Source organism: Quercus suber, unplaced genomic scaffold (assembly GCF_002906115.3).
Source record: "Quercus suber isolate HL8 unplaced genomic scaffold, Cork oak 2.0 scaffold_877, whole genome shotgun sequence".
In the NCBI taxonomy this organism is placed as follows: domain Eukaryota; kingdom Viridiplantae; phylum Streptophyta; class Magnoliopsida; order Fagales; family Fagaceae; genus Quercus; species Quercus suber.
Window position 1 is genome coordinate 1 of NW_027070306.1, and position 70,725 is coordinate 70,725.

General features: G+C 34.8%; 8 protein-coding genes and 1 non-coding gene across 12 annotated transcripts; 5 read left to right on the forward strand and 4 right to left on the reverse strand.

The window, feature by feature from the left end:
- The first annotated feature begins 2,518 nt into the window (after window positions 1-2,518).
- On the forward strand, window positions 2,519-5,733 carry LOC112020585 (exocyst complex component EXO70I). The gene is made up of 2 exons (XM_024053139.2): window positions 2,519-3,553; window positions 4,253-5,733. Exons 1-2 carry the CDS (start codon window positions 2,771-2,773, stop codon window positions 5,543-5,545), a joined length of 2,076 nt encoding a protein of 691 aa, XP_023908907.2. The 5' UTR covers window positions 2,519-2,770; the 3' UTR covers window positions 5,546-5,733.
- A 7,651-nt stretch (window positions 5,734-13,384) lies between these two features.
- On the forward strand, window positions 13,385-16,807 carry LOC112020572 (F-box protein At3g12350). 2 transcript variants are annotated; one of them, XM_065768016.1, is made up of 2 exons: window positions 13,385-14,568; window positions 16,090-16,158. In XM_065768016.1, the coding sequence occupies exons 1-2, from the start codon at window positions 13,633-13,635 to the stop codon at window positions 16,141-16,143; spliced, it is 990 nt and encodes a 329-aa protein (XP_065624088.1). In that variant the 5' UTR covers window positions 13,385-13,632; the 3' UTR covers window positions 16,144-16,158. The 2 variants fall into 2 exon arrangements, with proteins under 2 accessions (XP_065624088.1, XP_023908893.1); XM_024053125.2 differs by lacking the exon at window positions 16,090-16,158 and adding an exon at window positions 16,171-16,807 and having other exon boundaries at window positions 13,390-14,568.
- A 1,507-nt stretch (window positions 16,808-18,314) lies between these two features.
- Window positions 18,315-20,272, reverse strand: LOC112020579 (LIM domain-containing protein WLIM1). The gene is made up of 5 exons (XM_024053132.2): window positions 19,984-20,272; window positions 19,224-19,320; window positions 19,082-19,125; window positions 18,903-18,992; window positions 18,315-18,813 (listed from the first exon to the last, which is right to left on the reverse strand). The coding sequence occupies exons 1-5, from the start codon at window positions 20,119-20,121 to the stop codon at window positions 18,586-18,588; spliced, it is 597 nt and encodes a 198-aa protein (XP_023908900.1). The 5' UTR covers window positions 20,122-20,272; the 3' UTR covers window positions 18,315-18,585.
- Window positions 20,273-25,898: 5,626 nt separating this feature from the next.
- On the forward strand, window positions 25,899-25,970 carry TRNAP-UGG (transfer RNA proline (anticodon UGG)). Its single transcript has one exon. It is a non-coding gene; the product is annotated as a tRNA-Pro (tRNA).
- A 69-nt stretch (window positions 25,971-26,039) lies between these two features.
- Window positions 26,040-32,029, forward strand: LOC112020580 (GPN-loop GTPase QQT1). 2 transcript variants are annotated; one of them, XR_010626827.1, is made up of 12 exons: window positions 26,040-26,284; window positions 26,522-26,566; window positions 26,662-26,741; window positions 27,256-27,330; window positions 27,578-27,681; window positions 27,813-27,969; window positions 28,076-28,163; window positions 29,920-29,992; window positions 30,086-30,216; window positions 31,536-31,615; window positions 31,727-31,858; window positions 31,943-32,029. XR_010626827.1 is itself a non-coding variant. In XM_024053133.2 (11 exons), the coding sequence occupies exons 1-10, from the start codon at window positions 26,193-26,195 to the stop codon at window positions 31,585-31,587; spliced, it is 897 nt and encodes a 298-aa protein (XP_023908901.2). In that variant the 5' UTR covers window positions 26,040-26,192; the 3' UTR covers window positions 31,588-31,615; window positions 31,727-32,029. The 2 variants fall into 2 exon arrangements, 1 of the variants encoding a protein (XP_023908901.2); XM_024053133.2 differs by having other exon boundaries at window positions 31,727-32,029.
- Window positions 32,030-49,706: 17,677 nt separating this feature from the next.
- Window positions 49,707-50,154, forward strand: LOC112012413 (EPIDERMAL PATTERNING FACTOR-like protein 4). The gene is made up of 2 exons (XM_024044808.2): window positions 49,707-49,809; window positions 49,898-50,154. The coding sequence occupies exons 1-2, from the start codon at window positions 49,707-49,709 to the stop codon at window positions 50,152-50,154; spliced, it is 360 nt and encodes a 119-aa protein (XP_023900576.1).
- A 2,933-nt stretch (window positions 50,155-53,087) lies between these two features.
- LOC112012329 (uncharacterized) lies at window positions 53,088-53,507 on the reverse strand. The gene has a single exon (XM_024044722.2). It carries the CDS (start codon window positions 53,469-53,471, stop codon window positions 53,088-53,090), a length of 384 nt encoding a protein of 127 aa, XP_023900490.1. The 5' UTR covers window positions 53,472-53,507.
- Window positions 53,508-60,457: 6,950 nt separating this feature from the next.
- On the reverse strand, window positions 60,458-65,254 carry LOC112012384 (uncharacterized). 2 transcript variants are annotated; one of them, XM_024044780.2, is made up of 4 exons: window positions 65,081-65,249; window positions 64,867-64,984; window positions 64,630-64,782; window positions 60,458-60,895 (listed from the first exon to the last, which is right to left on the reverse strand). In XM_024044780.2, the coding sequence occupies exons 1-4, from the start codon at window positions 65,086-65,088 to the stop codon at window positions 60,638-60,640; spliced, it is 537 nt and encodes a 178-aa protein (XP_023900548.1). In that variant the 5' UTR covers window positions 65,089-65,249; the 3' UTR covers window positions 60,458-60,637. The 2 variants fall into 2 exon arrangements, with proteins under 2 accessions (XP_023900548.1, XP_065624086.1); XM_065768014.1 differs by lacking the exon at window positions 60,458-60,895 and adding an exon at window positions 61,237-61,612 and having other exon boundaries at window positions 65,081-65,254.
- A 1,182-nt stretch (window positions 65,255-66,436) lies between these two features.
- LOC112012335 (chlorophyllase-2) lies at window positions 66,437-69,323 on the reverse strand. Its single transcript, XM_024044727.2, has 2 exons — window positions 68,930-69,323; window positions 66,437-67,294 (listed from the first exon to the last, which is right to left on the reverse strand). The coding sequence occupies exons 1-2, from the start codon at window positions 69,278-69,280 to the stop codon at window positions 66,623-66,625; spliced, it is 1,023 nt and encodes a 340-aa protein (XP_023900495.2). The 5' UTR covers window positions 69,281-69,323; the 3' UTR covers window positions 66,437-66,622.
- Window positions 69,324-70,725: the final 1,402 nt, after the last annotated feature.

The window sequence follows — 70,725 nt, forward strand, 5'->3', positions numbered from 1 at the left end:
TTCTCTCTTAATATATCCTACATTTTCTCAGCAATCAAACGGAAACTCAACGAAATGATAAAAAAACAAGAAACTGAATGGTGAGATAAACAGAGAGGTGGGAGGAAAAGCGAAAAGCGTACCCTCCTTCGAAGGTGTTCTTCAGGTACTCCAGAAATTATGCCGACCTCACCGGGCTTGACCTCCACCAAGGCGTCCGAAGCCGAAGAGAAATATCTCGTAGTTGATAAGAAAACCGATCGATGAGCACGACTGAGATTGAGGCCTCGTTGCAGAGATTGAGAGCTCGCCATTTTTTTTTTTGCCTAACAAAGGTCGAAGGTACGCACTTGGCGGTAATGGTTGCAGCACGATACGTCTTGGAAATTACCAGAAATTTTGTACGTGGCTGCTTTTATCAAGGTCCATTTGGCTTGTTTCAACTTCTGCTGCCATCTCATCACTTGAATATGTTGAGTATTTTTTATTTATTTTAGTTTTATTTTTAAATATAGATATCATAAATTTTTAACCTATGACATAATTTATTTTATTTTATTTTTTCATGTGTGGAATTTGAAGCTCAGATTTTTTATTCTAAGATAAAAAGACTTTACAAATTGAATTATTAATCAGAGTAAGTTTAGAAACACAATATAATTCACAACAAAATTTACAAATTAAGTTATCAATTCATCATATGTCACAATAAATCTAAATAAAATAATAAAATATTATACTTAGATTCAAGAGAAAAAAAAAAAAGGATTTCAAGATTTATGAATAAATAAAGTTTACTATTATTTCTTCTATAAAAAAAATAAATAAAAAAGCATGATTAATGTTTAATCATAATTACTCAATTTATAAATTATAAAAGAAAAAGTTATTATTTATTAACCTCATGCACGTGCTGTGCGCATGCTTAAAGACATTTTTAAATAAAAAAATTATTATTAATTGTTCAAAATTACTCACTGTATGCACATATAGGAACCTTTTTTTTTTAAAATAAAAAAAACCGTACATACATACATGAACTTAGTTATAATTAATAGATTGTATCAAAAAAGAAGAAGTTATAATTAATAGATGTTTCTCAATTAAAATTGATGGTGTAATGAAAATGCACATAATAAAAGTCCTATTTCGTCCGTATGGGTCGTCCGTCAGAGATGAATGAACAGATGGGACATGAAAAGCATGCTCGTCTCTAATAACCTCGTTCGCCCTTTATTAAGGACGGACGTAGCCTCGTTTGTCCTTCATAAAGGACGAACAATTCTGTTGGACCATGAGCATATTGATCTTTTAACAAGCCAAGCCTTCCAACTAACCGTTATGGAGCACCGGTATAAATAAAATAACTTCCATAACAGTTATGAAAGTTACCTCTGAATTCCTAGAAAATAGGAACGGTTATTAAACAAATAACCGTTTCATGTGCACTATATAAGCATCCCCTTATGAAGAGGTAAAACAGAGACATTTTCATACAAATTGGAATTCTAAGAATACTGACTTCTTCATCGGAGGATCCTTGGCCGGTCTTTCCCGATCTCCTCTGATTTTGTGTTTATCTTTTAGGACATTCCAGTTAACTTTGAAATCAACACCCGAGACATTCAGCCTACTAATTTCCTTGCTTTCATCAAAAATTATTTTACCTATTATCTTTTTATTTTAATCTAAACTTATTTAATCAATTTATCCTTACTTTGCATTTTTAGGAAAATCAATTTGAACTAAACAATCATGGTTGTTTTGGAAATTAAATAATGAAAAGTAGACACAAAGAGTCCTCTTCCAATTAATCTTGGTTGTTTTGGAAATACTGAAAATTGAAAAGTAGGCCCAAAGAGTCCTATTCCAATTATATATACATACTATAATTTAAATAATTAAATTTACAATAAATTTCTTAATTAATGATAAGTTTGCAATATTGACCCCATCATTTAAATGAGGTTGTAATCCATACAAGGGGCTTGTGGCAACAAGTAAAGCTATTCTTCTGTTCTTTTAACTAAAATACGAACAATATAAGAGGATGCAACCATTTTGCTATAGGTTAATTTTTGGGAAATGAGATTTTAACATAATAGGGGTGTGAGGCTACTTGCCAAGGCTTCGGAGGTATAAGCCCTTGGGAAAATATACCTAAATCCAATCAAGTTCATACTTAAGTTGAACACAATTTGACAACGTAAAACAATTAATTTATTTAACATTTATTCTTTTCAAATAAGCTATGAAATTGAATTATTATGAAATATTTTGAAAATGAATGAATAATTATTTAGAAACTGATGAAATTATTTATTCAAATTAACAATAAAGTTTGATAAGAATTAGTTTCAAATGGATTACAAGTAATTCAAATAAATTTTAAAGTCTAAATAATAGTATATTTTAAATGAAATACTGATAATTTCCATGCACAACGGGCCAGGCTTGCTGAGGCCCATGGTTGACTACTTCGGTTTATGGATGCCAGGGTAATTTTTTGGTGAGTGATTGCTTAGTTTTGGACTGGTTATTTGGGATTAAAGCACACCGGCTGTACATGCTCCATATTCCTAGTTTTTTCAATTGCTATTTGTTCGTTTCTGTGAAGCAAATGCCATTTGTTCTTAGTTTGTATCGAGATGGTTCTTCATGTCCTGTTCTTCCTCCAAAAACATTGTGTCTGTCAATAATCATATATATAATACAAGCTCAACAATATATCCCAACCCCAATACTACGTACAAAGTAGACACCGTCTCGGTGTGCGTGAAGATCAGAATTAATGGCGCTCAATGAAGAGGATACAAAGCTTACCCAGCTAAACTTTGCGTGCTCAGATCTGAAAACTCTGTTGCAAACATCATCCAAAATGGAAGAAAGCCTTGGAAAGATGGACAAAAAGTTTGATCTTTTAGATGGAACTCTTTCAACAGCATCAAGAAGATTATCTCCTTTACAGTCTTTAGCCATGGCTACCAAAGCCCTCGATACACGAATCAACCGAGCTGTTACTCCTGCTCTTGCTCTCCTCGAGAGCTTCAAAGTCTCCGATTCTCTCCAGCTCAAGCTCCTCGAACTCTCATCAACCTTATCAGCAGAGACAACACCCAAAAAAAGGCTCAAGAAACTTCTCAACTATGTGGACTGTGTTAATCAGCTGAATTCTGCGATTAATTCGATCAGTCAAGAGGGAGAGCCAGTGATTCAAAAGCTTCAGGAAGTGGTGGAGTTTTTGAGCAGGACCAAGGCCACGGATCAGGATAGGACACATAGGCTCAAAGAAACTCTGTTCACTCTCAAAGCTCTCTATGAAAATGAGGTTGATGCGATGAAATTTGATGGGCTGCTTGATGAGGCTTTATTAAATTTGCAGGACGAGTATGAGGGTACATTACAGCTTTTAAGGCATCAAAATATAGGGGATCAGGTGCAAGTTGATGATAAAGAAGCCAAGATTGTGGCATCTGATTTGGGTACAGTGCTGGAGGTTGAAGTTCTACGACGAATTTCAGAGACTCTAGCTGCGAATGATTGCCTGGATATATGTATTGACATCTATGTCAAGGTGTGTGAAATGGTTCCGCCATAAGTATTTTAATTATTCTTTATTAGTTGTCTTTAAAACCTAACTTCAATCTATTTTTGTTTCATATTATCATTCAGATTTGAAACTGTAGTGATCATGAACCATTCTCTTCATGGAACAATTTTCTCAATATCCATCCGTAGTATATGTTCATATTCAAACTTTGATCATCATGAACATTCAGTTTACATGTATTAAGAAATATGCTTTGATTCAAAAAATAATAATAATACTACTCCGATTATATCTAGAATAGGACACAAGTACACAATTCCTTAATAGATATTGTACCTTAGTTTTCAATTAAATTTAACTGTGACCTTAAAAGCAGTAATTATACATAAGGAAGCTGCATTAGCCAATAAGTCAATACCCCAATAGATTATCAAAAAAAAAAAAAAAAAAAGTCAATACCACAATAAATCATATGGTTGTGCTATACTGGCTAATAAACACATTATTATATTATATTCATCCTTTTGAATATAAAATACAGCCTCTGAAAAGCACTACAAAAATTCTATCCTTTTGAATATAAATTCAAAGAGGAGACGGCATCATTTGATACTGCCTACAATGTAGCAAGCTAGCAACAGTTGGACAAGATATTGTCTAGAGCATTGCCATTGGGCAGTGAATGTAAAATTCAATGCTAATGCTTATTGGTCTATGTGACAGGTGAGATATAGAAGGGCAGCCAAAGCACTGATGCGACTAAAACCAGATTACCTAAGAACCTACAAACCCGAAGAAATTGATGCCATGGAATGGGAGACCTTAGAGACAGCAATAAACCTTTGGATCCAACACTTAGAACTTGCAGTAAAAACAGTACTTGTATCAGAAAAGAAACTCTGCAACCAAGTTCTAGGAAACATCATGGATGGAGTGGTGTGGCCACAATGCTTCGTGAAGATCGCAGAGAAAATCATGGCAGTCTTTTTTCGATTCGGGGAAGCCGTAGCTAGGGGCAGCAAAGAGCCGCACAAACTGTTCAAAATATTGGACATGTTCGATTCCTTGGAGAAACTTAAGCCCCAATTCTCAGACACTTTCGAAGGTGAAGCTGGAGCTGATATACGTACTCGGCTTAGAGAACTTACAAAGCTCCTCGTTCACGGTTCGAGTAAAGTGTTTTGGGAATTTGGCCTCCAAATCGAAGGCAATTCAGATGCTTACCGTCCACCACAAGATGGCTCGGTACCGAAACTTGTTCGATATGCTATTAACTACCTCAAATACTTGACCACAGACGCATACAAAGCACGTATGGCCATGGTTCTTTGGACGGAGCAAATGTGGAAAGTGGGAATTCTATCAAAACCTGTAACAGACGATAATTTACTCCAAGATGCCATTACCAACGTCATGGATGCACTTCATAGAAACATCGAGACCAAAAGGCTGAGCTACAGAGACAAAATCTTACCCCACGTATTTGCAATGAACACGTACTGGTACATTTACATGAGGACGAGAAACACTGGGCTAGGAAAGCTTTTGGGAGACCAGTACATGAAAAACAAGTACAAGGTTGTTGCTGAGGAATCAGCGTACATGTATCAGAAGCAATCGTGGGGACAACTTGTGAAGCTGTTGGATAAAGAAGACTTGAAGAGGCAGAGCAAAGAGGGTTTGGGAAGCTTAGCAAGAGCAAAAATGGAGGCATTTTTGAAGGGCTTCGATGAGATTTCACAGAGGCACAGAGGGTCTTATAGAATTCCTGACATGGATTTGAGGGAACAGATTAAGGAATCGACGATAAAGCTTGTGGTTCCAGCTTATACTGAGTTCTTGAACACGTTCTTGGCCGTGTTACGAGGTAAATTGTACGTGAATCCGGATCAATTACAAGGGTTGTTGGCTTGGATTTTCGACGGTTCTTATGCGAAGTTGAAGAGGCGTGATTCCAAAGATCGGATGGTTGGAGGGAATTCGGTGTCTGCTGAGCGGGAGATCATGGATTTATGACGGTCCAGATCAATTTCAAGCAATGTGTAAATCGTCTGATTGGTATAAGTATTCCAGTCATTGTGCCTGCCTTGAGGAATTAACGAATTAGATGTATGGAATTGAACGAACGGCTGATCATTATAAATGCCTGCACCTGAAGGGAATGTTCTTTTGGGGTTTTGGATTATAAATAATTTGTTTCTTTATTTTTTCCTCTCTTATTATATAAATAGGGTCAATTGTGTGATTATTGTTAATTAAAATAATACAGTTAAAAAAAAAAAAAAAAGTATGACACTATTGGGATGTGAAATGTGGACCTGTGGTAGGTAAGTTATCCAAATTTGACTTATTTGTGGTGGATTTAAGAATAGGAAATGGCCTAATGTAATTGTTGGTATTACACTGAATATGACATTAAAAGTTATATATAAAACTTTAAAAAAAAAAAAAAAAAGGAAACAAAATTGCTGTTTTTAGTCATTTTAGGATAATAATTAAGGTTGTCCATAAATTCTCCAAACTCGCCCCACTCGAGGGATTCGACTAGACCTAAACTGGACTTGATCAAATCCTGTGATTACTTTTGTTGATGGTGAGTCTCTATTTTCAAAATTTGGTGATGGCAAGTTGAGTGGCGGGTTTACTCATTTGAAATCCGACCCACCTGATTTAGCCAATGAAGAAAGCCAAATCTGGGAAGATCTACTAGATTTAACAAGATCGATCTAGCAAGATCTCACTTGAGCTCTACAAAATCCTCGTTGTTATGAGCATTGTATCATATCTCCCTACAATTAGTCGTCCACTGCTAGTAGGGATGGCAATTTTGCCCCATCTCACTTGACCCACCCCTCCTCGCTTCGCTCCATGTGGGCTTTCCCAGCGCCGCAAAGGTGGTGGGGCAGGTATGGGATGGGATTTAAGCCTTGTACCACGAGATGGGGCGGGGATGGGTTTAGATTTTTTAGACCTCCACCCCGCCCCTTGTTGATAAGGGTTAAATTGTAAATTTTTCATACCCTAAAACTCTACTATTTAAACAAACATGTCATCAGCTTATTTTTTTCTACTCAACATGACTCTCTACCTCTTTTTTCTTTCTATCAAAGTTGAAAATAAGGTACCAATTTTAATGTTTTCTTTTGTCTTTATTAGAAACAAATTTATATACTATTAAATTATTGATTTTGTATTATGAGATTTTTTTTTTTTTTTGGTGATATGCTTTTGTTAAACACTTGGATAATAATATTCAGTTTTTTTGCTAAATATTAATTTGATTTAATGGGATAAATTTATTTGTAATTTTAAGTATATTTTTATTAATGAAATAGGTTTTATTAAAAAAATTGTAATAGTTGTGGGCAAATTAACAAGAAGTAGAGTTTTATGGAGTGGAGCAGAGCTTCGTGAGGTCCTAAGAAGCAAGGATGGGGTAAGACAAAACCATGTGGGGCGGGGCGTGAAGACCCCATCCTTTGACCTCGCCCTACCCCATTGTCATCCCTAATTGCCAGTACCAACTGATTTGTCTGTCACTCGTGAATAGCCCTATTTGCCATTCTTTATCAGTCAACAATGGGTTGAATTTTCATCCGCTCAATTGAATTAGTTCGAGTACAATTTAAGCACAAACTCGACTCGAGCTAACCCATGGACACTTCTAGTAATAATATTGTTGAATTCAATACAAATAAATAAAAATAAAAGCCAACAAGAGCCTAAATGGATTTATTGGACCACTCCCAAGTTAACCTTTATTAAAATAAATACAAATAGGACGTTCAAGTGATAACCGAATAGTTTGACATCTTTTATAATGTCATCTGTTTATGGTTAATTTATAAATATATTAACACTAAACACAATCCAAGAATGGCTAGAGTAGGTGCTCTAATTGTTGTTAATCTTTGACTACAAACAGCAATTGCTTTTTTTTTTCTTTTTTTTCTTTTTTTTTTTAATATAGACAAACAACAATAAGCACATCCTCTCTTCAAAACCATTATTGGTGATTACAATTTTCTCCTCCAAGGGATCCACCCCAAGGAAATCAAGCATGCATATAGAGAAGCCAATAAAAATTATCGATTTTTTTCCCCTGAGAATCAATTGATGATGATGCTTTAGCACGAATGGTATTGAGTCAATCGGAAGCCTTTGTCATGTTATTCTTTCCTCACCCCAGGCCAACATTATAGATTGTCTTAATTTTTTTCTGATGGCCTTAACCTTAGACCTATATCTGAATTAAACTTTTGTTTCTTAACGCATCCTTACTACCAAGAGAGAGAGAGAGAGAGAGAGTTCCCTTAATTGGTGGTTTCTTAATCAAAGGAGGCCATTTATGCTAAGAAAGAGAGAACTCCTTCATATTTTGATTTTATATTAAATAAAGGTAACATGACATTCACATGGCGTATTGCTTGTCACATTGGACTTTTTCATCTATTATTTAATAGTAATAACTATTTTGACACAAAAATAAAACGTTAAAAAGAATAATAGCTACTCTAAAATGTTAGACTTTATAGACTATTTTAAAACATGAGATAGAGATTAAGGACCAAAATAGTAACTACAACTCAAAAAATTATAATATAACTGTGGGGCCCGTGGGCCTGATAGCCTCAGCCCATCGTGTAGTAGGCCCAAGGCCGACGCCGAGGAAGACTGACCATCCAAGGCTAAGTTGGGGAAAGCCTCTTTTTGACCCATGCCGAGGACCTCTTCGTCCTCGGCATACTAAGAATAATTTTGGGAAGGGACAAGCCCAGAGCAAGCTGTCACATTCACACTTAATGCATTCACCTAACCCCTCTGGCCGCATTAATGGGGATATAACCCCTTAGCAGGGCAACGTTGATCAGAGTGAACCACTTGAGTACTGATAAGGCCTCTGATGGGACGGACGGCCAAAAGAAAGGCGAATGGATGATCAACAGATGGAAGAAGGAGAGAGGAAAATGAAGACTATATAAGAAAAGCAAGTAAAGTAAGATAGGGGGGGAAAAAAGGAGGAGAAAAAAAGGGGCTCCTCGGCCACGGTCCGAGGAGCATCCCCCTAGTTGTAAATAAACTCTAAGTATTTTTTAATAAAAGAGAGTTCGTGCTTGGTGAACGACGGCCAACGCCTAAACCTTCAACTCACTCTCTACAAATTTATTGTTTGGGCTTGTTGGGCTGAAAACCCATTCATAGTCAGGGTCAAATCCAAATTGAGTCCCTACAATTGGCGCCGTCTGTGGGGAGGATTATTGTGCTGGCCGGCGCACCAGGCGATTGTTCTAAGTAGTCGTTTTACAGTAGGTTGGCAAAGTAAAAAAAAAAAAAAAAAAGATTTGACAGCGAAAAGAGAGATCTTGATATTATTTCATAAATAGAAACAGTACAAATTACAATCAGAGGCTCAGGCAGGCGTGTTTCACAAACAAATTTACAAGCTAATCCTACCAACTAGTTCTACAATCAGAGGCCCAGGTGGACCCGCCCTAAAAAACTAGCCAGAGGGAAGTGTCAAGCCGTGCTTTTATTGGCATCAAGAGAATGGGAGAGCTTGACATTAAAAGCAGGGAAGGGGGAGGGCCAGCTTGTTTCAAGGCCACCAACAACTCCTTTCTCGGAGCGGCGGAGCTTCAACAAGGAGAGGAGCAGATGCAGGGGCTCCGGGACACCTTCCCCCATGATGTTCCCTTGATTCTCTCCAATCCTCACTAGTGTTGACCGTTGGAGACGGCAACACTCGAGCACCGCCCATGATATGAATTCGTACGCCTTCTTCGTCGGGGGTGCGCTCCGAGGAGAGACGTCAGGTACTTCAACAACATCCCTCCGAGCCACCTTGTATGCCGCCATCGGGGTTACGCCTAGATTCTGCCGCACCGGAAGCCCAGTGGGGGCTGCGGCCATAACGGCTCTTGGCACGGATGTCTCACACTCGCCCAAAGCCGCCTCATATTTGCCAACTCTAGTCACAATTCCGGCGGGGTTGTTAAAGGGGCTTGGGGAGCTGAAAGGATATATTCTTTCTGTTTGTGTTGGAAGGTTCATGGATTATAGAGAAACCATCCCCCCACTTATATGGGGGATGAGGGTTGGTAAGAATTAATTCATGCAGAATTCGAAAAGAGAGTTATCAGCAGGGCTAATAATGAAGCTACCAAATTCCAAGGGGGTCGTAGACCGTTGGACTCATGTTAATTCACGAGGACATTAATGAAGGCGCGTTTCGCGCACCGAAGAGTCAAGCGCGGAACACGAACGGACAAAGGGCGCTTCATAAATGAAAAAGATGGGAGCTCGAGCTGGAGGCGAGATCAACGTCACGTGTAAAGATCATAATCCGACCCAAGGAGGAATCATCTCTAGTAAAGCGATCCGAGGACAAACCCCTACTTACAAAAAAATAGAAGTGGTAGACAGAACCAAGGTATTGTATAGTCCTCGAACCTAAGCCTATGGTAAAACTATTCACACCATTATACCTGGGTACTAGACAGAACCAAGGTATTGCATGGTCCTCGGACTCAAACCTATGGGGAAACTAGATACTTACAGAAAAATAGAAGTGGTAGACAGAACCAAGGTATTGCATGGTCCTCGGACCCAAGCCTATGGTAAAACTATTCACACCATTATACCTGGGTACTAGACAGAACCAAGGTATTGCATGGTCCTCGGACTCAAACCTATGGGGAAACTAGATACTTACAGAAAAATAGAAGTGGTAGACAGAACCAAGGTATTGCATGGTCCTCGGACCCAAGCCTATGGTAAAACTATTCACACCATTATACCTGGGTACTAGACAGAACCAAGGTATTGCATGGTCCTCGGACTCAAACCTATGGGGAAACTAGATACTTACAGAAAAATAGAAGTGGTAGACAGAACCAAGGTATTGCATGGTCCTCGGACCCAAGCCTATGGTAAAACTATTCACACCATTATACCTGGGTACTAGACAGAACCAAGGTATTGCATGGTCCTCGGACTCAAACCTATGGGGAAACTAGATACTTACAGAAAAATAGAAGTGGTAGACAGAACCAAGGTATTGCATGGTCCTCGGACCCAAGCCTATGGTAAAACTATTCACACCATTATACCTGGGTACTAGACAGAACCAAGGTATTGCATGGTCCTCGGACTCAAACCTATGGGGAAACTAGATACTTACAGAAAAATAGAAGTGGTAGACAGAACCAAGGTATTGCATGGTCCTCGGACCCAAGCCTATGGTAAAACTATTCACACCATTATACCTGGGTACTAGACAGAACCAAGGTATTGCATGGTCCTCGGACTCAAACCTATGGGGAAACTAGATACTTACAGAAAAATAGAAGTGGTAGACAGAACCAAGGTATTGCATGGTCCTCGGACCCAAGCCTATGGTAAAACTATTCACACCATTATACCTGGGTACTAGACAGAACCAAGGTATTGCATGGTCCTCGGACTCAAACCTATGGGGAAACTAGATACTTACAGAAAAATAGAAGTGGTAGACAGAACCAAGGTATTGCATGGTCCTCGGACCCAAGCCTATGGTAAAACTATTCACACCATTATACCTGGGTACTAGACAGAACCAAGGTATTGCATGGTCCTCGGACTCAAACCTATGGGGAAACTAGATACTTACAGAAAAATAGAAGTGGTAGACAGAACCAAGGTATTGCATGGTCCTCGGACCCAAGCCTATGGTAAAACTATTCACACCATTATACCTGGGTACTAGACAGAACCAAGGTATTGCATGGTCCTCGGACTCAAACCTATGGGGAAACTAGATACTTACAGAAAAATAGAAGTGGTAGACAGAACCAAGGTATTGCATGGTCCTCGGACCCAAGCCTATGGTAAAACTATTCACACCATTATACCTGGGTACTAGACAGAACCAAGGTATTGCATGGTCCTCGGACTCAAACCTATGGGGAAACTAGATACTTACAGAAAAATAGAAGTGGTAGACAGAACCAAGGTATTGCATGGTCCTCGGACCCAAGCCTATGGTAAAACTATTCACACCATTATACCTGGGTACTAGACAGAACCAAGGTATTGCATGGTCCTCGGACTCAAACCTATGGGGAAACTAGATACTTACAGAAAAATAGAAGTGGTAGACAGAACCAAGGTATTGCATGGTCCTCGGACCCAAGCNTTATCAGTCAACAATGGGTTGAATTTTCATCCGCTCAATTGAATTAGTTCGAGTACAATTTAAGCACAAACTCGACTCGAGCTAACCCATGGATACTTCTAGTAATAATATTGTTGAATTCAATACAAATAAATAAAAATAAAAGCCAACAAGAGCCTAAATGGATTTATTGGACCACTCCCAAGTTAACCTTTATTAAAATAAATACAAATAGGACGTTCAAGTGATAACCGAATAGTTTGACATCTTTTATAATGTCATCTGTTTATGGTTAATTTATAAATATATTAACACTAAACACAATCCAAGAATGGCTAGAGTAGGTGCTCTAATTGTTGTTAATCTTTGACTACAAACAGCAATTGCTTTTTTTTTTTTTTTAAATATAGACAAACAACAATTTCTTTAAGCGAGTGTTTAATTGAATTATTATTATTATTTAAAATTCAACCATTAGAGCAGCAAGCACTATTAAATTCTTTACTATGAACAAATAAGCACATCCTCTCTTCAAAACCATTATTGGTGATTACAAGTTTCTCCTCCAAGGGATCCACCCCAAGGAAATCAAGCATGCATATAGAGAAGCCAATAAAAATTATCGATTTTTTTCCCCTGAGAATCAATTGATGATGATGCTTTAGCACGAATGGTATTGAGTCAATCGGAAGCCTTTGTCATGTTATTCTTTCCTCACCCCAGGCCAACATTATAGATTGTCTTAATTTTTTTCTGATGGCCTTAACCTTAGACCTATATCTGAATTAAACTTTTGTTTCTTAACGCATCCTTACTACCAAGAGAGAGAGAGAGAGAGTTCCTTTAATTGGTGGTTTCTTAGTCAAAGGAGGCCATTTATGCTAAGAAAGAGAGAACTTCTTCATATTTTGATTTTATATTAAATAAAGGTAACATGACATTCACATGGCGTATTGCTTGTCACATTGGATTTTTTCATCTATTATTTAATAGTAATAACTATTTTGACACAAAAATAAAATGTTAAAAAGAATAATAGCTATTCTAAAATGTTAGACTTTATAGACTATTTTAAAACATGAGATAGAGATTAAGGACCAAAATAGTAACTACAACTCAAAAAATTATAATATAACAAACTAAAAGTAAATATTATTTTTCTGCCTAAAAAAAATATTATTTCATTAGTAATTAAATATAGCAAACAAAAATATTTTTATGCAACTTATGAAACACAATACGTAGTGAGTTGCATTTAAAAATTCATGTAATTCAGGTTGCATAATAAAAATTTGACATTATCTATAGCCTTTTTTTTTTTTTTTTGAGAAACACATTATCTATAGCCTAAATTTATCAAATTATATTGAATTAACCATGTTATTACTATACCTTAGTTTTTTTTTAATTAATAAGTGAAAACAAAAAAGAAGTAAATAAATGAGACTTTGTCGTGTCATTTTTTTTTCTTATTTTCTTTCTCCACCTACATCAAAAACTAATTAATATCTTAATTTTATTATAAAAATCTATTATCACGAGCGAATTTCATAAATTGAAACTACCTCAAAAACACCTGTCAAAGGCAAAAATAAAATATAAAAATAGTAATAGCCGTATTCGTATACGAAATTACGAATATGAAAACATTATACACACTCCAGGGCACTCAAAATGACAAAACTATCCCCCACACCACACTCTACCCTGCACGTTTGTTGCACTACAGTTTGCACGACTCCGAAGTCCGAATTCCCCCACTGTACTTCCTACGGTTGTAAAAGAAAGATTCAACGAATAATTCCCCCCCGCCCAGAATCATTCTATTATACCAAAATCCTTAAAAACTGCCTTCTTAATTTTACACCCAAGAAAATCAATTCCCATCTCTATATTCTCTACTAAAATCTTAAACTTTCCCAAGAAAACATTTTCCGAGTCCCAAACAAAAATGGCGAATCCCAAATCCGACGAAATGGGTGGTTCCATTTCCTTCACCGATTTCCCAGAGGACGTTCAGCTCTGCATCCTCTCGTTCCTCACGCCCTCCGAAGTCTCCACCTTCGCTTGCACATCGAAACGCTTCGTTTCGCTGTGCCGAAACGACGCCAAGCTCTGGTTCACCATGTGCCATAGAAGGTGGGGCTCCAAGACCCAGATTCGAAAATGGGGCAACGGCAAGATCGCCTTCAGGCTTCTCTACAAAACGCTTAACGAGTGGGAAAATCTCATCGGTTTTTGGCGCCGAAGCGGTCGTGGAAATATCGGAATCTCATCGCCGCCGTTGGTTTTCTTCGAGTGGGGCCCGTCGTTTCTAACCGGTTCGAGAATTTCCCCTTCGAAAAACGGTACCTACAGTGTTTTGAAGTCACCGTTTTTGTGGATGACGCTGTCGCAGGAGGGTCAGACCGTGAATTTCCTCGACCCGGACGGTCGGGCCGAGGTGTTGGATTGTGTCGGGGAAATGGATTTCTCGGACAACGATTTGATTCCGGTGAATTTGAGCTTTATGGGGAAGACCCATTTCGTTGTTGAGGAAAACATGAACTTTTTCGCGTTTTCGAGTTCGAATTCGAATTCGAGCTCGAACTTTCGGAGGAGTTCGAGCTCGTCGAATATGAGATGTGACGATGAAATAGAGGATTCGATTGGAGGAGATAGTGGGTCCTTCTCGCCGAGTCACTCACCTGGGAGCTTACCGGAGCGGTTAATGTCGGAGATGTATCAGCATTTTGCAAACCGGACGAGTCCAGGTAGTGGGGATAAGAGGAGGCAGAGAAGAAAAGAGAAGGAGAGACAAGGGAAGAGGAAATGGGAGGCTGAGCATTTCGTCAAGATCGTTAATTGCTCGCCCACGTTGACTCGCCCTTTGCAGGGCCTCTGGAAGGTATTCTTTAGCTCATTTGTATCAAATAATAATTCAATTTCTTTGTTTCAATTGGATTCAATTTTGTTCATGATTGCTAAGTTAAGTTTGCTAGCTATAAATAATATCTCATGATCAAGACAATTGGCTGAATCGCACAAAACAATTTCGTAGATGTTCATTGATAACTAAAAGGATGATATTTTGTAATTAGTACACATATCTTAAACTATGAGCTCCCCCTGCTCTTACAAGAGGAGGTACATTTGAACTAGAGCTCATCATTAGTTCATAATATGCAGCCCCAACCAAAGAAAAAAAAAATATATATATATATATATATAATTATATAATTCAGATGAATTTGAAAACTGGAAGCTGAAAATGTTGCAATTCCTTTTGTGTGTTCCCTGAAGTTTCTTGCCTTCAGTTGAGCATGTGCAATGTTGTCTATTAATGAATTTTGAACTATAGTGCAGAGTGAGTGTTGGAGAGATGTTCTTAAAATATCTTGGGGTATACAGGTAGGTATGTTATGGTCTAGTACCTACCTGTACATGTGTCTATGTTGCTATGTGCACATGGAGAGATGTTTTTACTATTTAGCTTATTTTTGCTATTATACATGGCCCCATTGTACTTTTTGGTACTATTTATTGGTCTCACTATAATATTTCAACTACCTTTTAGCTTAATCTATAGTAATTTCAGTAAAAAGTTTCCAGCTTCCGCTAAATAAGTTGTTCTCAAACGGACTCTTAATTGATAGAACTACTAGAAATATAAAATTCTGATGCTAATGACTCAAAGGTTTGTCTTAGTTTTGTATTATTGAGTATTTGAATATGAAGGAATATTAGAGGGTGCTTGGAAACCACACTTCAAACCTCATATGATCGAGGATCAAATAAAATCGAGCTCTAGCTACCGATATGAAACATGAAAGCAGGAGGGAATGTATGATCCAGTCACCAAGGTTTTTCTTTGGATGAAGAAACCATGCACCTCTATTTTTTGAAGCCCTTATTCATCATTGACTAATCAAACACTTCGTCATTGCCAATAGACTCTTGATCTGAGTTCTACATTTGGCTTATGATAAAAAAAACAGCCATTGTGAATTGGTTTATATGTTTATTTTGCATGCCACGTACAAAAGTTATGCACCCAAAAAGTACAAATGTCTGACGCTTCTTTGGAAAATGAGTGGACTATGAAACTTGGTCCTATCAGTCTAAGAACAATAAGTCCATAGAAGTTTTCACAGCTTTTTTTTTTTTCACAACTGTTAACATGGTATGCTGTGATTGGTGTGTATTAAAAGTGATGTCAGGCCCATTTAAAACTGATGTTGCTCTAATCACAACTTGCTACCATAACAAGTTGTGATAAAGGTTAATAAAAAGTTGTGTCCTTAGAATTGCAAGTCTAAGAAACATGGTAAGTTTAAGCTATCACGTGCATGGATAGCTGTGATGTCAGCAAACCTATTTTCTTTTCCCGATTTTGCTATTTTCATTCTTGCTCGGTATATTTATGTAGTATCATGGTTGGAAGACGTTAATGCATGTAAGATCTTCATTATGGCTCATCTAGCCCCTCCCTGCTGCATCTCTGTTGCAGGGAATTTATGATGACATGAGCTTGAATTTCTATCTTGTGGTATATGAAGACAATGGGGGCATCATATGCCGGAGGGTTGGAGACTCTTCTGAACGTTTCTCTAGTTATGGTCTAGTATTTTGGACATCAAATGCTACATTCATAGAGTCTCCACTTTCCCCGGAGGAAAAATATTTGTATGATTCTCGCATGCATGTTCGACCACTTGCAGCAGAAAATTACATTCATGAGGAACTCCTTTCAGAAGAAACTGAGATGGTCTCTCGCATTCTTAACATAAACTCAAGTTATGATTTAGTTATTCCAGACTTGGCTGGAAGTACTACGAATCCCCGGAACGTGGAGGGAAGGATTTGGCAGTACATTAGTGGTACCTTCGGGTTTGGGTTTCTTCGGGACAATTTTATCATAGACCTGAAGCATGTTTCCCAGAATGGTTGTGTTCTTGATACAAAGGAGCTCTGTAGTGATTAATTTCCTGTTTGGAATCATTCTTGTACATAACTTGCGTAGCTTATGTCCTTTGTGCACTTTGTATCATGTCTGGTTCTGATTTTATTGGATGTCCCTGAAGGGACAGTGTACTATATTTATTTGTAGAATTAAACTAAATAATAATATCAATTCTCTTGGAAAATATCTTTCTTTGATTTTTCCGAATGCCACTTTTCTAGTTTTTTTCAGTGGCGTTTACACTATTTTAATAACCACGTTTGGCGTTGATGGTAATTGGCAGGTGATGGTTTTTAACTTTTAAGGTCTACATTCAATTTAATGGTATAATTAGCTTCCTTTTACCTTTGTTTTTTTTTCTTCTCTTTCCATAAAAAAGTTAATCATAATATTGAAATGATTAGAACTGAATATGGCTATATACGTACGATGTGGTGTTATTCCTAGCTAATTTCTATACCAGCTACCAAGGTTACTTCCTAATTTTATACACTGTCAGCCGATGTCTAAATTTAGATCTAGAATTTCACTTGTAGGCATACTTTTCTGCACATCACAGTGATTAATTGTACGGTTTTTGGCTCTCAAGGTTCTAATTTTCTGGATAGAGGTTCCCAAAATTGTTTTTTTTTTTTGGGTGTGTTTTTAATGATTAAGTATATAATTCAATCAAGACACAGATACAATAGTATCAATTACCTCAGATCACCAAGCAGCGTTTGAGCGGCAACCAATAACAAAACTAACTACACAAAAGCTACAAGCAGCAATTATAATGTAAACAACTATGCCATTAATAATCAAAACAAACTGACTTTCAAAAACTGAACATGGAATTCTCCAAAAGCTACATAAATAATCCTATTTTCGATTGTATAATTAATCCTTCATTTAGTAGCCAATCAGCATCTCACATCATTTTCCACAGCCTTCAGCAGCTCCTATTTCATTTCTCACCCTACAATTAATGGTGACCTCTTGCATTTCCATCCATCCTTGTGTGGTACTGAGCCAATTTTCTCACATTAGAGGTTCACAGGTCAGTTACTCCTGCTCTCTCAATTCATTTCACCTAGTTCTAAAATCCTTTTTTCATTCCATCTTTTTTTTTTTCCTACCATTATATTAACTATTTAATTTCCATTTTCCATTATAGTGTCATGGGATGCTTTTTGTGTTTTTTTTCCCCTCCTGTTTAAGTAAAACTATTCCATCCCTCACAAGAAGAGGAGATGCCATTGAAATTATTGGATTCTTTTTGTTTCAATCAGTCTAGAGTCCCATTTCACCAAAAAATTCATACCCCCTCACTTTTTTTGTGTCGTGATCATGTGAGTAAATCTGTGAATTTTTAGGTGAAAATTCAGTGTTGTAGCAGAACTGTTTTTTTTTTTTTTGCTGGTAAATGTCACCTCAGAAAAGAAAGTGTGTTGGATGGTGGAATCTATTTAATGTGTCCTTGCGAATTGCAATATTGATTCTCATATTTGCAAACAGCTGGATTGTGCCCCACCATTTTGAAATTGAAGGTAGTTGAGACTAGAGACTTGCAGATGTTCAATCAAGCCTGGGGACAGTATGGCGTCACATTCTTCATATAGACTGAAATCAAATAATAGCACAAGAAGGAAAAATAGGAAAAAAGTGGGGATCGTCAAGATTTATTGAAAATCAAAGGAACACAACAAAAATTCACAAACAGAACACTAATACTTGTTACTGAATCACATACTGAGAATCAAATAGTTCTAGGCATCCATTTGAACATCCACAATCTCGCAACAAACCCCAAAAAACAGCAAAAATGAAGGCGAACACACCTCAACAGGAAATACTAAGAATTCCATCAGCACTTTAATCATAAGGCCTAAAATTGTTACACCAATAGGGATAGTGAGAGCAGAGAGGGTAGGGAGAAACCATGATGGGAAGGGAAAAAAACAGAACAATTTATTAAGCAGTTTATGTCTCAGCAGCAACTTCTCTGCCATTGACATTCTCATCCATTGCATCCTTCTCTTGTTCACCCTCAAGCTGGCTTAAGTTGCCTTTCTCCTTGATGAGTTGGATGTGGTGATGTTTGCAGTAGAGTCGGCCCTCGTGTGCAATGTAGTTGGATGGGCTGATCACACATCCTCCATGAGTGCATTTGAAACAGCTCTTGTGATAAGGAGTTCCATTTACCGTTACCTTAAACATAGAGGATATTATTACTATTAGTGACATTTTCCAATATTATGTGTAATGTTCATGAATAATGAATTGTGTGTAATGTTTACCTTCTCAGTTGGATAGACAGTTTTTTTACAGCCAAAGCATTTGTCTCTGGTTCCACCAAACATACTTGAAACTTTATTCGCGGAAGGTTTCTGTCAAGGCAGCTCATAATCAATGTTAGCAGTAGGTACAATGAGCTCTTTATGATGCATAAATGAGAACCTAGATTTGGAGACATTACCTCACTATCAATAGGTTTTTCAGGTTTTACAATTTTTGGGGTCCCTGAAATCATCAATTAAGATGGAAAGAAGTCAGCTTGAGCAACTGAAAAAGGTCTGACATACTGGAAATAAGACTCTAGCTGAACTTATATTTGTTACCTTCAAAGCTTTTGTCAAGACTGCCAGTTCTTTTGAAGAGCTGATCAAAGTGTGGCCTGCAATATAGTACTCCCTCAAAGGAATTGTAGTTACCAAGCTGCAAATGGTTCTATATGTCAATGGCTTGTATATCAAAGCTCTAATCAAGTAAGTGGGCAATAATATATCTTTTTATATGAATTGGGCATTTGGTCTAATTTAGAGTTCCAGCAAAAGAAAGTTCATTATATGAGCCACAGATAAATCTAATCTAGTCGGTACGAGCCATAGAATGTTGAACAACTGGAATAAAAGATTAATTAGTTTTCATCACAGATCTTGGATCCTTAAATGAGGCAAATCAGATAGAGAACAGCTGGAAGGCCTCCTTTTGTCTTAAAAAAGTGAAATTGAGCAAGCATTAGTAATTGGGTTACTAAATCCCTCACAAGTAAGAACTTGTTGCTGATCTAAAATGAACGACTTTCACTTTATAGCATCTGAATGACTTTCTTGCAAGCTGCAACAGCTACCAAATTGTTGTTGTCAAACAAAGGCCTTATTGTACCAAAGATCAGAACATGTATGAATCTAATATAAAAACCATCTAACAAGACAAACCTTGAGACAAGAACCTCATTTAAACAGGTGAGAAACAATACTAAACTTATAAATGGTTTTCATGCTAGCATCCTATACAAGCTCTTGCCTTGTCAATAGATCAATGACATGGAAGTTGAAAGAAGCAGTCTAGAATATAGAAACCATTTGTTTAGTTTACCTTGAGAGTTCCTTTGCAGTGATGGCATCGAAAACAGGCTTTGTGGTAGATACGATTATCAGCTGTTAACTTATCAACAAGATAAACAGTCTTGTCACAAGCCATGCACTTCTGGGTTGTTCCTGCAAATGATGCCATGTTTCTCAACAATTCACTGTCCTCACCAAGTGAAGTAGAATTTCACTCTTTTTTCTTTGCTCTCTTTTAGAGTTAGAGAGAGTTTTGGATTTTGAAGTTGGGAGAAAACAAGCGGTGAGGTTGGGATAAGGGGGTGCAGGTGCTTGAGGACAACAAAAGCAGACTCTTAGATGATTGAAGTTAGTGGCATTTGGCAATGATTTTGTCCAAATTTGAAGCACCTAACCACCATTTTCTCTCACTTATTGTTTTTACTATCTTGTCCTCTTAACGTTGCAATTCAATTAATATAAAATATCAACATATTAAGTTTTTAATTGTATAATCTGGTTGGATTTGTTGACTATTCTTAAATCCTGTTGCGTAGTGTTTTATTTTTTAATAAATACCTCTACATTTAAACATGTAATTGTAACACTCATTTTATGATAATTATTCTTCATGACTAGCTAGATCAAAACGGTTCTTGTTTTTCTTTATGGTTGCCCACGAATTGATTTGACATAAAAAATTTCACTAATTGAACCAACTGGAACTTATTGTTACGTGGATTTAAAAGCTATATATGATTTATTTGAAAGACCGATAAATACAAAATTCACATGACAAATTGAAAATATGGAACATTTTGTATCTATCTTCCTCACATGTACACAGTATTATTTCATTATTTATGGCGTCCAAATTATACATTTGGAGTTATTGGCCATGGAGTTAGTTCTGTAGTTAAATTTTAGAAAACAATACATTAATGCGTTCTTTGAATACCAAGAGTACCATTACGAGGTTCACTGCAATAATTTGGGGTTTGTTTTTTTTTTTTTCTTTAATACAAAGAGAACCAGAGAGGAGTAGTTGGTGTCATAAGGGGAGTATGATCTAGTCATAACAAGGAAAACTATTCAATAGTTTGGATCAATATTCTCAGCTTTTCATATAGATTCTAAAAAAAACAAAAAAAAAAAAAAAAAAACTTTCATATAAATAGATCTTACCATGAATTTAAATAGCAAGATTCGTTATTATATTTGAGGAAAAAACATTACCAAATAATTACTCCTCATGACAGCATAAATCTAATGTGGAACTCCCACACAAAATCGTATGAGTTATTTCATATTAATCCAGATAATAATCTACTATATAAGAAAAAATCATGTCCAATGGAAAATCAAAATGGTAGAGAAATTTTCTCCAAAAAAAAAAAATGATAGAGAAATAATGAGTAACACACTAACACGTTCTCTAAAATATCATTAAAAAAATGGACTTCAAAGATTCTTCTTCTCATTAACTGAAGCTTTCTATCTCCCTTTTTTTAATTTTTATCATTTTTTTTAAATTTTTATTTATTTATTTATAATTTGAGGCCCCATGGGCTTTCTCAACTGCCAGCATTTCATCACTCAACTCCTAGCTGGCCTACTCTCTTTCTAAAACAATTTCTTTCTCATTTTCTCTTCATTCATAAGCAAGAAGAGTCTAAAGCATGCCTATTGCCCACCTTCAAAAAAAGGTCTTTCAATGTCATACAATGGTGAGCAATAATTGGACAAAAATAAGTCTCAACATCAAATAACACATATTAATCAAATGCATGGTTACAATCACTTTTCCACCCGATATTCCTAGATCCTTAATTTTATTTGTAATTATATGTTATGGGTGGCAATTAGCTCAACCAATAAAAAATTTTTTTTTTTTTCTTTAATACAAAGAGAACCAGAGAGGAGTAGTTGGTGTCATAAGGGGAGTATGATCTAGTCATAACAAGGAAAACTATTCAATAGTTTGGATCAATATTCTCAGCTTTTCATATAGATTCTAAAAAAAAACAAAAAAAAAAAACTTTCATATAAATAGATCTTACCATGAATTTAAATAGCAAGATTCGTTATTATATTTGAGGAAAAAACATTACCAAATAATTACTCCTCATGACAGCATAAATCTAATGTGGAACTCCCACACAAAATCGTATGAGTTATTTCATATTAATCCAGATAATAATCTACTATATAAGAAAAAATCATGTCCAATGGAAAATCAAAATGGTAGAGAAATTTTCTCCAAAAAAAAAATGATAGAGAAATAATGAGTAACACACTAACACGTTCTCTAAAATATCATTAAAAAAATGGACTTCAAAGATTCTTCTTCTCATTAACTGAAGCTTTCTATCTCCCTTTTTTTAATTTTTATCATTTTTTTTAAATTTTTATTTATTTATTTATAATTTGAGGCCCCATGGGCTTTCTCAACTGCCAGCATTTCATCACTCAACTCCTAGCTGGCCTACTCTCTTTCTAAAACAATTTCTTTCTCATTTTCTCTTCATTCATAAGCAAGAAGAGTCTAAAGCATGCCTATTGCCCACCTTCAAAAAAAGGTCTTTCAATGTCATACAATGGTGAGCAATAATTGGACAAAAATAAGTCTCAACATCAAATAACACATATTAATCAAATGCATGGTTACAATCACTTTTCCACCCGATATTCCTAGATCCTTAATTTTATTTGTAATTATATGTTATGGGTGGCAATTAGCTCAACCAATAAAAAAATTTTCTTTTAAATAAGAGACCAAGTTTAAATTCCTGTTTACACAAAAAAATTAATTAATGTTTTGATATTTTTGTTTTTTGAGAGAGTTTCAAACTATGATATTCGCTATTAATGATAGTTCTTTAAAAAAAAAATTCTTTTAAATAAGAGACCCAAGTTTAAATTCTTGTTTACACAAAAAAATTAATTAATGTTTTGACTTTTTTTTTTTTGAGAAAGTTTCAACCTATGGTGTCTGATACTGATGATAGTTCTTTAATATTAGACCAAGACACTTGTGGGGCCCATGGGCCTGATAGCCTCGGCCCATCATGTAGCAGGCCCGAGGCCCAGGCCGAGGAGCACAGGCTATTCAGGGCCAGGGTGAGGGAAAGCCTTTTTTCCCAATCCATACCGAGGACCACCTTATCCTCGGCCTGACGAAGGTGATTTTGGGGAGAGACTAACCCCAAAGTAAGCTGTCACTCTCACATTTAATGCATTCAACTAACCCCCCCTGGCCGCATTAATGGGGAGGTAACCCCTTGGCAGGATAACGTTGATCATTTTTTTTTTTTTTTTTTTTCCCCCTCTGTGGATGGGAATTCAATCTTGCTTGATGAATTGGGTCGCAACCAGCAGCGATGTGGGTGTGCACAAGTCTAAAAATTATCATTGATTAGACCGAGAATACTGGAAAATGTCGTGGTCCAATCTCACATTGTCTACATGCAAAATCTCTTATTAATTTCATATTTGAGGTTTAAGATTTAAAATATTTGGACAATTACTTTTTTTTTTTAGAAACGGACAATTACTATAATTTTTAATATAAAATAAAAACAAATGCAAAATGACTTCTACCACAAGATATTCAAGCATGATGAATGTGTTGGTCATTTATAACGGTGTGCAGTATGTTGTCAATGTATGATCAAGTTGTTGGAGAGGAACCAAAGGAAAATGGGGGTCATCAAAAGAAGTATATTTCTAATAAAATAATAGAAGAACTCTTACAAAGAAATCAAATTATATTATTTGGATTTTTAAAAATAGAATTCATGAATTATAAATGAAAAAAAAAATCAATAATTCACGATTAAATTATTCAAGAATTATCCATCCAATTAGATGAAGGAATAATTACTGTCGATACATCCCCAAAATTTTCGGATAACGATGAGTACAACTTCAACCACCTTCAATCGTGATGTGCATACATACAGAAACAAAAACGACACTACACTACTAGAACTCCATGTGTTCCTAAAATGTGCACAGTGGGTGAGGATTATAAAAGTGATCAATTTTAATAATGGTTCGGGAGTCCACTAATCATTGGGTTTTTCTAGGTATGATTGATCACTTATATTCATGAATTCAGAAGTTTGGTTATACATGGGGAAGGCATTAGGAACCTTATGATGCCTATTGCATAGAGAATTTTCTGAAATGTTGCTAGGATTTGGACAAGTGGTATCCATATGATGCTACCACATAGTAATGTATTTCCAGCCCTTTTCATTAATTTAAATTCATTCTTTTTAATGGGCAAGTAACAATGTGACACTTACCCAATAATAAGTGGACCTTAAATTAAAATTGGACACCCTCAATAAAAATGTTAGGATAATTAGACGGATTTTCAAGAGATAAATATCATGGGACCAGTTAAGATAGATGGGGAACTTTCTGACCCAATTAAATATAATGACAAGCATTTTCTTAAAAAATCCAACTAATTTCCTAAATTAAACTGTCGTTCTAAGAATGTTCCAAAGTTAATTTTTTTGCCAATTTGGGCTCATCAGAGTAAAAGGGAGATTATAGTAACACATTAGAAAATATCTCTAACGTACTCTAAGGAAAAATAAATATCAGTTTATGAAATAAAGCACATTTTTCATGGCAAGTTCCAATTTGGACAATTTTCATATTTTCACAATAATTCAGTCAATTCAAATCTTATTTTTGTCCTTAAATAAACAATCTGAATGGAATTGCACAATTCTTAATACAAGACTAAAATAAATCCAATGAATCCATAAATTTAAAACTAGAATTCCCAAAAAATTTAGGGTGGAACAAAATACGACAATTATTAAATTTCTATTTATTCATTTATTATTATTTTTTTATACAAAATATAAATTCTACTATAGTCTAATCTAAGTATATATGTGTGTAAAACTCCTCACTAGAGTCTTGAACTCCGACCCTTACTCTCCACACTTACAAACACTTATACTTGTGGAGTGACCATGACACCAAGAATGTGCGGTGGTTTTCTATTTATTTGTTTCATTGAAAACTATTATTAAAATGAATAATGAAAAGTTGTCTCTCGAATATTGTGGAGTGACCGTGACACCAAGAATGTGCAGTGGTTTTCTATTTATTTGTTTCATTGAAAACTATTATTAAAATGAATAATGAAAAGTTGTCTCTCGAATTTTTAATTAGCCCTTTTCCTTATTCTAATCAAAACCTTTATAAAGATTAGAAAATGGAAAAACAAAAAGTGGACTTTACCTGTTGAATCATGACTAAATCTATTATTCAAATATTAAATATTGAAAAGATGAATCATTGGTTTTTTTTTCTTTCAAGGTCCGACATAACTTCTAGTAAAAATGAAAGAGAGTATTAGTTCCATCAGTTCATTTCCACCTACATCAAAAGAAATTCTGTTGATGTCTTTTGTAGATTGGACACCATTAAATTCATATTTCTTTTGAGAATCAGATTCAATAAAATTCAATTATGCAATTAGTAATGTTCTTCAAACCCGTTTGTTGCAAGAGGAATGACTCACAGTAGATTCATAATATTTTAACAGAGAACCCCCAAAACCAAAATGATGAGCTCAACCACCACCAGGTGGATCACCACATTTGAAAAACGGAGCTGGCTGGCAGGGTGGTCCATGGGCTTGTGATAATCTGGCACCACACGAACACGGCCCCCCATAAATGTTTGAAAAGAAAAGGGGAAGGCTAGGTGTTTGTTGATCTGGCAACATTATACACCCCCACCACAAGGAATCTAGAGCCTATAAAAAAGAAACAAAGAAAAACATTGCAGTAAATAAATTACACGACAGTGTTGCTGAACGAAACCAAGTTAAATAATGAACAGCTTCAGTATTGTCAAGCTTATGTATTTTAAAAATCTATTTTTTTATCCTAATGATTGAGTTATATATTTTTATTACATAACTTACAAACAAGCGGGCATTTGGTCTAGTGGTATGATTCTCGCTTTGGGTGCGAGAGGTCCCGAGTTCGATTCTCGGAATGCCCCAATTTTTATTTATTTTTATTTTTGTGACTTTTTTAGTGCCCAGCCGTTAACGCATCAAAAACACTAGAATGTTGTATTTGGTTTTGTAATTTTTGGCTTTTGACCCATTATCCTAAAACCCTGAATCCCTCTCGTATGAACCCTAAAACCCAAATTTTGAACATTTTCTTTCATCGATTCGAATAATTTTCTTTTTTATTTAAGAAAGAGAGAGAGAGAGAGATGGTGTTTGGGCAGGTGGTGATTGGTCCACCAGGATCAGGGAAAACCACTTACTGCAACGGCATGTCTCAGTTCCTCAAACTTATCGGAAGGTCTCTTTTCTTTTTTCCCTTTTTATTTCGTTGGACCCGAATTTGTAAACTTATTCTTAGTTAGCTGGAAAAAATTAAAAATTATATACTTAAACCTGTAACATCTACAAGCTTTTCTTTCAAGTTATACAGTTTTAAGGCAATATTAAGGGCTTGAGTTTATATGTTTCTTCTTCTATGCGGAAATAATAATGGTATGATATTAATGTGATGTTCTTTTGTTGTTGGATTGCACAGGAAGGTTGCTATTATCAATTTGGATCCTGCTAATGACTCTTTGCCGTATCCTTTTCCACTTTATTTATATATGGGTTTATAGTGTTTGTTGTTTTGGTTGTAGTGTGTTGAGATAAAGTTTCCTTTACGAAATTATATAGGTACGAATGCGCTGTGAACATTGAGGATCTTATAAAACTAAGTGATGTAATGACAGAGCATTCTCTTGGTCCGAATGGAGGTGAGCTTGTGTGTGCGTCCTTGTTAATTTGCGTCCGATGAGTGTAATGCTTATCAACTAGGTGGGTTCAAAAACTTACCGGGTTTTTGTGTGTGTAACTTATCGTTCTATTAAGAGAAGAAGAATAGTTAGCTACTGCATTTAGCATTCGAAGGCACCTTTGAAAATGGAAATGTACATAATGTTTACCTTTCTTTTTTTGATAAGTAATAAAACTTCATTGAAAAAAAAGAAATTAATACAAGGAACCAAAGTGCACAGGCAGTGTACCAAGGATCCAGAAAAATGTTTACCCTTCTCGTGTCCACATCTTCTCCAACATTACCCACCAAAAGAAAATTTAAAAATTCATTTTTTGAATAGGTTATATGGTTTGTAGTCTCTTTAAGAGTTCTATGAGTTTTGACTAACCAAGTGGTGGTACTTAGGTGTGTGCTCTTGTTCAACATGCTTGTCACTTATCTGCTGTATTAGTCATGCAGTTCCTGAAGTTTATTTTGTTATGCTCAAATAGGCCTTGTGTACTGTATGGATTATCTGGAGAAAAATATTGATTGGCTGCAATCAAAATTGGAACCCCTCCTCAAAGGTTTGTATACTGTGCCTTTACTTCAAAATTTTTAATTTTATAGGCTCTATAAATGATAACTTTTTACTTTCTTATATTTTTTGTATAATTTCAAGCTTTGTAGTCTCTAGAAATTGGAGTCTTTCTCTCTCCTTTTTTTTTTTTTTGAACTTTCATTTACATGCTTTCAATTTTTTTAAGTTGGTCTACTGAACTATAATAAAATGTTGTGATGCAATGCTGCTTAATGATGGTATTAACTTTGCAGATCACTATCTTCTCTTTGATTTTCCCGGCCAGGTTGAACTATTTTTTCTTCACTCCAATGCCAAGACAGTCATCATGAAACTCATAAAGAAACTGAATCTTAGGGTATGATTATGTCTTCTACGTTTATATGATATTTGGTATCTTTCAGGACCCTGAACAGCTGAATTAAACTCATCTTCTTGTGTGTCAATATTCAATTATAGAAATCTTATTGGATTCTTCATTTTATGCAGCTGACTGCAGTTCATTTAGTTGATGCCCATCTTTGCAGTGACCCTGGGAAGTATGTTAGCGCATTGCTTCTCACTTTGTCAACCATGCTACATCTAGAACTCCCACACATTAATGTCTTATCCAAGATTGATTTAATTGAGAACTATGGAAAGCTAGGTATGGTTATAGCTTTTCTTATTTTGACATTAAGCGTGAAATATATGCTATGATCATAAAAGTGTTGGTTGTGCTTTATTAATTGTTACTTTTTGGCGTGCTGCAGCTTTCAATCTTGATTTTTATACCGATGTGGAAGATTTATCTTATTTACAACACCATCTTGATCAGGATCCTCGCTCTGCCAAATACAGGTATGATTTAGGGTAGAATTCATTATGCAATTTGTATAAATTAGTCTTTGATTTTTAATGTATGCACACTATATTGAATCATACTTGGGTGTCATCGTTAAAAATTTCCAATTTGTTTTCTTCATTAGTATGTTGCAATTGTTCCAATTGTTTAGTGCTTGTATTTCCTTTCCATTTAATGCCATACTGTAGTGAATATAGCAGTCATTCCTGCTAACATATCTAGCATATTTATAGAATTATGACAGCGGTGCAAATACTAAAACTTTGGACTTAGAATGTATCAGTTAACATCTAGTATGTAAGGTTCCTCTAATATCAAATGATATAATGCTACTGAGAAGGTGTTTCAATATTTTTTACAGGGCACCTAATATGTTTTCACATCTCTTGAATTAATGTAAGTGCTGCCTTCTCATGGCACTTTTGCTGTCACCTACCATCATTGCACTGCCTATTGGCTTTAGATGGGGTTTAACTTTAGGATTAGATTATTCCATTTTCTTTTGGGTTTCTTTGACCAGCAATTCAATCCCATTACCAGTGGCATATCATAATGTAAAAACTTGTAACAAATAGAAAATGGAAACCATGATGACCAGTCATCCTAAGGCAATTAGTTAGGTTTAAAGACTAGCTTGGGCTAGGGGTCAATCTGACTGGTCAGCATTTGTTCTATTTGCAACAGCCAAGGTCCAGCTATGTTTTGAATTATTGCATTCATCAATCCCTTTTGATAGTTAGAGTGAACTTTTGCAAATGTTGGTTACACTTGAAAAATTATGGAAATATTGCATTATTATTGAAGAAAGCCATTACATTAATATGAATTCTCTTCCAACAATTTTGGTATTAAGAGACCATAAAAATGATAATAAATAAATAAAAGAACAAAATGTATCAAAAGAATCATTTGGCACTGATAGGTGGATATTTTGGTTCTAGGTATGATAATGGCTCAAAATTTTCATTTTATTGTATTAGATAGCTATATTGATGGACAAGATATTGCATCCTAAAGAAGCTACATATCAAGGGAAATTCATGTGTTGAATACATGTATTTTTTTTTTTTAGGAAAGAATACCTTGGAGAAACTCCAATTGAGAGGTTAATATAACATATAGGGACACTACTGAACGTCTGAACCCAAAAGCTTAAGCCTATGAGTTTGGGCCCAGTTATGTGACATTAACTACTCAATCTTCTCGTTAGTATCAAATGTTGGACTTCACTACTTAACTAACCACACCACTCACACTTGAATATCACAACATTTTCCACATTAACTTTTGGTGTCGTTAAATTAATAAGTGGTTTAACTAGATGCCATGATAGAAATTTAAAATCTACTCTTTCTTGGACACAATACAGTACATCGTAAAGAAAACCAAATAAATGCTTTCATGTTGCCTAAATGCCTAGTTAGATTGAAATCAGCTTAAAGATATGGACCTTTGGTTTTGATTCTCTTGGTGGTGTCAAAGTTTTATAGTTTTTATTATACCTCTTATACAACTTGAGTCAATATTTAGTCACATAATGACACAAGGTATTGTCAAGGTATTCAAGACACAATTGATTAATAATTTCTGACTTTTCTGGTGTTTCCATTGAGGTGCTAATAAGAAATGGAAAGATAATTAAGTACAATCAGTAGCTTGTCTATGCCCTTTTGAAAGCTGATATATTATTTCTGAATGTGTGTTCAGAAATTAACATTTGTATAATTAAGTTGTTTGTGAATCTTATTCCAGGAAACTCACTAAGGAGCTATGTGATGTGATTGAAGACTTCAGTCTTGTCAATTTTTCAACCTTAGATATTCAGGTCTGCCAAGCTCTCTGTTTTTCCTTCTTGAAATTGCTTTTTCTTTTTCTTTTTTCTTTTTTGGGGTGTTCTTAGTTAGATGTTGCTTTTCAGGATAAAGAGAGTGTAGGGAATCTTGTGAAGCTGATAGACAAGACCAATGGATACATTTTTTCTGGCATAGAAGCAAGTGCTGTTGAATTTAGCAAGATTGCAGTGGGTCCTCTTGATTGGGATTACTACAGATATCCTTGTCTTCTTTTGATTCTTAATATCATATTTGCTCAGTTTTAGCCAAAAAATAATAATAATAATATCATATTTGCTCTTAAAAATTGGTTTTTATACAAAATGTGACTGGCCAAAATCTCATAACTTGTGTTATGACATATTTGTAAAGTATCTTTCAGCTGCATTCTTTCAAACTGTGTTATTTAATTATAAATCATTTTGCAGCTTGGTTGGCTTCAAGGTTTAACAGCTAAGGTGGTGGGTATCTTCAAGCTGTAGCAATACTATGAAAATAACTTCCACCCTTCTTTTGAGGAGTATTTTGAACTACATAACCAAAAAGAAGTGTGAGAGACTATTCATGCAATGTTTTCCAAGTAGGAGTTTGGTTGTCAAGTATTTGGTCTCAAATTGACCGATAATGAGTTAGAAATGACATATAGGAGAACATAGGTTTGTTCCTCTTTTTTTTTGTGATTAGGGCCGTTAGGCATGCCATATTTGAACTGGCTGTATGGGATGTGAGACTTGCATCATATACATGTGAGATGTAATACCCTTGTGCAACACTGCAAATCAAATGTGCAAGCAGTGTGTCCCAAGGCAACATGGCAGATAAGGTTTCTGCTGCTGAGTAATTCCAGCAGCATGGCCTCATCAATTAGTTTAGCTGTTCAGATTTGAATATACGTTTGAATTGTTATCAATAAATCCTTCCTATTGTGTCGGAGAGATTAGGTGATTAGGTTAGTTATCAGTAGGATATTGTTGTTATCTTATTCAGCCAATTGTTACAACTGTTTGAATTACTTGAATTGGTTGTTATTGTTATCAGAAGAGTGTATTTAAATGCAGCAAGGAATGAATAAGAGGCAAGCAGAAATTTCAATCAAATTATCTTTCTCTCTCTCACATTTAGGAGATTAGTCATCTCAAATTCCAATATACAACCATTTTATTTTTCAAGTCTCAGGATTACATTAGTTGTAGGTGGATTAGAGATTGTGTACCTATTATTTTCTTTATGTCCACCAGTGTGCAGTACATAATAGTGAACTTTTCTGATCCGGTGATTATACTGCTTTGTTATTCTTTTCTTAGCCTTTTTTTTTAATTAAAAAAATAATTCCTTTCGAGCACAGTATTGAATACTTAGCATTTATATGAGATGGTTCCCTGTGCATGTTGATTTTGGTAAACAGGACCCTGAAGGAATTTCTTCAATTTTGCAAGATATGTATGGGCTTATCAAATGTCTTTATTTCATGGAGTATCTTTGATCTTTAGTTACTTGAAATGAAATGCATGAGTTTTGCTTGACAAAGAAGTTTACAGTTGCTGCTGTGCAAGAAAAGTACATTAAAGACGATGAAAATTTTGACTAGAACAATTTCTGGAAAAGCTCTGTTTCTGGTAAGCAAGAAACTTTGACATGTTTGTGTTTTGTGTGAATGCGTGTGACATGCCTGTGAATTTGTTACTGTTCTCTGCTTCAGAGAAGGTCTTGACTGTTTCTCACTGCAGGTGTTGCAAAGGTTCTTAGCAACTGATATTTCAATGTTGGATAAGTGGAAGATCCAGAGAACACAAGTCAAAGTAGCAAAAGCCAGCTTCATCTTCCTCCCTCATCATGATCTTTCTTAAAAGGTGGCATAAGTAGGGATCTGACCAACTCTCCTGTGGCTGTTTTTGTGTAATATAATTTAAATTAAAGTCATACGCTCTGTTTGATGTGTGCAGAATTTGCAGATGTATGAATTTGGAGATGTTGAAGGAGATTGAATGGTGTTTGATATGGCTATAAAATCACTTTCTTCTTCTTTTACAGCATTTAGATTTAGTTTATATGCTAATATATATAATTATTTTTATTAAACAATTTAAATGTTAATTACTAAAAAAATATTTTTATCAGTATTTTTGAATGTCAATGAACGGGTTTTGGTTAGTCTGCAGTGATCATTATTCTGTAGAGAACTACAGAGGTTAACTTGGCCTGGTACTGGGCAAGTTTTCTTGAGTAATTATCTTAAGTAATTATTAGATACTTAAGACATGAGAGTCTATCATGAAAGTGAGAGGAGAGAGCACCACGTCACTATACTCTCAAATAAAAATGTGTACTTTTTTTATTTTTTATTTTTTATGGATATGATATAAAATAATACTCTAGCATAATCTGAGTGGATATATGTATAAATTTTTTTCGTAAAGATTTGAATCTCGGTCTTTACTTTGCATACCATACAAACACTTATAATTGTAAGGTGATTATTATGCCACCAAGGTATACAGTGGTCTACTTGCTCTTATTGCTCTTATCATGTAGTAGAGGTTAATATGTTGCATAATTCTTTGGCCCACAGTTAGAAATTTGACAAAACATTTATGCGGTATACAGTGGTCCATTTGCTCTTAACATGTAGTAAGGTTAGTATGTTTCATAATTCTTTGGCCCACAGTTAGAAATCTAACAAAACATATATGTAGTGCCCAAGAATTTTTCATATGTAGTACTATTTCTGGTGGCACGTGTCGTTTTCAAGACTGACTTTTGGTTATCAAATTTATTAGCAGAAGAAAACCACGCGGTTACGTAAGAGATTAAAAGCGTTGTTCACGTGTAGCATATGAAGTTATGAACAGTTTAGAACTTGTACGGCGGTGCCTACCCTCTGCTCTTGAGGTTTCTGAGAGAGAGAGGATGCCTAAAATTGCCAAGTTCTGGGAACCACGGCTTTGCTTCTTTTTGTGAAATAGGAAAAGTCTTTTCCTATCATCATTCATCAAATTATTTACTCTTTTAATATCCCTTTCAATTCCACAACCCTCTTTTTTTTTGTACTTTCCCCTTTTCTTTTTCCGGGAAAGAGTTTGGTGTTTATTGATAGGGGAAAAGAGAAAGAAAGAAAAATGTTATTTCTTATTTGCACTTTTTTTTTTGGTGTGCAATTCTCTTATATCCTTTATTTTAAATTAAAATTATACATTAATAATGTGCATATAAGGTGCATAGATTATATAAAATCGAAAAGTACCACAAAAAAAAAAAAAAAAAAACCCTCATAGTTTTATCATTCGAACACGTTAAACTCTAGACTTTTAAATGAGATAAGATACATTTTAAATCATAGACTTTCATAAATGTAATTGTAATCATATAACAATAAAGTGGACAAAATAGACGGTATTTATTTTTAATTTTTAGAAACGAATGGAAGACTTGAAATAAAAAGGATCATTAGGACAGAGTTTAGGTCTAGACAAGTTTAGTACTCATTTTTTTCAGCTTATTACATGACGAATTATAAAACTATTCACATATATTATTTAAACAAGTCATGGTTCCTTAAAAAAAAAAATTATATGACTAAAATTATAGATGAATAATCTTTTCAATTATCACGTAATAGGTTAGAACAAGATCATTTCAATCTACTTTAAAGTCAATCGTTTCGTGGATCATTATCCTACTAAGATTGTGGGCCCAAAGTGTTTTTATTTTTTCCCTATCTTTTTCCAAGTATTAAGTAGCGCGTGGACTGTGCTCCTCTCTCAATCTCAGATTCGTTTCCCTCACAGATACCAGACGAATTGTCTTTCATTAATTTCCAGAGATTAGAAAAGACAAAAGGAAAAAGAAGAAAACCCAAATGAACAAAACAAATAAATACGTCTTCTAGAGGATGAAAGGGATGCATCCAAACAAGACCCTAGTGGGAAAGGAAGTGCAAGTCATACAGATATATGGCTGTAATTTCATGACTTGGGTCTCACCACTCACAATTACCGAAAAGGAAAAAAAGAAAAAGAAAAGAACATTCCATTGTGATCTTCATTAATTAATTAAATAGTGTCTGGTTGAGGTGAGAGGTTCGGCAAATGGACTAAAATGGTGGCAAAGTGATAAGTGCTTCAAAATTAAAAAGTAGGTAATTTTAATTTGAAAGCAAACACAAGTTTGTTTCTAGAAGAATTTCCAGCTTAAAGTATTATTTCTATATAATATAAGCACCAAAGTTTTATCCTTTAAAAATAGAAAGTTAGAAACAGACATTTATAAGTATATAATTATATCTGCTAGAAGACTGACCTTTCAATGTAGATAAACTTTGGCAACATAGATAGATACTATTTTTTTGTCTTTTTATTCTTGGCCTTTAAGCTTTTAGCCTAAACTGCTTCAATCTGTTTAACTATAAACGAAATTATATATATATATATATAGAGAGAGAGAGAGAGAGAGAGAGAGAGAGAGAGGTAAAACTCAAAAGAAAGTTAAATTAGAATTTGAAATTAGAATCTAATTTTGCACCATGTGTCTAAATTTATGTGAAGACCACACTATAATTATTCACTTAAGTTTTTTAATTTTTGTGTCAAGTGAGTTAATGTGTGCAAAATACTAAAAATCTAATATTAATAAACTATACATTTAAAAAAAAAAAAAAAAAACTAAACTGCTTCAATCTGTTTAACTATAAACGAAATTATATATATATATATATATAGAGAGAGAGAGAGAGAGAGAGAGAGAGAGGTAAAACTCAAAAGAAAGTTAAATTAGAATTTGAAATTAGAATCTAATTTTGCACCATGTGTCTAAATTTATGTGAAGACCACACTATAATTATTCACTTAAGTTTTTTAATTTTTGTGTCAAGTGAGTTAATGTGTGCAAAATACTAAAAATCTAATATTAATAAACTATACATTTAAAAAAAAAAAAAAAAACTGATCTCATATACTCAATAAAAATCATCACACAACAAAGATCAGCACACATTCTATCTTTTTAAAAATTATAAAAAAATTATCATAAGTAGTATTAAATTTGGGTAAGAATTTTAATATATGACTAATTATGTTTACTTTTAAAAAAAAAATTGACTAATTATTTATATTTTTATAATAAAAATTGTATTTAATTTTAAATGTATTTATACGTATGCACGTGTTACATAGAAAGTCCAATTAGATTTTAATTGGATTCTCAATTTTGCATCACGTGTCCCATTTAATTTTTAATTTTGTGCAAAATGAATTATTTAGTGTAAAAATGGAAGAGTCCAAATCCAATTAGATTTTAAATTGGATTTCAATTGGAGTCTAATTTTTCGCCATGTGTCTATCTAAGTTATTAATTTTTGTGATAAGTGAATTATTGAGTGCAAAAACCAAAGAGTCTAAAACCAATTAAATTATAAGTCATATTTATATATATAATAATAGGTGAAGCGGAGAGAAAATCCAATTAGATTTCAATTGGATTCTCAATTTTGAGCCACTTGTCCTAACCAAAACTCAAAAAAAAAAAAAAATTTAATTAGATTATAAATTTGACTTCAATTTTGTATCACGTATCTTATCTAAATTTTCTAATTTTTGTGCCCAAATAAATGATGTATTAACATTTAACACGGAAGCCAAGAAAATCACAATGATAATGCTCATTGGCCTAAGCAAGAACATCTTACCTGCACACTTTTATAGAGATTATAAATTGGACTCCAATTTTGTGTCATGTATCTTATCTAAATTTTCTAATTTTTGTGCCCAAATAAATGATACATTAATATTTAACACGGAAGTCAAGAAAACCACAATAATAATACTCATTAGCCTAAGTAAGAATATCTCACCTGCACACTTTTATGGGTGATCTCAATAGAGTCTAGAGCTCTTCTAATTCTACAACCAGAACCAAGGAGTCCAACGAGAAAGACTATAAAAGTAAAACATAATCTTCTCCTAATTCTATATCGTTACCCTATGTCTCCTCCTCTCTCAACCTCTACTAACTAGATCCACACACTGTCTTCTCCTTCTCCTTATAGATTTCTTAGAGTAAGGCCGGGTTCAAACACAATGTTCAATCCCACTCTTCCTTACTTCACACTCTCATACATTAGCGCTTCATTGGTGCTTCTAAGAAGATTCCAAGCTCAATGATCAGTTCTTATTTTTTAATAGTTTTTAGTGTGTCTGGATTAAGATTTAGTTAATTTGTTAAAAGTGACAAAAATATAATCATATATATTATATTAAGTTGAAGTTCAATTTTAGAATTCAAATTGAATCAAATTAATTTCTAATTGTAGTTTAATTTTGTGCTATGTGTCCAATTTGATTTTTAAATGTTGGTGTTAAGTTACTTCCCTGTCTTTCTACTGTAATTTTTTATTCAAATTGTTACAATTTAATCCGAAATTTTATTTGAATTTTCCTATTGTTGTTACTATCATATATTATCATTCCAATTGTTCAATTAGAATCTGAAATTGGAGTCCAATTTTACTATACACGTGTACAATCTAATTATTTTTAATTTTGTTGTCATGTGCAGAAGCCAATGAGATGAAATTAATAACACATTAAACACTCATGCTTTGGGAATCGGTAGTACCAATCTAAATCTATTAGACTTGCTTTATGATAATACAACTATGAAGGATGTATAAAAACACGCACAAGCCAATCTCTTTATAAAAAGAGATTGGAGAGAATTTCTTTTATCAGCCATGAAACTTCAGAGGTTTTTTCTTCACACAAATTCCTATCATGTTACAAAATGACTCATCGTAAAACTACAAAATAAGTACAACTCTAAGGGTTTATTTATTTATTTATTTATTTTTTTAATTTTAAATTTTTTAAGCTACGAAAATGTCAATCACCAATAGAGATTGAAGATTTAAAAGCGTGAAGGGATCTTTTGGATAAACATTGTCACCAAGGTTCATCTTTCTGTGTAAAATATATATACTGCTAAGTTTTATTAATGAAATTTTTTGGTTAATAATATGAATTTAGATTTAACTGAGCCTTTTAAACATGAATAAACTCATGATTAATAATATATCTATTTCCGTGCGGTAGCACGGGGCTACATACTAGTATATATAATGAGAAACCATTACAAATTTTAGAAATGTATGGTTTAAAAAAAATGTAAGCTAATGCCATGTATACTTTGAACATCTTTTAAAAAAATGTATAATTTAAACCTTCTAATTGTAATTGTTTTTAATTATACCCGTTCATATGCACAAGGCTACACACTAGTATATATTAATAGCCAAAACTTAGAGAAAATCCAATTAGATTTAAATTGGATTCTTAATTTTGCGTCATGTGTCTCATTTAATTTTTAATTTTGTGCCAAGTGAATTATTGAGTATAAAAATTGAAAAGTCTAAATCCAATTAGATTTTAAATTAGATTTCAATTGAAGTCCAATTTTTCGCCATATGTTCATCTAAGTTTTTAATTTTTGTGGCAAGTGAATTATTAGATGTAAAAATCGAAGAGTCTAAACCAATTAAATTCTAAATCATATATAGATATAATAAGAAACCATAACATATTTTAGAAATGTATGGTTTTAAAAAAGTATAAGTCAGTACCATATATAATTGGAATCTCTTCTAAAAAAATATAAAAATTTGAACTGCATAATTATAATTATTTTTAATTATACCTGTATATATACACGGGAGTACATACTAATTTTATGATTTCGTGCGAGACAGAAATTACAATTTGCATAAAGATTGTAGGGACTCAGTTTGGATTGACCCTGAGTATGAATGAGTTTTCAGCCCAACAAGCCCAAACAATAAATTTTTAGATTATGGGTCCAAGAACTAGTGTTGTTTGAAAGGAAAGGTTCTACTCATCAAGTAATAAGGGATACTCTAGGTTCATTCCTTGAGAAAATCTCTCCTCGGCTCTCTTTCAGTCAGTCTCTCTCTTCCTCCTTTCTTTTTTTCTGTCAAAAGTCCCCCTTTATTTCCTTTATTCCTATGTTATATACTCCGTTTTCCCCTCGTTTCTATTGTACACGTGTAGTTCTTATCTTGAGAGCTCCTTTCTGTTCCATCTAGCACCTACCGAAACTTTCAGCTTAGTGGCCATAAAGCTGCTTAGTTACTGTTCAGGTATCACCTCCACATTAATGCGGCCAGAGCGTTAGCTGGAAAGCATTTAATGTGGAGGTGATGGCCTTAGAAGATATTTGCTACCTTCCCCGACGCCCCCTTAAGTTATATCAAATTTCCAGTTCAGATACAACTTGGCGGAGTCTTCCCAATAACATGAAAGTTACATTCACCTCGGACTTTGGTGTCCTCGGACGTGTACTATGTCGCCGTATATATAATATCTACTCGTTTCTCCTATATTACCCATTTAGTAATAATAAAACTTTTTTAGACTATCCTCGGATAACATCATCTTCTTCTTCTTGGCTATAATGATTTTGTTTGTTCTACTACTTAATTAAAATATGGTATGTTAGAGGTTTTAATAGGGGGTTTAAATATAGAATTAGTTTAAATTTGAATTAAAAATATATATTAGAATAATGATGTGTAAAATTGTAATGTCTCAAAAACTTTTGTAACACAATATTATAAGGTCAACCAAAAATCAAATGTCCTCAAATTTAATATATGATTGGATATCATGCTTGACATTGGGGGTGTTTGGTTTGAGGGAATTCACATTACACCCAAATCCCAATATTTAGATTCTTGAGAATGTGATGTCTAGGGATAAAATTATTTTTATGTTTGGTTTTGTAGGGTTGGTTTTTGTGGCCCAAGCCCAAAGACAATTAATTTGTAAAGTATGGGTGAAAGAGCTAAATTAAGTATGGGATTGATAACAACGGATCACCGCTTTCAAACACAGGCTGACATTAATTTGTACGTAAACCTTGATAATCCGAAGAGCTACACTATTAGTTTATCTGATGAACCAAAATCCTACGGTTACAACCAAGTTTCTCCCTCCTTCTTTGTTAGGAGCTTCCTTTCTTTATATAGTCACTTTTGTTCTCATCTCCATCGTTCACGTGTTCCTCATCCATGAGTTTGATGTAGTACATGTCACGTCAGGCATCTTCTTTTAGCTCTGTATGAGTGGCGGTAGGTTAGGATGCACTGTTCAGGGGTCTTCTCCACATAAATGCGGCCAGAAAAGCTGTTGCAGTGCATTAAATACGGTGGCAGCAGCTTTCCCCTTAGATATTTCTCCATCCTTATCGTTCCATGGCATGCTCAGAGCTTATCTCGATCAGGTGGAGTCCTCGGAAGGTCATTCTGGCCTTTCACACATTCAATTGATCTATGATATCGTGTCAGAGGGTTACAACCTTTTCGGATAGGAGATGTCCTCTTCGGACTGTGATAATTCTTCATCTTGAGGGTCCCACTTCCAGCCGGGCCCTACCTTCTTCATCTTCCTCTTCTCGGACGCAAAATAGCCCTCCTATGGGCCTTCGGCCCATTACGTTGGGTCGGGCCCTTTTTCCCCCCACAGGTTTGATTAGGAATTTAATAAGAATCGCGGGATATGATATTCTTTATTTAATTTATTTCTACAAATCTTATAAAATATTTTTTTCCCCAAAATATGCTTTGATTCATAAGCATAATATCAAAAAGGAAAAAAAATCTTTCACTAAATAAACCATGAGAAACAAATATAAACTATAAATCCTCAAAATTTACATACAACTATAGTCTATAGTACAACATTTTCTAAATGACATGTGTAGGGACTCAGTTTGGATTGACCCTGAGTATGAATGGGTTTTCAACCCAACAAGCCCAAACAATAAATTTTTAGAGTATGGGTCCAAGAACTAGTACTGTTTGAAAGGAAAGGTTCTACTCATCAAGTAATAAGGGATACTCTAGGTTCATTCCTTGAGAAAATCTCTCCTCGGCTCTCTTTCAGTCAGTCTCTCTCTTCCTCCTTTCTTTTTTCTGTCAAAAGTCCCCTTTTATTTCCTTCATTCCTATATTATATACTCCGTTTTCCCCTCGTTTCTATTGTACACGTGTAGTTCTTATCTGGGAGCTCCTTTCTGTCCATCCAGCACCTATCGGAACTTTTAGCTTAGTGGCCATAAAGCTGCTTAGTTACTGTTCAGGTATCACCTCCACATTAATGCGGCCAGAGCGTTAGCTGGAAAGCATTTAATGTGGAGGTGATGGCCTTAGAAGATATTTGCTACCTTCCCCGACGCCCCCTTAAGTTATATCCAATTTCCAGTTCAGATACAACTTGGCGGAGTCTTCCCAATAACATGAAAGTTACATTCACCTCGGACTTTGGTGTCCTCAGACGTGTACTATGCCGCCGTATATATATATAATATCTACTCGTTTCTCCTATATTACCCATTTAGTAATAATAAAACTTTTTTAGACTATCCTCGGATAACGAAGTGTCCTCGGATTGGGCCGTTGGGCCCCAAGCCCACTTCTGAGGATTACTATCCCCTTTTAACTAACAGGCCCCACAATAGCCCCTCAAAATCTCGCTTTTGGCCACCTAGGGAAAAAGGGAGATTTTGATATCCAGCCCTTATTTATTTCGTAGGTTTCCCCCGCTTTCAGAATGTCTTTTTGTTTACCCAAGGCACGCTCCTGACGTTTCGGCGTCATGAGCACGCCATTATTAAATGGTAACTGCTCTGTTGTCCCACACGTTCAACGATCTGATGCAAATCGAACGGTGGGGGATCCTTTGCATTTATGGGCGGGATTTTTCCCACTCCCACTTTCTGTACCCTTATAAAGTGCCTTTCAAATCACATCTTTCTTCGGTTACAAATTACTCCCTCTCAGCACGTATTCATTGAATCTGTCTTTCTCTCATTACTCCACGCTCTCATAAATACTAAGAGCCCGTCCGAGGAGCTTATTTTCCAAACCTGTAAGTTTCCTTAACCCTCCCTAGTTTTCCATCTTCTGTATCAGTTTTTCTCTGCTGCTGTTAGAAAATGGGTAGATTTAAGTATCTAGTTGATTCCGAAGAGCAAATAGAATCATTTAGGACTAAGTATAAGATTCCCTCAACAGTGGGTATGAGATTCGCTTCCTCCAAAACTTGGTTGCGCGATAGAAAAACGGGGGAGGTAGTTATCCCCATGGTAGCTTTTGTCGAGGGAGGGATGACTATCCCAATAGGTAGTCTGACGAGAAATTACCTTAGGTTTTTTAGGTTATCTCCTACGCAGTGCGTCTCGAATATGTTCAGGGTGCTTGGGAGTATAGAGGCTTTAAACGCTTTATACGATTTAGGTTTGACCCATCACGATGTGAACTGGGTATATAATCTCAATCATTTGAAGGATCAGGGATATTACCTTAAGTCTAGGTACCCTGCAGTAAAATTGATCCAGTGCCTCCCTACCTCAAACAATGGTTTTAAAGACGATTTCCTTATTTTTTTCGGGGAGTGGCACAATGGTTTGCCTTACCCGACTGAAGAGGGACAACCAGGTGGGGTTCCTAGGATGTACGTCATTGATAAGTCAGATTAATTTTTTATTTGAAGCAGTTTTTATTCCTAATGGAAATTTCCTTTTATGTTTTAATTACTTTACAGACAAACGCGCCACTAGACGCCATCTCAGGCTGATCAACAGGGAGAGCCTAGATAGAATTCTGTGGTCCGAGGTGTATGTGAATCCCTCCGACGGCCAATTACGAGCAGCACACTTAATACTCAAGTACAAACCTGCGTCCACAGCCTTTCAGGCTCCCAAGTGCGTGATAAAGGCAAAAGATCCTCGGCTCCACCGTATCAGTGTAGTCTTTGAGGGATTCATCGTTCCTGAAGGCACCCCTATTCCTGAAGGTGAGCCCTTCATTGAACCATCGCCTGAGGCCACTCTTTCTATAGGAGCTTCATCATCACGCTCCGTCCCCTAAAAAGTGAGAGAAGAAGAAAAAGAAAAAGAAAAAGAGGCCGAAGGAGAAGAAGAAGAAGAGAAAGAAGAAGAAGAAGGAGAAGAAGAAGAAGAAGACATCTCAGGAGGACTTGTAGAGTTGCCTTATTCTGCCGACGAATTTTGAAGTTTTTGATCGACCCCAATCTCCTGAAGTAACTTCTAGGAAAATGGTTATCCAAAGGAGAAGTCAGAGGAGTTTGAAAGATGTAATTGAGGATCAGCCTGGCAGGGTAGTGGAAAAGCAAGTTCAGGTCCAACCTCTATCTCTTCCCCCTCCATCTCCTCAGTCATCCCAACCAACTGTGACTGAGCCCAGTGATCCGAAGAGGAGGAGAGAGCCAAAGGGCAAAGAAGTGATGGACACAAGGCGGACTCACACTACCAGTGAGGGTGAGGACCAAAGAGCTGCTAAGCAGCAGAAAACAAGTCATGAGACGCAGCGAGTGGTGGATAAAACAACCACCCAGTCTTCGGATCCCGAGGCTTGGCTCCCAACCCCTATGCTCGATAAAAGGCCTCTAAAGGAGGATGCTTCAATTAGGGACTTTAGTGGCGGACTTGGGTGCTGAGTTGCCTCAGCACTAGAGGAAACACTTCTTCTTCCCAGGGACATGGCTGAGCTGAGAGCGATCAAGAGGGACGAGGTCTTTCAAAACACCAAAAGATATTTGGGCATGGTACGATACTTTAACCGTTACATTATTATTATTATATATATATATATATATTTTTTTTATTTATTATTATTATTTTTTTTTTTGTTGTTGCATATTTCTATACCATTTTAGCTAAATGTTATGCCTTTAAAAAAAAAAAAAAAAAAAAAAAAAAACCTAGTGGATAGCAATAACAAAATTGACATTCACACACATTAACCATTTACCCTCAAGATAAAATCACACATACAAACACAACAAACACGTCAAAAGGCTTATGTAGGCCAATGTCACCTAGCTAGCCCCCTTCTATGTCTGTCGAGTCGCAATTTGAAGTTGCCTCCCCTTCTTCCCATAAAAAAGAGAACATAGAAATACAGAGAGAATAGTAATAGGCCAATAACACAAAAACAATAGCAACAACAAACGTGAGTGTTGTAGGGGCCCTTATATTTAATGAGGTCACGTCGTACACACACACACACACCATGGCATGTTAGATAGAAAGAGCAATAATGGTGGGTTGGGTTTAGTTTCACCTCAGATGTTCGTCCCGTACAAGACAGCACCCTCCATTTCTCTCACACGTACGCAACAACACGTGTGCTGTTACCATCTACCTTAACACCCACCCTTCTTTTTGGGAATATATTTCCCTCAAATTCCTGTTAAGGGTGTTTGACAGAAGAGTTTGAGTAATATTATTTGAGTATTTTTGATATATGTGTGGGTGAAAAAGTGTGTAGAAATATGTATAAGTGTGTTTAAAATGTGAAAAATGTTACCAAAATGTCACTTTATCTATTTTACATAAATGGTCACTTATATAAAACATCATACATTTCACCTTTTGTTTTACATTTCATCATTAAAAAAAAAAAAAAAAAACCTCTTTTGGGATGAAATAAACAGACATTTTAACAACCAAAATTGCTGTTTTCAGATTTTTATTGCAGTCTTTGACTATAATAAAAATTAAAAATTGTATTTTGGCACCTAGGTACAATTTTTTAGTTATTGAGTTTTTAATTTTAAATTCAATTACATAGTTAATTATATTCACCTCAGCATGTTAATTAATAAGCACCTTCAACGTACAAATTTAGAAATAATATATATTAAATTATGAGTTGCAATACACATTTTTTTTAACAAAAAATACACTTGTTGATAATTCATTGGTTTGCATACACAAATTATTATTGTTGTCTATGTTTTTCTTTATATGTGTGCATAATTTTATTCTATTTTTCTGAAAAATCTATAAACTAATAAAAGCATCATTTAATAGAACATTAAATGCATCTTGACTTATGTACTTAGTGCAATTGTTGACAAAGGCCACAATAATGAGCATAAACAATTTTATCTTCTTCCAAGGAAAATATATTCAACTATGTCATTTTATTTATCAAAGTAAATGTTAGGACTTTCTCAAAAAAATATAATAAAATAAATGTTAATATAGGAACTCAGTTTGGATTGACCCTGAGTATGAATGAGTTTTCAGCCCAACAAACCCAAACAATAAATTTTTAGAGTATGGGTCCAAGAACTAGTGTTGTTTGAAAGGAAAGGTTCTACTCATCAAGTAATAAGGGATACTCTAGGTTCATTCCTTGAGAAAATCTCTCATCGGCTCTCTTTCAGTCAGTCTCTCTCTTCCTCCTTTCTTTTTCCTGTCCAAAAGTCCCCCTTTATTTCCTTCATTCCTATGTTATATACTCCGTTTTCCCCTCGTTTCTATTGTACACGTGTAGTTCTTATCTTGGGAGCTCCTTTCTGTCCCATCTAGCACCTACCGGAACTTTCAGCTTAGTGGCCATAAAGCTGCTTAGTTACTGTTCAGGTATCACCTCCACATTAATGCGGCCAGAGCGTTAGCTGGAAAGCATTTAATGTGGAGGTGATGGCCTTAGAAGATATTTGCTACCTTCCCCGACGCCCCCTTAAGTTATATCCAATTTCCAGTTCAGATACAACTTGGCAGAGTCTTCCCAATAACATGAAAGTTGCATTCACCTCGGACTTTGGTGTCCTCGGACGTGTACTATGCCGCCGTATATATAATATCTACTCGTTTCTCCTATATTACCCATTTAGTAATAATAAAACTTTTTAGACTATCCTCGGATAACGAAGTGTCCTCGGATTGGGCCGTTTGGGCCCCGAACCCGCTTCTGAGGATTACTATCCCTTTTTAACTAACAGACCCCACAATAGCCCCTCAAAATCTCGCTTTTTGCCACCTCGGGAAAAAGGGAGATTTTGATATCCAGCCCTCATTTATTTCGTAGGTTTCCCCCGCTTTCAGAATGTCTTTTTGTTTACCCAAGGCACGCTCCTGACGTTTCGGCGTCATGAGCACGCCATTATTAAATGGTAACTGCTCTGTTGTCCCACACGTTCAACGATCTGATGCAAATCGAACGGTGGGGGATCCTTTGCATTTATGCGCGGGATTTTTCCCTCTCCCACTTTCTGTACCCTTATAAAGTGCCTTTCAAATCAAATCTTTCTTCGGTTACAAATTACTCCCTTTCAGCACGTATTCATTGAATCTGTCTTTCTCTCATTACTCCACGCTCTCATAAATACTAAGAGCCCGTCCGAGGAGCTTATTTTCCAAACCTGTAAGTTTCCTTAACCCTCCCTAGTTTTCCATCTTCTGTATCAGTTTTTCTCTGTTGCTGTTAGAAAATGGGTAGATTTAAGTATCTAGTTGATTCCGAAGAGCAAATAGAATCATTTAGGACTAAGTATAGGATTCTCTCAACAGTGGGTATGAGATACGCTTCCTCCAAAACTTGGTTGCGCGATAGAAAAACGGGGGAGGTAGTTATCCCCATGGTAGCTTTTGTCGAGGGAGGGATGACTATCCCAATGGGTAGTCTGACGAGAAATTACCTTAGGTTTTTTAGGTTATCTCCTACGCAGTGCGCCTCGAATATGTTCAGGGTGCTTGGGAGTATAGAGGCTTTAAACGCCTTATACAATTTAGGTCTGACCCATCACGATGTGAACTGGGTATATAATCTCAATCATTTGAAGGATCAGGGATATTACCTTAAGTCTAGGTACCCTGCAGTAAGATTGATCCAGTGTCTCCTTACCTCAAACAAGGGTCTTTAAAGACGATTTCCTTATTTTTTCCGGGGAGTGGCACGATGGTTTGCCTTGCCCGACTGAAGAGGGACAACCATGTGGGGTTCCTAGGATGTACGTCCCTGATAAGTCAGATTAATTTTTTATTTGAAGCAGTTTTTATTTCTAATGGAAATTTTCTTTTATGTTTTAATTACTTTACAGACAAACACGTCACTAGACACCATCTCAGGCTGATCAACAGGGAGAGCCTAGATAGAATTCTGCGGTCCGAGGTGTATGTGAATCCCTCCGACGGCCAATTACGAGCAGCACACTTAATACTCAAGTACAAACCTGCGTCCACAGCCTTTCAGGCTCCCAAGTGCGTGATAGAGGCAAAAGATCCTCTTTATAAGAGACATCTGGGGTTTCGTTCATTATCTATATAATTTCATGTATGATCGTTCTTTATTACTTACATTTGTTTATCTACTTTTCTTACGATCTTGGACTGTAAAAAGGATAAAGGTTAACATGATAGGGAAGAATCATAACTTTATACTCGATTATTGAAAACTTAAAGCAGGCTATAACAGTGGCCTTTGCGGCTTTATAAAGGCTCCCTGTAACATTCATTAGAAAATTACACTTACCTAGGATAGCATTTTTACATTTCATCCAAAGGGGTACTAATCCCCCTGAAATGCTTTAAGTGATGCTCATAGTATTTACTTCGATATGTATTTCCAGTCACCCGAACCTCCTTTTTAGAAGACCTTGATTCCAAGGGAGTTCAATATCTAAATAGTTTGTTATAGCTTAGTTTCAGTTTAATACTTCCATTCATAGTGTACTTAATTTCCACTAAGTTGTGGTCCGAGGACCTGACATGACTTAGTTTTTGTTTAATACTTCCATTCATAGTGTACTTAATTTCCACTAAGTTGTGGTCCGAGGACCTGACATGACTTAGTTTCTACTAATTTCCACTAAGTTGTGGTCCGAGGACCTGACATGACTTAGTTTCTGTTTAATACTTCCATTCATAGTGTACTAATTTCCACTAAGTTGCGGTCCGAGGACCTGACATGACTTAGTTTCTGTTTAATACTTCCATTCATAGTGTACTTGATTTCCACTAAGTTGTGGTCCGAGGACCTGACATGACTTAATTTCTGTTTAATACTTCCATTCATAGTGTACTAATTTCCACTAAGTTGTGGTCCGAGGACCTGACATGACTTAGTTTCTGTTTAATACTTCCATTCATAGTGTACTAATTTCCACTAAGTTGTGGTTCGAGGACCTGGCATGACTTAGTTTCTGTTTAATACTTCCATTCATAGTGTACTTAATTTCCACTAAGTTGTGGTCCGAGGACCTGACATGACTTAGTTTCTGTTTAATACTTCCATTCATAGTGTACTAATTTCCACTAAGTTGTGGTCCGAGGACCTGACATGAAAGGACCTGACATGACTTAGTTTCTGTTTAATACTTCCATTCATAGTGTACTAATTTCCACTAAGTTGTGGTCCGAGGACCTGACATGACTTAGTTTCTGTTTAATACTTCCATTCATTTTAGAAGCACATATTGCAGAAACAAGATAAATTATAAAGGAAAATAAAGCACGACTTGTTAATAATAATACATTCTCAGGTTGCTTACATTCCAGGGATGGAGTATAGTTTTTTCATCTAAATCTTCTAAATAATAAGCCCCTATCCCCGCAACAGATGTAATACGATACGGTCCTTCCCAATTAGGTCCCAACTTTCCCCATGCTGGGTTTTTAGTATTTCCCAAGACCTTCCTCAACACCAAGTCTCCCGAAGCTAACGGCCTTAGTTTGACGTTCGCATCATAACCCTGCTTCAGCTTGTGCTGGTAGTACGCTAGTTGAACCATACCTTTTTCTCTTCGCTCATCTATTAAGTCTAGACTTTTCCTTAACAGCTCATCATTCCTATCCGGAGTGAAATTACTGGTTTTCAGTGTCGGAAAGCCAGTTTCAATAGGGATCACGGCCTCAGCTCCGTACGTCATTGAGAATGGGGTTTCCCCTGTATTCGTGGTCTACCAACGGATTACTGTGCTGAGAGCCCCTAGACTCTGCCTGGTGCTGATTAGCATCTGCCTGTTGCGGGCCCGTCAATGGTTGTTGCGGTACTCCCTCTTCCATCGTGAGTATCACACCTGCCCTTCCTTCTCAACAGATCAAGTTCTTCCCACAGACGGTGCCAATTGTAGGGACTCAGTTTGGATTGACCCTGAGTATGAATGGGTTTTCAGCCCAACAAGCCCAAACAATAAATTTTTAGAGTATGGGTCTAAGAACTAGTGCTGTTTGAAAGGAAAGGTTCTACTCATCAAGTAATAAGGGATACTCTAGATTCATTCCTTGAGAAAATCTCTCCTCGGCTCTCTTTTAGTCAGTCTCTCTCTTCCTCCTTTCTTTTTTCTGTCCAAAAGTCCCCCTTTATTTCCTTCATTCCTATGTTATATACTCCGTTTTCCCCTCGTTTCTATTGTACACGTGTAGTTCTTATCTTGGGAGCTCCTTTCTGTCCCATCCAGCACCTACCGGAACTTTCAGCTTAATGGCCATAAAGCTGCTTAGTTACTGTTCAGGTATCACCTCCACATTAATGCAGTCAGAGCGTTAGCTGGAAAGCATTTAATGTGGAGGTGATGGTCTTAGAAGATATTTGCTACCTTCCCCGACGCCCCTTAAGTTATATACAATTTTCAGTTCAGATACAACTTGGCGGAGTCTTCCCAATAACATGAAAGTTACATTCACCTCGGACTTTGGTGTCCTCGGACGTGTACTATGCCGCCGTATATATAATATCTACTCGTTTCTCCTATATTACCCATTTAGTAATAATAAAACTTTTTAGACTATCCTCGGATAACGAAGTGTCATCGGATTGGGCCGTTTGGGCCCCGAACCCGCTTCTGAGGATTACTATCCCTTTTTAACTAACAGGCCCCACAGTTAAAATTATTATTAAATGATTAAATTTATGGTTGTCTAACACGTTCAATTTTTTTGACATTCAATAATTTATCATGATATTAAAGTAAAAAATATTATGTTTAATCTTTGTTTCCACTTTACCTTTCATTTAAAGTGTTAAGAATTTCATTTGTTAAGCTCTACTTATTACATATGGAAGTTTAGGCCTACAGGTCATAAGAAGTGTTATAATTATTAGTTAATAACCAAATTTATTATTTTTTAGCAGTTTAATTTTTTGAAATAATTAATAATTTATTACACGTCATAGAATGTAGTTAAGAAAATCTATGTCACAACACCTTTGTAAAGAAATGTATTTAAATTTTACCCTCTTGTACGGGGGTGGAAGAGAATACCCAACTCGGACTTTGTAGCCCACTTCTTTCCCATTCAAACTACATAAATTTCTTCATGACAAAGTGTAGAAACAAAAAGATTTGACATTCGTTGATGTAGTAGATTATTTGTCATAAGTTAAACAGTAATGTCAGTAGCGAAACAAATAAAAATTTGCCATTTGAATATGTGAAAAAATTTGTCAATTTTTTTTTTTTTTGGTGTAGTTACCATTACTCTTTTGTCCTAACAAGTCCTCTCTCATAAATGGCATTTGGAATATACAGTAAATTAAATGGTCTGGTCTGTATTTGATCGGTTGATCCCAAAGGCCATCACAATCATTCAGGGTATAGTAGGTCCTCCTGCTGGGCCCACCCACCCTTATGCCAAACAATAAAACAAACAGTCTCACTCTCTCTCTCATCTTTTGGGTATGTGTCTTTCTTTGACTTAGACTTACTCACGCATATAGTCACACGCTCACACGCAAAAAAAAAACGCCTGCAACAAGCCAATAATAGCCTAGCTCCCATCACACTCTCTTTCATACCATGGTTTGTTTCATCACTCTCCTGCACTGATGAGCCATCATCATATGTATTACTAAAAATCTTCCTCATCAGATTGTTGCTAACCACCTCGGCGATGGGCGTACTGCACCACCACCACCACCACCAAACTCTCACAGCCTTAACAACATTTCTCTTATTTGCCTCAGCTGCCACTGCCGTCACTCTCTCTTTACTAGGTAAGCACATAATTAAAACTCTTTTCAAAGACAAAGAAATATTTCTTTAAAACTCTTTAAATTGATCACTGCCTCTTTTATGTGCTAGGCACTAGTGAAGCTGAAGCGGAGAGAGACAAAAGTGATGCAAAAGGAGAAGTATTTGAACAAGGTTTTGGGGTTATTTTTAGTAGTAGAAGAAGACTAGGCTTGGGTTCATCACCACCCACGTGTAGATCCAAGTGTGGAAGGTGCTCACCGTGTAAGCCAGTGCACGTGGCGATTCACCCTGGTATGGCCACTCCACTAGAGTACTACCCTGAAGCTTGGCGATGCCAGTGTAAGAATAAGCTCTACATGCCTTAACAAAACAAAGAAAACCACAAACCATATGATGAGCAAGAGCAAGCAAAACACTGAAGAAAACAACAAAAACAAAGTAGATATTTTTGTGTAATTTTAGCTATCTTTTAGTGGGTTACCTACTTCTACTTGCCTTGCCTGCGGCTTTGGTGGTTCTTTTTAGGTTTATTATTACTGGGATGGTTTTGCTTTACTTTGAAGGACAAGAGGAATCGTTGGGAATGTAAGAAGTTAATTTTAGGTTATATTATCGAGAGGGATAGATCTCTCTCCTCCTCCCTCTCTGTTAGCTTATGATGATGATATTTTTGGTCCTTTATTTATTTTTTGGACTTGCATTAATGTGAAATGGAAGTTAAAGATGTAATTAACATATTGAACTTCTCAAAAATGGTAGTATAAAGTTGCTTTCCATTTTGAATTTCTCTTTCTTCTTCTTCTTTTTCTTAGAAATGTCAAGCTTTAATTATGTACCTAGCTAGGTTAGCCTTAGACAAGAAAGAATCTGAATAGAGCTGGGTTTTTTACTTGCCAAAAAAGAAAAGGAAAGAAAGGAGAATAAGGAAATTTTATGTATGTTAAATAATTAATGAAGACCAGGTAACGTACAACTTATTGAATATGTTATTTAAGTGTCTGAGGTTTTATCCTTAGTATTTCTTAGTTTGGTTGATGTACTAGCCATTATTGCACTCACCCTCTGAATTCTAACTAGTAAATAGTGATGAATAATAAGGTAGCAGTAACACTACAGAGATGGGAAATTGCAGAGGAGGGAAATAGAATAGGGAGTGAATTGAATTCAGAGAAAACGATATTTTTTCATTACAAAACAACCAGTACTCTATCCATGTGAATCAATCAAAAAAATGGGTTTCCATTCTATTATGAGTATCATTGGCAACGATTGCGAGAGAGCATCAAAGGAGAAAAAGCAAAGATAGGACATTTGTTTGTTTCGTTGTTCTTCTGCAATCTGATTGCTGGTTTTCTTATGTGTATGGCCCACACTTTTTTTTATCTTTCTGAAATTTTCTTTCTTTCAATAAAATCTCTTTAGCTGTTGAGAGATACGAAATCTCACTTTTTTTTTCTCCGTATTGTACCTCAAAAGTCTCACTGTCTCTTGTTTCCAAATTTAACCCTCCCGAATTGCCAAATTGCATCTTCAGTCTGTTGGCAATTCTTGGTCTAGTCGTGAGCCGATGTTATGACTTATGACTTATGAGACATGCACTTGTTTCTTTCATTTCATATTCATTGTCATTTAAGTCAATCATATCACATTATAGTTATGTCCTGTGTGGGTTTCAACAGCTAATAATAGCCTACTAGTTAATGTCGTGTAGGTTAAAATTCTCTCCAAAAAAATTAATGATAAAAGAAATGCAATGTGGATTTCCATAGCTAATAATAGTCTACTGGTCAATAATAAAAGAAATGTAATGTCAAGATAACAAATCATAAGTGCTAAGTTATTTTTGTTTTAATTTGAATTCATAATTTAAATTATTTTTTTGACTACTTATAACATCTAATAACAATCTGTCACTTAAAATTTTGTTGTGAAAGTATTGTAAAAATGTTATAAACATAGTATTTCTTTAATAGTAAAAAACATTTATCAAAAGCAGACATTACATATTGAAAATCTCACAAAACTAATAGTCCAATTGTTTTACTAAAAATGTAATAATCAAGAAGGAAATGATAATGATATTTTTTTTGTGATATGTTATATTTTTTAGTTTGAATTCTCGCATCTTATTTCTCCACTATTTATCTATCTTAAAACACACAAAATAAAAAAAGTTGCATGGTGCATAGTGACAAAGCTAATAATGATATGAATTATAAAAAGTCAATCATGTTAAGATATTCATGTGTATATTAAGTGATATTCTAATGTAAGAATACTCATAAAATGATACCATATTCATTATATTTAGTTTATGAGTCTTGTTAATTGATGCCCTTAGAACATTTGTTATAAACTATGTTATGATTTTATTCTACCATAATCTAAGCGTATATGTGTGAAGTTCCTTTTTGAAAACTTGAATCTCAACTCTTCCTCCCCCTCCCCTCACACTTCATAAATACTTATACTTATTGTCCAAAAGTCAATTGTTTTTTTTCTTTTTCTTTTTCCATAAAAGTCTCTAAAAATAGTTCTTAAATCAATACTCTTAGGCGTTCATTAACTTTTCCCTTAGTTTATTAGTTCACATGAATAAGTATTTTCTCAATTTCTTTTTTCAAAGGCTCCTCTCCCATTAGAAACTCTTCTACCCTTTGCCTCCCTCTACTCTTTGAAACATCACCACCGCCGAACCCATTCTCTCCTTGTTTTTTTACAAACTCATCATCGTTTCAAACTTCATCACTTAAGAATGTAGGTATAAAGGCTTAATACCACTTTAAAAAAAAACTAAAGACTTGTTATAATCATAGCCAGAAAATTTTACAAAAATTCGACCCATTTGGCTAACTTTTACTGTCAAAAAATGAAAATGAATGATGAAATCTAATCTTTTCACCATTTTGCATCCTATGAAGCAAAAATACCCAAGCAGCAGTAAAATGGGTTCTAAAAAAAAAAAAAAAAAAAAAAAAAAAGAAATTACACTTTGCCCACATGTGGTTCGCCTGAAAAACAATTTGCCTACTTATAGTTTAAAAATTGACACTTTACCCACTTGAGTTTAGCTCAATTTGTCTCCTGTTACCCACCTCGGTTAAATATATGATTAATTTGTATTTTTGTTACCTTTTTATGTCTCTCTCATCTAAAAACAGTAAAAAAACTAAAAAAAAAAAATTAAAGAAAAAGAAGATTTAAAAGCTAAATTTTGTAAAAATTAAAACTTAACTTTTTATATTTTCTTTTTATGTATCAACTTTTAGATCTTCTATTTCAAAACCTTCCCCACTTTTTATGTACTAACTTTTAGATTGCACCTAGCAGATAGGAGGGCATCTTCCATTTTCTTTGCCACAGACTGGAGACCAGTCTCAATATAAGGGAGAAAATCTTCAAATCTCAAACCTTCAATCGGATCACGGACGAAGGACCACTCGATCTTGCACCCATTTTTGCCATCATCGTTGATTGGCGACAATATGCGTTTCAGATTATTGATCAAACACGGTTTGATGGGATCAATCATCAGTGGATTCTCTTTGGCCCACTTGACCATCGTTTCCTCATTGCCGTTGGATGAAGTTGTTGTTGGGGTGGGGACGTACTGGACCATTCCAGGCTGACCAAGGATCCCATCTACTTGGTAATATGTATCAATAGTAGGAAGCCATTTCATGTATCAAAAGTTAATGTATGAAAAGAATACCTAAAAGTGAGGTTTTAATTTTACAAAACCTAGCTTTTAGATCTTCTTTTCCCTTGGTTTTTTTGTTTTTTTGTTTTTTTTTTTAATGTTTTTAGAGGAAAGAGACATAAAAAGGTAACAAAAATACAAATTTACCCTTATTTTTAACAGATGTGAGTAATAGAAGACAAACAAAACTAAATTCAAATAGGTAAAGTGCCAATTTTTAAACTATAGATAGGCAAAGCATAATTTCTCCAAAAAAATAAATAAATAAAATCATTTCCTGCCATAGCGCTCTTCTACTTTGAAAAACAGAGTGTAAAGAAAGCTAGTAGCCAATTCAATCTCCAGACTTCCGTATGGATTTCATTTATAAGGATAATTACAAGCATTTGAAAAATAAAAACACTAAAACAAAAAGGGATAAACTCTAGTTATCTAATGTTATGTGTGACTTTATCTTTTTTTATAACTTTATCTTCAATAGCTTCAACAAATGGTGATTTAATAGGATTCATATTCTTAACACTTCTACCCATCAGAAACCCACAAAACAAATACAAAACAAAAACAGAAAAATTCCTTCTCTGTCGTAATCCCATCTTCATAACCATTGCCATGCCTTTCTATTACCATTGACACCACAAAGAAATTACTCACATTGGAAATCACAACACACAGGTTACCCATCCCTCAACCCAAAATCACTATTTATGCTATTTTCGGCAGAGAAACCCAGATAAAGTGAACGCTTACCCTTAATCTAGTCAAGCCACTCCACGAAGTATTGTGTTGCCACCGAGATCCCACTGGAAGCCTTCCTACCCACTCATTGTTGTGCCACTTCAAAAAAAAAAAAAAAAAACGAGGATTTAGTTACTGATTATTTATTACATGAATAAGTCTTTTTTCGATTTCTTTTTTCAAAGTCAAATTCCATTTATAAAATGATGATTTTCTTTTTATGCTTTTAGATAGACACCAAGACATACATAGATGTAGGGAATTCAACCCGAAATTCCCAAAACGTGAGAAAAAAAAATAGAGAAAAAACACAAGTCAAAGAAAAACAATCACATGTACAAGACAGTATTTACATGATTTGGCAATTTGTTATGTCCACGGAGTTGCAAGGATTTCACTATTATCAGGGAAAAATACAAAGTGTGGTTACAGTGTTTCTCTCTTTCAAAAACAACAACAAGACCGAAACCCTAATCACTAAAAAGGATTTCTATATCCTGTGCACATGATTCACAATGGGCCAAAATTTTTTCCACTTATCGGCCCAAGCCTTCGCTCCATGGACTAAACCTTAGAAAATCTCTCATTAAAAACCACGCAACATTATTCAGGTCGGATCGGGTCGGGTTATCAATTGGATCAAACACAACTAGGCTCTACAAAGCCCAACAATAGTTTTATGTATTGTCTCAAAAATTTTATTATTACACAAATTTTTATAAAGGAGAATAAATTATTACATAAAGAATTTCAGTTTATATATATATATATATCCTTTAAAATATAATAATATTTCTCTTTGCTTTTCCTTTGTTTAAGGTCTAGCAAGCTTTGTTATTTTCCCTTTGTTTCCCCTACATTTGTTTTCTTTTTATAGGTTTTGAACCATATAAGATATTGATAAAATAGAAATCATTTTTTTTTCTTTGAATGAATTTTGACATAGAAAATAGATAATAGTATATTGATTATAAGTATGATAAAAATTTAAATACAAACAAGACATGCATAGAAGAAGTTTACCAAAAAATAAGAAAGCAATATATATATATATATATGTATATATGTATATATATTATAATGGTTCCCTTAGCATGATTTTAACAATTCTTATTACGGTTGAAACAAAGTCAAATCATGTTAACTTGTTCCTTAATGAGAACCCATAATTTAAATTCACATGAAAAGGAATAGCCACCTTGTTGATTTTCTAACTTCTAATACATGACTATTTTCATATGAATTCTTTTAGGACCATAACTTTTCTGCCATAATTTTTATCACTATTTTGATCTTGCAAACTGGAAGTAGTTGTAGATTACTTTCACATAAACTTATTATTTTTTCTCGATTACTTACAATCGGTCACTTTAGGATTGTGACACAAAAGTTATATCCATAAACCTTTAATTTCCATATACTACCATATGTTTGAATTAGCCTAAATAAATTAAGTGTACCTAGGTGTTTCAAAATACCACTACACACCATGATCAATCAACAATATATTCTTTTTTGATAAAAAAGAAAAACTTAGGAGAAAAGGGTGGTAACCCATACGCGCCACAGAAGAAGATGAGCACCAACAATGATCAAGCAAGTAAATCATTGTCTCACTTTCACATCTTCCATTTGTCTCAAAGTTCTTGTACTAATTCATTGGGTAAATGACGGCATTAATTTGCTATCCATAACATCCTCCATTTTTCCATCCTTGGTAGTTGGTACTATCTGGTAACATTATTAGTGAGTATAATCATATGGATTTTACTAATATGTGCCCTAAGGGCACATAATAATTAATCATTTTTGGAAAAAAAAAAATTTCAAAAATTGAAAAAGTAATGACAATTTTTTCAATTCTCGAGAAAATATTTTTAAGGGTACACTTTAACCGAACCCTAATTATATATACCACATTACCAATGCATGTTCCCAAAAAGCACATTGTTTTTATCATTTTCATTCTTCACTTAAATGATTTCTAGATGGCCTTTCTCAGTATTTTTAATGCAACGTTCAAGGGGAAAAAAGTGGGCTAAAGTTAGAGGTATAATTCTAAAGTTTATTGGGAAACCAATAGGGTTAATATATTGTGCTTAATTATTCGCAATATTTCTAAAAAGTACAACAACGTAGTGCTATCTCTTTTTTACACAATAATGGATTAATGGTGAAATTTACTATTCATTTGAGAAGAAGAAAAAAAAAATATATATATATATATATATCATACTATCATATACTAAACACTGAGGCCATATAAATTTCTGTTTTTAGAGACATAGTCATTTAATTATGTCACCTTAGCAATAATGGCATTCAGATGTTTTTATACCTGACCAGAAGAATTCCCAATGAACCTTACAACATGCACCACATATTTTTCCAGAAACTAGCGTCATCATGCTCAAACAAAGAGATCGCTGGACTAGTTTTGCTGGAAAATTTGGAAGAATAAAAAAAGAAGACTTGTAATCAGTGCAAGCCAGCTACTTCATTCCAACTCCTCATTTGATCTATCGCGTCCAACACTATTTTCCTCTCAATTTGAGAATGTACAGTTCCTACCTTTTTTTCATGATGTGGTTTGTTGCAATAAATTGTGTAGCTCGAAAATACACTTATTCCTTCCCTTACATTTTATTTTGACGATCATATAGTTGCCCTCCACTCCATTTTGGTGAAAAATATATATATATTTTTTTAATAAAGAAATATTCAGTGTGGTAGACTAAAGCTCATGTCACAACTCAGAAGGGGATGAGTTACTGTGACTTCCTGAATTGGAAGCTGAACTTTAACTAGTCCGTGGCAGAGTTTTTTTTTTTTTTTTTTTTTTTTAAAATGTTAAATGAGGTCGAAAGAATATTGTAAAAGAAAATTTCACCACTCTTTAAATAAAAGGTCTGGTTAACATATATAATTTATTTTTGAAAATTTCTATAAAAAAAATGTAATTATTTTTTATATTTTTATTTTATGTATAGCCTAATTAAAGGCATAAGTTAATAAAACCCTTAATTTTAAAGGAACCCTAATTTAATTCCTCTAAACAACTCAAAGAAAGAATTCCCAAATGCAAATTCCTCTCAAGCACACACCACCCCCCCCCCCCCCCCCAAAAAAAAAAAAAAAAGACATAGATAATGGAGTATCTTGCCCAGCTGTCCCTTCACGAGGCCCGACAGTTTATTTATAATAATTTCAGTATTTATGATTAAATAATTGAAAAAGTGTCAAAATTCTAAATTGAGTGAGGCAGCTTGACAAAGAGATTAGAAAAGTGGGGCTGTAACTCCAAAAAAATGCATCTTATTAAAACCTGAATGTCTAGTCAGTTTGCCCATTCCCCACACACGTGACACACCACCTTCACTTTGATTTTCAGAAAGGAAAGATGCACGACTATTATTATTATTATTATTATGAAGTGATTGATTTGACAGTGTGGTTGGTGCTTCCGGTGAACTAGGTGGTACATACATTAGGGTTTTAATAAAGACCTTTCAACTTTCATCTTATCATTTCTCAAAAAAAAAAAAAAAAAAAAACTTTCATCTTATCAAAACTTTTGCGAGTGCTCCTGTCAGTCTTTGTGGATTTTTACTTCGTGAGTGGCTTAAGATTTTACTTTTTAGCTTTAATTTCATTAGTTTAATCAAGTAGAACAAATATTTATATAAAAAAAAAAAAATCAAGTAAAAGAAGTTTAAATAAGCTGGATACTACAACAATAACTATGGGACAATTAGTGTCGGTTTAAGATTCATTTATTTTGTTAAAATTAAAATTTTTTTGTTAAAAGTATTGTAAATAAAGGTAAAAGTTAACTAAAATAGTATAGTGAGATTCATAAATAGTACAAAAAGTGCAATAAGATCTATGAATAGTAGCAAAAATAAATTGAATAGTAAAATAAGCTGCAAAAAATAAGTTATCCAAACATACACTTAATTTTTCATTCAAAAATTATTGGTTTTGATTTGAAAAGGAAATAATCATAATTTTTAACCTACTCTTTTCCACGGTTCCTCTTTATTGGTATTGATCTGAAGAGGAAATAATCATAATTTTGAACCTAATATTTTCCATGATTCCTATTAACTAAATTATAGATCTTCAATATTCTAAATAGAATAGATTACATGTATTTTTTTTTTTCCTTCGTTTCCAATGGATGCACTACAAAAGTTAAAACAAATAGTTCAGTTTTATTTTATCACTCATCCAATCACGCACGAGTAATTAGATTCAATTAAAAGAAAAAAAAAAAAAGAAAGAAAGAAAGGAAAAATGAAAGTCTTTAATTAATTATTATACATATTAAGTCAATAAGGTAAAAAAAATTATAAGAATCTAGTGCAAACAAACAGGTGCATATTGTAGATATTAGGAATCGGTTGAACAAACTTGTTACCATAATCATACTAGGCTTTTTAGATTTTAAGATTGCTCTGAATTTTGGCTCACCACAGCATATTTGGAATTAAAAATACTCAAAATGAAGACTAAGTGATAGACTTTATGTTAAGCCTTCAAGTTTGAGCTTGGTTTACACACGCACAACATGAAATTATGAGCCCAAACATTCTACATCCATGCTAAAAATCTTGTAACTCAATTAATAATATCATGCATTTTCAACTGAAATATTTTAGGTTTAAATTAAAGGGAAAAAAGAAGAAGACATTCTACATCCATGGACCGCCTTGTCCCAACTGGATGCTTGTCACTATGATCATACAACGTGTCGAGAAATTTAGAGGAAGTTCTAAAATTTGAATGTTGGAGCCATAAAAGTGAGTCCCTTCTCAATCATGCAAGTTCACATTGTGGCAAACCACAATTGGGGCTCAGAAAAGACCTGACCACAAATTCAGAGGATTATATTATTAACAACTTTTAGGAAGAATAAGTGAGCGGTACTATAAAAGCTGGGAGGGGTTATACTTATACATACTATTATGACCTGATTGTAGGACAAAAGAACACCAATAAAAGACATAGGAGATCAAACGAGGATACCCAAAAGTCTTTAAAAAGTGATATAAGCCACTGCAAACAGCAACAGAAAGAAGGAGGTGTCAATGTGTCATCCCCGATGATGCAGGAGTAATTAAAGACGGTTCCATTTTGTGTATAGGATAGCAAAACAGCTGATTTTGCAGTGCAGTGAAAACGACAACTAAAGACGACCTTGTTTTGCAGTGTAGTAAATGGCAACTATTATTACTCATTAAACGATGTTTTTGCAGTGTACATTATTAAACACTAATACATGCCATTCTCTGAGTTAAAAAATAAAAATGGCAGCAAAGCTACTGTTCCTATTCCGGTGCCCAAACGAAATAAACTAGTGGGTAGTGGGATACAGGTTGATGTCATAACCATAAGAACAATTCATGGAAGCCATTACCATAACAATTGAATCCAGCCCATTTCTCATAATCCACAGGGTTATGGGATACAAGTTATTATAATAGATATACAACTTTCTATGAGAAGATATGTTAAAACACGTTCTTTACTATTACCACCACTGTTACAAATTTTATAACTTTTTTTTTTTTTTATAATTCAATAGTTACCATAGAAGAGAGAAATTAAAAACTAGGATGTTTCCATAGGAAACATTATGCTAGTAAGATTAGATTTGACTTACTTCCAGTACTTTTTTTTTTTAAAAAAATTTCTTTTTGTTTTAATGAGAAACTGTCACATCTCTCACTAACTAAATAAAATGTGAAGATTAAAACTTATTACTACTTGCCGTTGTATATTTAAAACAAAAAACATGTCCAATTAAAAATGTATTGAAAATAAACCAAACACAGTAAAATTTGATAGAAAGACCTATCAAATTCCATTTCCATTAATTAGCGTTTTTCCATCAATTAGTTTAGCCTCACTTTTTTTCCTTTTTCTTAAAATGTGAAGGTATAACTACAATTTTGTTAACTTTTATAAAATAAAATTTTGAATAATTTTAAGACCACAATTTTTGCTAAAATTTGAAATAACATATTGACTGATTGTCAATGACTTTCATATGAACTCACCATTTTTTCTTCACTCCTCGTAACTAGCCATGCAAGATAGTTGTAGAAAATAGTGTAGGTTGTTATCATAGAATTATTGTAAAATTTTTAGTAAAAAGCTAACACAAACACAAGCTAATTGAGCAACGAGACAACATTTTCAGGGTAAAACGTAAACGTAGACGGGAATAATTGCTAATGCAAAACTCATCTATAAACGAAACCCAACTAGAGAAGTTTCTAATTACAAAATCCTCAACTAAAGCTCCTTTAATAACTAGCATGGTCATCATATCAATATTGAGCAGATGTACTCATATCTGTTGAATTTTTATTAGTTTCTAGTTCAACAGTCGGGAAGATAGGGCCTCAACTTGTATCCATTAATTCCCCAACTACAGTTTCTTCTTTGCCATCATCATTCCCTTCTTTAGTTTGTTCCTCACCCTTAGTTTCTACGTTGTGTTCCTCATTTTCAGTTTCTTCTTTACCCTCGTTGATCCCTGCTTCAGATTCTGGATCAGTTGGAGGTGGGGGCAACGTTTTTTCCACCAACTCAGCTAACTCTTTACTTACTTCTCCAAAACGCGTCTCATCTCCAAAACGCGTCTCACCTTCCTCTATAATCTGTCAAACATAAGGGAAATAAATAACTAATGCATCACCCAAATAGCCCATATTTTTTGAGCAGTTAAAATAGAGCATGAGATTAGATATGCAGATTAGTTTATCTTCCGGATAAAAATAATCTACCTAAAAAACAATTTCTGGTCGTTATAAGTAGAAGCATCAAAGCACAATTCATTTGCAAAAATAAGATGATTGATATCTGTGCTAACAATCTTACGATAACCTATAATCAAAATACAGTATTCCTACTTTATCAAAGCCTCAGATAGCAGAACCACTGGGATATGATATGAGATCGCAGAAAAGGTCATCTGTCTTAAAGAGGACATTATCACATGTAAGTCCAGCAAGGCCTGACCAACAGCCAGAAGAGTACATTAAAGGGTCAATACTTGAGTTAACATTATCGAAAAAGACAAATCCTTGTGGCATATAGAAGCAGCAGCCTGAGCTGAGAAGGTGAATTATTATGGTACCATATATGCACTTGCTTTAAATTCTTGTCATAGGAGATGCTCTACTATGCCACTACCGTTGGCTCCGCGTCCACCAAAAGTCGGTAACCTTCGTCACCGTCAGCATTTTGTACCAACCATATTCCCGGGGATTCACAGAAAACCGGGAAAGTAGGGCATCATATAGTAAAGCCGGAGTAAAGACGGAATGCCTCTTTGACTGCCCCAGATCCTTGTTGTCATTCTGAAATGAGGCTAGCTATGGATGCATGCAAGGGCATTAAGCATGAAGCCTTCAAAAGTGAGTTACCAAAAAAATACAAAATAAAATAGGACAGAAAAATCAACCCATTACAGAATAGGCACATCCTATTCTTGTTTTCTCCCTCTGATCTTATTGATCATTGTAGTATGGGTTCTTGATTTGTGCCACTGTAGTACACTTCCAGTGTACTTGGTTGGTTTTTTTAAATAAAATTTCTTACATTTCTTAATCAGGAAAAAAAAAAGAAAAAAAATCAACCCATTGCACAAAAGCCTATTTATATTAATAAGAAAAATTAATATTACCCATGTAGCCATCGATCTCATTGTGCAATAATAAAATGCCTTCAGAACAATTTGAAGCTGTCTAACAAACACCAATTTGGGGCATGCTAAGCAGATATTTTTCCGGAACAATTTTGACAGAGAAACTTATTACAGTAACAGGTTGATAGTAATATCAACTTCCTTGTCCAACAAGATAAATAATACAGTTTGTCTATTCAACTTCTTAACAACATTAGACAACATCACAATACCAATCCCAACAATCTAAACTTGGGATATAAAGGTATGGATAATCTTAAACCGAGGAGAACAATTGACATAAAGCGTCAGATCAGAAATGGGGTATTCAGATCTGATCGTCATCAGGTTTAAATTCTGAAAAAAATGTAGCAACCCATTTCTTTTTGCTTCACATATTGTTCAATTTCATGGATATATGAATTAAAAGTATACCAACCGTTGTCCAACTGTTTTACTTTTGCAAGAGCTAGTCTTGTACAGTTGTACTTTGGCTGGGTCATCATGTAGCCTGATATCACTGTAGAATTATTTACGTGCCAAGGAAACTCCACTAAGCTTATATCAAAGATTATGAATGCAGCAAGCATACAGAAAGTCAAATTAACGATTACAAAAGAATATGCAGGAGATCTAAAGTCTGAAGAAGAAGAGACAAGGGCTGCACCACCATAAGCCAATATCCAATCATATAAATATCTCAAAATCGAGTTTTTAGCTCGAGAGTATAAATCTCAACACCATTAAGAGTGTTATTATTTTTCTCTCTCCAAATAACCCAAAAGAGGCAAAAGGCATCCCACCAAGCTACTCTTATGTCACCCATATAGTTCTTTCCAACCAAAATATACATTAATTACCTTCTTGGGTATCACCAAATGGACTCCAAATAAAGAGAAGATGAAAGACCACAGCTTTTTACAAGTTCGAGCAATGAAGCAGCAGGGTTTCAACTGATTCCTCACTGAATTTACAATCATTTTAGGAACGTTGTTACACTAAATACTTCTCCAAAGGAATTGCAAGTCATCATATCCTTTCATTTCCTCATAAAAATGACCCGACATCAAATATACTATTTCAGTTAGGCTTCCAAAACAGTCTTATCAACTCCTTCACCCACTGTGAGATTAGAGTATAGAAGGCCCATCAGAGAAACATCTGACTTTAATTTCCAGCCCTGGAAAGCTCAAACAAACTTGGGATTCAAGGAATGACTCCCTCTGTCTTCTGAGTATCCCAAATAAGAATGTTATTACTGCTATTAAGAATAAATCAAGAAATAACCTTAAACCTTCCCACACTACCTGTTATATGAAAAACCATCACTCCTATTGTCCCCTACCAAAAACCAAAGGAAAGGGCAAATAAAAACCCCTTTCTAACCTGCTTTGATGTTTTTTTCCAAATAATACAACCGTGAGGCCTGCTCATCATATCTGTCGCCCACTGGCCCCAAGAAATCCCACACTTCACTCCAACTATATGCCCAAAGGCCTTAATTACAATATAAAATGCTTTACTGCTCAACACCTCAACAGCCCACTCCAGCCCCTCCAAAAATCCCCCAGAAAAAGATATGTAAAATATAAGAACGGAGGCTTAAACAAAAGCAGCTACTAAGTCGAATTTATCATGTAGAACTGGAGTATTCAGAGTTTCATTGCTAATTGCATTATCAAGAACTGCAGTTGGCTACTTATCCAATAAAAAAAAAAGGATGGCAATCAGCTAGTTATCCAAAAAAGGAGGACAGCAATCAACTAGCAGTTCATGAGGGAGAGAGAGCCCCCTGTCACTACTATATGAATAAATCAAGAAAAAGGGGATAAAACGTTAAAGGACTTTTTGTTAAGCTAATCAAGAACACCAAAAAGGATGCAACCGAAATACATGATACATATACAAGAGAAGAGCTCAGCAATAAAAAATAAATAGAATAAAGTACAAGGAGTCAAGAAAATAGTATAGAAGAAGAGCGGCTTCCACGAAGAGAATTTCAAGGAAAAATACTCTCTGCACACAATATTTTTCACTACGTTGAGGCCAATGCCTCTATTTTGGTTTCTGGCTTAAAAACTATACTCAATACAGCTCCGCCTCATAACATCAGAGGAGGAAATAAAAAAAAAAAAAAAAAAAAACCTTTTCTAAGTAATATATATTGCCTTAAATACAACATTGATGCAACATTTTTAGACTGACTAATTATCACTTGAAAACAAAGTCATTTTGGTAAATGGAATGTCACAAAGATAGAGTTGATCGTTTCTTCATGCAAGCAAGAAAGTCACAGGAAGTCTGATTCACCAATGACCAAACCTTCAAGAACTTCCACGGGAGGCTCTAAAGAACCCTACTGTGTATGGTCAATGTTTCATCATTTTAGAAGGTGATTCTATTTCTACCTATGTAAAGCTTTAGACAAAAAAGCATGAGACAGAGATTCCGAGACAAGTAATAACATTTTATTGGTTTTTCTTTTTCCAATTCTGATGAATATATGTCCGTTACTCAAGAATTGGAAGAGAGAGAGAGAGACAATGTGTTAATCCCTATTGAATCACCCTACACATATTTGAACACAAGGTTCGAAACTAGCTAAATACTACTACATGGGCATAAGTATAAAAATAATGGCACATAACAAAAGAGATATGAAGCAAAAGAAAAGGAGAAAAATGATGGTTTCCAAGTAAATTTTACCGTATAAATATCAATGATAGAAGTAGGCCTAATGTTGATGATGTTAAGGACCTCAGCCTTTGCAAGGCCATAGATTTTACACTTGTCGACGAAGTCATTGATATGCTCTCTGGTTTGATTGCAAGCAGCAGTCTGGACCAAATAATCATACACCTATATATATAAAGTCCCAACCTTTAGTGGAAAAAATGAAGTGGGGTGGGTGACATAGAAAGAGAAGAGAATGAATAAGAAGACCTTGTATTCGGAAGGAGAAACTTGAGCAAGAACACGAGTAGAATCGTTAGCAGCCCCTTTTGAGCGTAAAAAGTCTACTACTTCGTAATTCGTAAGCGCACCTGCATTCGCTTCTAATCTGCCAAACCCAAACCAATAAACAATTTTAAGCAAAACAAAGATGACCAATCCCACCCTCACTTTCTAAACAAAAGCTTAAGCTTAAGCTACATACATCTTCATCCCCTCGAGCCGCCGAAGTCGATTTGTTTTTGGGTTTCCGAAAATAGATCTCTCTCTCTCTCTCTCTCGATCTGTCTCTCAATCTCCTTCTCCCTTTCGCTCTCTGTTTCCTCTTCTCTCTTTCTCTTTCAGTCTCTGTCTGTCTGTGACTGTGTCTCGGATTTGGGCTTTAAGGCGTAGAATTGGCCACAAATTGGATCCATTTCTTTTCACTTTATCGGTTTGGAATTTTGGGCTAACAAAACACAACAGGGCTCTTTTTTCCTTTTTTTTGGGGTTGAAAATTGGACTTTAGAATTGAAGGCCCAAAAAAAAACCAACTTACTTGAGCATCGCACTCTCTCTCTCTCTCTAAAGTACTACCTTTGTATAGATTTTTTTTTTCCCACATTAGAGATAAAAACTCTAAAAAGAGATTATTTATTAAATGATGTGGAGTACAGTGAGGTTTTTTTTTTTTTTTTTTTTTTTTTTTTTTTTGAGAAGAAGAGTAAAGTGAGATGATGTTTTTTCCTTTCACATTTATGATGGATACTACTAATTAAATTCATGGTGAAATTCATAAGAAAAAATAAACACCACCTCACCATGTTCAGGGAGCACTTAAAAACTTTCCTTAAAAAGAAAGGGTGAAACATGAAAGAGAGAGAAGACAAAATGGACAATAAGGAGAGAGAATATACTTGACTAGACTAAATAGTTTTGTTTACATATAATGAGTACCAATGAAAACTTTTCTCCAGTCATATATCAAAGGAATAGAAAGATTGTTATGAGTCTCGACTTCTAAATTCTTGAGTTAAAATGGTAAAATTAAAAATTTTGCGATTTAATTCATCTTATGGGACAAACTCTGGGGCTTTTTTTGTTGTTGTTGGAATTTTCCCTTCTTATTGGCTTATTTCACTTAAAAATAGCACCAACTTCTATTCAGATACTACAAAATAACATACACCTCCAAATTATAGACGAAATGACACTTCTAAGTTTTGTAATAATGCCTAACATATTAGTCTTTACCCACTATCGTCAATTGTAACTAAAACAAAATCATCCAATTTCTTAAAAAAGATTCTCATTTTTTTCTTAACCTCAAAAGAGAAGAGAAGTTATAATATAACAAAAATTGGCAGTTTGGAAGCAAGGCTAAGTAGCCAGTAAATAAAAGTTATCACACCAACCTTATGCCCGAGAGGGAAAAAAAATGTTGTCAACTGATTATCATTTATCAGTGACTGATATGATGAAAAAACTTAAGTAATCCGGTCAGCCAAATGATCATGCTATGTAAGAATTGCTCCTCCTATGATTATCAGTCAATCACTGGCACACCTGTTATGGGCAAAAGTCCCAAAAATATTTCACTTAACTACAAACTTTTTATATCTCCAAGCATTCTACTTCAAAAATTAAGTTTAGTTCAGAATAAAATTTGCTCATTAAGGTAGTTTACGTTCAACTGCAATCTTATTCAAGGTAAATATTATAAAGACTCCTATAACCTAACAATATAAGCAGCCTCTACATTTAAACTTCACCCTATACATACAATAGGTTGACCCACTGGTACAGTCTTTTGCCCATCTTTTATAGCCAATAAGTCTTTGTCATCACCTAACAGGTAAGCGTTCATGAATGCAACCACAATGCCACCAACAAACCTCCTCATGGGTTCCCTAGACTTGCCATTCTTACACAAACAGTATGTAGTTTTCCCTCTAAGCCCTTCAGTATCATCATCTAATAAATCAAGATGACCATAGTCCTTGGCAACAAAATGACAAGCTGGTTCTTGACATTCATTAAAGAAGTCCTCATGGTTCACACCCTTAGGAGCACAAGGAGGAAATAGAGGATTCTTTTTCACCTCACCCAAACCTGTCCCAATAACCATTACAGCCATATCAAGGTCAAATGAATGAGGGACATAAGTGAGTACTGGTGGAGGGGTTTGTTTCCCTTTGTCCATTCCATCAACTGGGTCAATGCCTATTAAGGCAGAGAACTTAAGAGAAGTAGCTTCCTTATCAAGAGCAAGTGCAAAAGCAACCTTGCCTCCACGGCTATGGCCAGCGAGTCCTAGCTTGTTTATATTTGGCTGAACATGTGGTGGAAGCAAGTAATGGAGTCCTTCGGATAACCAATTTGTTATTGCTGCTGTGGACTTAATCTCATCAGTTGTATCCGGTCCGGCCAAGATGTATAACTGTTAATTGCAAAGATGAAATCTGCTATTAGCCAAACAAATAACATATACCAATAATTTTCACTAATTTTTGTGCTTATTTATTTTTAATCTTTGGGTTTGGTAATAGGATTGGAACATATCAGTTCATTTTCAAATGATAATAGACAGAACAAAATAAGATGTTTCAACTGCACGTATCACAAATCATAGTACATACTAATACACAGCTAACCAAAACCAATTATAGCACGGAGGCAAGTTCCCCTGAAATTTAAGAGATTTCTTGGTTTTCAAAGTGTACCATATGTCCAAATTGAGTTCTACCATTGTTCTATCTTTTCTTTTTATTGTGGAGATCTCAAAATGATTAACAAAATTATAAATTACTACTGGCTCTGGAGTTTGGACCTACTCCCCTGCCCCTCTCTGATACCAAAGTGTAAAAAAGCAGAAAAAGTTGATGATGTTTGTGATTCAATTGAATTAGTTAAGAATCAAAACGGAAGGGAGTCATTTGCACATATTGCTAATTTGGTTTTTAATTTTTAAAAGAAGAAAATGCAAGAGAGAGAAACGAAACAAGGGTATATCATGTGATATATAGACATTTGAATGTGAAAAATTGGGCCAAGTGGCTCAGGAGTCAGGGTAGGCGTTTCTGGATACTCTCCAGTATCTAAAGAAAGGAGAAATATCAACCGCATGGTTTTAAGAATGAAACAAAAACAGCACATTGATGCCAGAATATAGGAAAAGTCTAGTAACACAAAAAATTATGCAACTTCTTTGTCACAACTGATGTTGCAGAGTGTGATTAGTGAGGAAAAAGTGGCAGGTTTATGTGCAAATAATAGGAAACTATTCATAGTCTGCCACATTAGACTTGTGATAAAGAAGTTGTGTAATTTTTGTGTTCACTAGAACCACTCCAGAATATACAGCTTGAAAAAAATTGAGCCTCTCTGGCATTTAACTTTTCACTGTTACCAATAAAAGCATGCCTCATGAGTGAAATGAAGCTTTCATTATTTTGGCAAGGGCAAATGAAAGGTCAATAGTTCACATGTTTTGCATTCTTTGACAAAGTATCTTAAAATTCTCGAAAATGGGGTTGGAAGCTGCTGTTTTTAATTTGAAATCCCTGTATAAGCTAAGTCAATCAAAGGTAATATGAACATCCTGCATTATTTTTGGTCTTGACTGGGGGCCACTTCTTGGAATTATGAGGCGAAATAGCACAAAAAGTCACAGAGATTGTATAATCCAAAGGTAAATCAACAATTGTTTCAATTGTTACATCATAAAAATCTAATGGTTGGAGCAATCATTAAATATCTAAGATAATTAAGGAACTGTACTAATATTAAAGCCTAGAGGACATGTATAATCAGGATTTAGGAGTATTTGGCCTGGCAGTGATTCATAGATCCAATTCAATGGGGGCCAAGATCAAAACTAATGAATTGAGCAATCATTTCCATGATCACCAAGTGTGTCAACATACTTGGAGAGTCCAAGACCAATACAGCAATTGTATATAAAACGTGAGCAGGTGATCATGATGATGGTTAATACTTAATCAAACTTAAAAACTATGTCAAGCGTTTGACTGAACAAAATTGTGCACAGAGAGAGAGAGAGAGAGAGACTAGCCTGTGGGGCAATGACTATGAATCCATGAGAAGCGATGTGCTGGATAAGCTGCGAGTAAAATGAGTTGTAAAGAAGGTAACCATGGAGTAACACTAGTATTGGGTATTCTCCAGCTTCAGATGGCCTGGCAATCAAAAGTGGCTTTGGAGGAGGGACAGCAAGTGTAGATTTAGTGGTGCAACTCCTAGTTTCCACTTTTTGAAGCACTGTTTTGTACCTCCCTATAGCAAAAACATTTGTCACGGTAGTAGTAGCAGCGTCAGCTGTATTAGCAGCAGTAGCAGTAGTAGCAGAAGACATAATTATGTATGATTGTATGAAACTAAAAAGTAAAATTTGTACTAGTTTCATGTCTTGGGGGATAAGTTCAATTGTGTGGCATTTATAGACCCAGCTCATGAGGGAAAATTCATGGTTCTGTTGTGTCAAAAGGGTATATATACCGAAGTTTGAATTATTGGTAACTGGACTATGGTCCAAAACCTGTTGTGGGTTCAGTTTGGGCCGATGATATGGTAAAGTTGGATTGGTTTTCTTCTTTTTTTTTTTTTTTTTTTCTTTTTTTTTTTTCTTTTTTGCCATCTTAATTTAAGAGGCAGCCATGTTATGGCCTTATAGCTATTGGTGCAATTTTCCATTTATAAACTCAAGTCAGGCAAAATGGATAAATACCCTTAGTTTGAAAACTATGTAACAAAATACTTCTTATTTCAAATTATTTAACAAAATGTCCGGATTTTGGAACTCAATTTTTACAAATTCGAGTTCTGTTTAAAATTTGATATCCTTAAAATTGAGTTTTATGTGTATTTTTAAGTAAAATTCGACATTATTAGCAATGTTGAGTTTCACTTAAATTTTCAAAAAAATTTAAGTAGTAAAGTATGTATAGAACTCAACTTTGTTAATGTCAAGTTCCACTTGTAACTCGATTTTGTTAAAATTAACTTCTGAAAATAAGGGAATTTTACTAAATATTTTAAAAAGAGAAATATTTTGTTACATGGTTTTAAAATTAAGGATATTTACCCATTTTCCACCCTCAGTTCATGAGGAAAGTATGAGGGCATGTTTGAAATGCTTACAATAAATCAAGTAAAGAAATAATTATTTTGTGGAATACTTATTCATTATTTGGTTGTCTTTAACATGTAATGGTTATTCATGGTTATTACGTGTAAGTGTGAAAAGTGGAAAATGATAATGGCAACTGTGATTCGATTGAATCAGAAGATCATGGATAAGAATCAAAGCTAATAAAGGAATCATTTGCTTATATTGCTAATAGTTTTTTTTTTTTTTTTCACTTTTAAAAAGAGGAAAATACTATAAAGAAACAAAAAACAAGGTTGTATCGCGTGATACTTGAAATTTGAATATGAAAACCTGGACAAATTGGCTCAGGGCAGACATTTCTAGCATTACTCTCTAGAAAACATGGGTTTCAACAAATGAAGACAAAAACAGCATATTAATGCCATAATAAGAATAATTAGCTTGAATACATTAAGCCTCTTTGGCATTTAAATTTTCATTATTACAAATGAAAACACACCACATTAGAGAAACTATTATAAAGTTTTCATTATTTGGCTAATTTGAATTCACAATTAGTAGAAGAGCTAAAAAAAAAAAATCATATATATATATATATATATGTATTGTAGGGACGTAGACCCAGAAATATATATTAGGCCTTGGGCCTTGTCTGAAGAGACTCAGTGGTCCAAGGATAGATCAATAGTAAGGAAGACATAAGACTTTGAACTTCACGAGCAAGCTATGACTATAAAGGT

Coding starts and splice junctions, on each gene's coding strand:
- LOC112012329 (XM_024044722.2), bottom strand. CDS start 53,471: ATGAAATGGCTTCCTACTATTGATACATATTACCAAGTAGATGGGATC.
- LOC112020580 (XM_024053133.2), top strand. CDS start 26,193: ATGGTGTTTGGGCAGGTGGTGATTGGTCCACCAGGATCAGGGAAAACC. Junction 28,164..29,919: donor CCTCGCTCTGCCAAATACAG/GTATGATTTAGG, acceptor ATCTTATTCCAG/GAAACTCACTAAGGAGCTAT. Junction 29,993..30,085: donor TTTCAACCTTAGATATTCAG/GTCTGCCAAGCT, acceptor GTTGCTTTTCAG/GATAAAGAGAGTGTAGGGAA.
- LOC112020572 (XM_024053125.2), top strand. CDS start 13,633: ATGGCGAATCCCAAATCCGACGAAATGGGTGGTTCCATTTCCTTCACC. Junction 14,569..16,170: donor CTTTGCAGGGCCTCTGGAAG/GTATTCTTTAGC, acceptor TCTCTGTTGCAG/GGAATTTATGATGACATGAG.
- LOC112012335 (XM_024044727.2), bottom strand. CDS start 69,280: ATGAAACTAGTACAAATTTTACTTTTTAGTTTCATACAATCATACATA. Junction 67,295..68,929: donor TCATAGTCATTGCCCCACAG/GCTAGTCTCTCT, acceptor TGCAATTAACAG/TTATACATCTTGGCCGGACC.
- LOC112020585 (XM_024053139.2), top strand. CDS start 2,771: ATGGCGCTCAATGAAGAGGATACAAAGCTTACCCAGCTAAACTTTGCG. Junction 3,554..4,252: donor GTATTGACATCTATGTCAAG/GTGTGTGAAATG, acceptor TCTATGTGACAG/GTGAGATATAGAAGGGCAGC.
- LOC112012413 (XM_024044808.2), top strand. CDS start 49,707: ATGGGCGTACTGCACCACCACCACCACCACCAAACTCTCACAGCCTTA. Junction 49,810..49,897: donor CGTCACTCTCTCTTTACTAG/GTAAGCACATAA, acceptor TTTATGTGCTAG/GCACTAGTGAAGCTGAAGCG.
- LOC112020579 (XM_024053132.2), bottom strand. CDS start 20,121: ATGGCATCATTTGCAGGAACAACCCAGAAGTGCATGGCTTGTGACAAG. Junction 19,126..19,223: donor TCTTGACAAAAGCTTTGAAG/GTAACAAATATA, acceptor TGATGATTTCAG/GGACCCCAAAAATTGTAAAA. Junction 18,814..18,902: donor CTGTCTATCCAACTGAGAAG/GTAAACATTACA, acceptor TCTATGTTTAAG/GTAACGGTAAATGGAACTCC.
- LOC112012384 (XM_024044780.2), bottom strand. Junction 64,783..64,866: donor TTTCTCCTTCCGAATACAAG/GTCTTCTTATTC, acceptor TTATATATATAG/GTGTATGATTATTTGGTCCA. Junction 60,896..64,629: donor CTATCATTGATATTTATACG/GTAAAATTTACT, acceptor TATGTTTGACAG/ATTATAGAGGAAGGTGAGAC.